The sequence below is a fragment of the Sesamum indicum genome, linkage group LG8, assembly GCF_000512975.1.
Source record: "Sesamum indicum cultivar Zhongzhi No. 13 linkage group LG8, S_indicum_v1.0, whole genome shotgun sequence".
Taxonomy (NCBI): Eukaryota; Viridiplantae; Streptophyta; class Magnoliopsida; order Lamiales; family Pedaliaceae; genus Sesamum; species Sesamum indicum.
This window is the reverse complement of record NC_026152.1, coordinates 11,791,915-11,864,003: the sequence shown is the minus strand read 5'-3', so window position 1 is coordinate 11,864,003 and position 72,089 is coordinate 11,791,915. Positions and strand designations below refer to the sequence as shown.

Genomic DNA, 72,089 nt, shown 5'->3' with positions numbered 1-72,089 from the left:
TTATAAGTTTTATATGCAAAAATTTTAAGTATATATTTGTATGTAATTAGTAAATAACTTATACAAACATAGATGTAATTAAAATGAATCAAGCATATTTAAATGTTATTTGTAAACAATGATATTAAGATCAAAGAGCATAGTCTTAGAAAAGGAAAATTAAATAGGAAATGAAGTAAAATGAAAATTAATAAAGCAATACTATTTCTTTTAACTCATTTTAGAAATTTGTTAAATTTTATAATCTTCAATTTATGAAATATACCAACAAAAAAGAATAATTTGCAGCGTCCAAAATATGTCGACATGCTATCAACCGTGTTCTTGTTGTGTCTATACTGTGTTGGGATTTTTCTTTATTTTATTTTATTTCGATTAAATGATATATCCGATTATGTGTTGCAGCTGTGTAGACGTCGTGTCAATGATCAACACATATTGAAATTGAACATGATAATATTTTGTATTATAGTAGAAAAAAAGAAGTTATAAACATTAATTTTTTTTATTATCTAATTAAAATATAAATAAACAGACAATACGTACAAATTTTATTTTTCAAATTTAAAGCTATCAGCCATGTAATTATTAGCTAGCCTTTGGTCTTGATTGTACTGCAACTCAACGGCTAGTAACAGTAATCCCTTTTTCAAATGCTAAAACATAATCACTTGGAACTTCAAACTCAAACAGCACCAAAATGCACTTTATTTATTGCTTAATAGCACTCCAACCCCAAAAGCTGCTCAAATTTTCATCCTTTTGTTTCAAGAATTCAAGAGCCCTTTTTAGTCAAAAATCACTACAGTTTCCATATATATACTAATCGTCATCGCACGCGGTTCCCACAAACACATAAAAAAAATTTGGTGTGAGATGATAAGAAAAAAAAATTATAAAAAGAACAAATTATAATTATAAATTGCAATAAATATGGAGAAGTAAGGCCGGAGAGAAATATGGAGTAATAGGTAGTTAACGGAAAATATATACGTATGTAAAACTGTGAGATTATTAAAAAATATCAAAATTATTAATCTGATCAATTTTTTTTAAAATGAATAAATGAAATAAAAAGTAAATTTGAGTATTCAAAGATCGGTATGACAAAAAATTTTCTTTTATAATAATATAAATATCTAAGCTCAAAGATGTCATATCAAAGGGTTCTCACTAAATCTACTTTAAATTTGAACTAAACCAGTTTAGAAATATCATTTTCGGCTCCAATTACGCTTGCAAAAGTAGTTTCTGAGACATTTATAAGGTAGACAACGTTGGAGTCAATTAACATCTCGATGCCAGGATAAGGATTGCCGCATCCATTACACAACAATTGTGACTTGACATGAAATTCCATGGCATCTAATGACTCCTATTACCGATCCGACGACAGTTTGCTACGCTACTTCCTCTCTTCTGTCTTATCTTATATAAACTAAAGCGTCAATTATATTACGCTCCTTAAAAATGTAATATAATTATAAATATTTTATTTTATTTAAAAAAATATCGTTATCCTCTTTAATAATAGGGTAAATTATATTGGCACCCCTTAGGGTTAGATCAAAATACACAAACATCCTTTGTTGTTTTGCAAAACTACAGCTATACTCCCTAAAATTATAGTTAGAATTACAACTACATTACTTTTTCAGAGGCATACCTTACACAAACACCTCCTAAAAAATATTACTCTTAACACCCCTTAGAGGGTGTAGCTGTAATTTTATAAAAGTCATAGGAAAAAATGTTACTTTAACAGCCCCTTAGGGATATAGCTGTAATTTTATAAAAGATATGGGGGTATTTATGTAATTTGGCCTAAACTCAGGGGATCAATGCGTCTTACCTCTAATAATAATGTTCATCCAATGATTTACCTATTCGGTTACCTTCCATTAGGTTTTCAACCAATTTTTTATTGAATTTTCGATAATATCCTTTTGGACTTTAAATTATAATTCTTACATAATTTCTTAAATTTGTATATTCATTTTACAATAATGTCCATCCATCGTAAAAAGAAAAACTTATAACTTCATTTTTTTAAAAAAAACAAATAAAATCCCAATAAAAATAAATTGACATCTCCATCTTATCGTCCCAGAGTTATATAATTATGTCGCATATTAGAGGATATCAAACAACAAAAAGAGTATTTGTAATTGTATAAATTTGATGTAATTTACCCTAAAAGAAAAATAGATGAAACTCATATATTGATTAATTACAATTTTCTTTTAGGCCTATTGCATTATTCTTGTTGAACTTCAAGAACCTATACCAATATGAGATGAGATAATACCGAATGTGTTGAAAAGACAGTTTCTTATTCAGATTCGCCTGTGCTGTCAATCCATTTCTATGTAAAGTAGAATAAATCCCAGAAACCGATATAGTATTTAATTGTAAAAATCAGCAACTCTTGGAAAAAAAATATAGGGCTATGATTGTTATGAGCTGCACATAGGTGGCACTCAATGATTAGCTTCTTGAGGAAGTTCAGACATGCCAACCTCGAAGAATAATAAAACCTCATGTAAGTAGCTATAAAGGGTATCTGATTCTTAATTCATTTGACTTAGAAACCAAACATCTGCAAGAAAGTTCAGCAAGAATCTTGGTAATAATGTAAGAATTAAGACAGCTTGCAAGTATGTGAGAGTTCCTGAGGATGCAATGTGGAATAGAGCAAGAGAGGGAACATGAACTACTTACAACCACAGCATATGAAACAGAAAAATCTGAGTTACGCTACTTAGCTTGACCGCTAGCTATGAAGTATCGTTGAGTCGGGATGATAGAGCAGTAGCTTCAGAAGATCGAAAAGGGGAATTTAAAAGCATGATTGACAAGCAGCATATGAATAGATTAGTCCAACGTCAAAAATTTCCTAACGTGAAGAAAGCCCAGGAACGACAATGGAGTTTCAACAGGGGTGTAATGGACATAATATCATGTTGGTAAAAAGAAGCAACGAGCAGCCCCATTCCATCTCGTTCCTGTCAAGGCTAACTCTCCATTTAGTACAGGGATGCTATCCGTTCGCATGGAAATCAACTCTAAGAAAAACTATATACAATAACCCACTACAGAAATCCAAGAACGTGTCCAATTTTCCCAAACACTCGTAAAAAAGAATGATATAAATACGCCGGAGATGTAGCATGGTTATAGAAGCAACACACCATTGTCATCAATTGGTCAATGGAAACCCTTCACTGGGAGCCACAGCTGACTTCAACCCTATACAAAAGTAATATAGACTGCAGCAGTTTGTATCAGCCGCTCTCTCTTAAGCAGTTTCCGGGCAACAGAAATTTAAATTCATCGGCATTCTCTAAAAGATAAGCAGGAAGATGAACAGCTGAGTATGAGTGTGGAATAGGTCCCATTTTCCCGATTATTTCCTTGAAAGTGTACTCTTCCGGAAGCATATCAAACAAATCAGCACCTTTGCAGATTACTCTCTGGACCCTTTTAGGGTTGAGAAAATGAGAAAACCTCACCCGATCAACATGGCTGTAAGCTTTCATCTTAAATATGAATTCACTGATGTGTCGAAAGCAAAAGCTACAGTGCCACCCTGCATCAGCCAAAATTTCATCAGACTGCCGATAGTGAGCATATCTCGTCTTGCCAGCTTGATATATGTGAACTGAAGCTCTCCAGCTATTATTGTCAACAAGAAACTCAAAAGAATAGAGATAGTTCCTTAAACGAAGATGGAGGATCGGAGGTATGCCATCACACCACCTCAAGAGATTAATAGTATGTCTACTTGGAATCTCATCAACATCAGACATTATCAACAAGTCGTCGTCCTGAATACCGGCTTGTTTGAGGAGATAATCCAATGCAAGTCTCTGATATGCCTCCTCGATAAACGGGTTCTCTCCTTTCCTAAATCTCCCTGGAACTTGTCCATAAGTTAATCGTGGCTCAAGAAATTTAAATTGATCCCTTACTGTAGAAAATACCAGAGGCTTCGGCAGCCCAGTGAATGTTGAATTGGACTCGAGGAGGACAAACTCTGACACATACGGGTACAACTCCTTCCATCGTATCTTAAGGATGTCTACCTCATTGCTGAACAACACCGCATCAAAAACACGCCTAGGATATTCGCGTATTCCCCAACCATGAAGTTTACACAGATTCTCCATCGACACATTCTCGTGATAGTAGTGAGGTATTTCATGGAAGGGCTTAGGAGGAGATTCCCATAAAGGCCGCAAAAAGTACGTAATCTTCTGCCCATGTACATATATAACAAAGAGACATGTCGGGATCAACATGAAAAGAAAGAGATAGGCTTTGATATCCAGCCCACGCAGTATACATTTAATTCTCTTCATGCTCAAGGTCCGTCCGGAGTCCTGCAGGTAACAAATACCACAACATTACAAACTAAATGCAGAACGACTTACAATAGCTACACCTAATTCTTGATGCACAACCCTTTATCATGTCTCAAAGGTGGAACTTATAAAAAACTACATAAATACCTCTATGTAAAAAGATGTAAAATTAAATGCAAGCGACTCCTTGAATAACACAGTAACTCATCCAAGTATAAGAACCACTTTACTGAAAAATCTTTGATTTCAAAAGCACAGCCAAATACTTGAATTGATTAACACAAAACAAATGCCTCCACCACTCCCCATCAAATGGAAAGAAGCATTGAGGAACAAAAAAATGAAAAAGGACCTATGATGAAATATTTCCAAAACTCACAAGATCTAGAATCTAGCATCTGATATATTTTTCCCTAAAAACTACAAAGATTGAAGTTTGATCTATCCCTTGTTCTCAGAAATAGTAAAAACCATTCTACAGTACTTTATTCAAATCCTCCCAGCAGACCCAGAAACCCAAATTCAAAATTTGAACTTTCACATTATCATGAATTCTACATACTATTCTATAGAATTGAAAAATGCTACCCCCCAGAAACTTCGAGAAGAACAAACCCGAACCAGCCCAGAGTTCCAAATCACCATCAGGGCATTAAACCATAGACAAACAAGCATCAAATTTACCACAAGTTCTGATTTTGTCCATACATTAGTTACAAGTTCAAATTTAAGAGGAACTAAAAAGTACAAAAAAAGAAGAAACCCTTTACCTCATCACAAGCATCACCACATATATCATCAGTCTTCTTGGAACAATAATGAGATCCCCCTTCAGCCATCATACACACCTTCTCACAGAATCTTGATACACTACACATATCTCTCTCCACCCCTCTTCCCTCTAACTACAATCTCAAGATCAGATAATGTAAACCCACAAAATTTGAACTAAAACCCAAATGAGATCTCTCCACAATTTTGAAATCTTTAAGCAACTGGGGTCAGACAGATGGCCAAGAGAAGAAACACAAAAGGAGAAAAGAAGAGTTGCAAATAGCCCTAATGTAATCCCCAAACCCCCCCTAAATTATTCAGTACTCCCAAAAGAAAAAGAATTTCAAGAAAATAAACAAAGGGAATGAAAAATTCAGAAAAAGAAAAAAAGAAAAAGAAAAAAGAAATATGCAAGAGACAAAAACACCAAAAAGCTCTGTGTGTGTTGGAGCCTCACTGGTGAATGGGTGGCAAGTTGTAAAAGATTTGAGTACAAGGAAGCCGTTTCTCTTGTCTTCTATCCCACTTCCATGGGGCCAATTTATAAATATCCGAAAGTTTGGGGAATTTTTTCAGTGAATTAACTGAAAAGCACATGGAGTTGTATGATTTATTGTAAATTAAGCATGGGTATTTCCGTCATTTCTTTGCGGTGGGGGGGGTTGGCGGGGTGGATAAGACGCGTCGATTGACCGGCTCAAGAAACTTATGCGCGTGTCGTGTGTGTCTTTATAAATTCTCCTAATTGCGGTAGGGTACAAGAGAACAACTTCAAAATGGACAGTTTGCTTAGGATTATGACTGATTGATTATGGCCAAACACAACATTTAAATGAAGATTAAGAAGTTTTTTTTTAGTGGGACGGTAATTATCGTACTTTATACTGTGATGTTTTTTTGGTATTTTAATTAAAGTGTGGTTTTGATGTAACCATTATTATTAATTATATTAAATTTAAGAAAGATATCAAATTTATCTATCGTCATATGGCAAAGTTTAATAGAGACGATCTGAGCAACGATGGTGATCGTGTGATCCTTAATAAAAGAATGCAGTCTATTAAATGTATTTTAAGGAATAATTAGAGTTTATTGGCCAAAAGCTTATAGCTTATACAATACTTATATTATCAATTTATAATTTATGTGGGCTAAATTTATACGGTACTTGTCTTATTAGTTCACCTTAAATTTTAATTTGAAAGTTTATTATCATGTACCCACATCAATTCCTAGAAATCAGTTAGTAAATATGAGGGATATTCCACTTTATAAGTACCTCGCGACCCCTCGCCCAACTGATACAGTATGAGGAACTTGTAACATTCTCTCCCACTCAATCCACACACGCCCTCTTGCAGTGAAGATTCCTCTTTGATAGACCTTACATTGGACAGTCACACATGGATTCAGAGACTCTCCCTTGACTGTCCTTGCATTGGAAACTCATACACGGATCCCCCTCCCCCAAGCATCGGTGTGATCCTAACTCTAATACCACTTTTCAATAGCCAACATCCACCCTTAGAAAATCGATTATTAAGGAGGAGGGATGCCCTACTAACCACTCACCGACCCCTCTCTCAAAACAAATGTGAAATAGAGGAGTTATAACACTTTATAAAGCTAATGTCCACTACTATTCATATCGAAAGAAAATCAGGAATTTGAGTAATATATAAATTTCAAAGTCTATTTTCTTCCCAAACAAACGCTTTTTTACAGATAAATTTGTGATGTTTCAATCAAACCAGACAATACCTTCCAAAAAAAATATACAATAAAAATTATGCTATCATACATTGCATCAAGTATCAGCAGTTATTTGACACAAGGAATCTATAATTTTAATTTCAAACTTTTTGTGGAATCTAGATTTATGGGTGGTTCTAATTTTCTATGATGAATGAACTTTATCCATATAAAATCATGGCCGACTTCTCCAAAGGAAAGGCTTTGGACGGCGCAAATTAAAGATCTTGGACAACATGCTCAAACATGTATGATTTGGACAATAGAGTGATCGATGTTGTGTGGATGAGAACTTTGGTTATTGCTAGGCCAACTACTTACTTCTTGCAATAGTTTTTATTTCTTGATTTTGGGTTTCATGTAGATTGTTACTAACATGTTCTAATTACATTTGTCCAAATTTATGCGACTTAAACTTTCAACATACAAATTCATGAAGTTTTTTTTTATCAAATAATTATATATAATGAAGTATTCTTATTATTCTAGATAAGCATAGTTTACTGCAAACATATCATTGTTGTATAATAAATGTACAGAAATATAAATGAATTTATTATTATAAGCGTAAAAATTATCAATAATCACTTAATAGTTAAATTAGTATTTTTTTTACTTATTATCACGAGTTTAAATATTACTAAAAATGTGTAATTCACCGGTTTTCTAAATTTTTTAATTAGTTAGATATAAACAAATTTAATTTAATATTAAATGAAATTTGACAAAATCTAAGTCCTCCCTAGAGTCCCAGAAAGAATGTAGGGAGTTGGATTTTCTATGATTTGAATCTCCAATACTTGGAAGAATGTCTCTTTTACCTTGTCATACTCACACCTCTTTGAATATGTACGTTAAGTGATCAATTCAACAATCCAGAGCCAAGCCCGGGTGAAATTATTGTTCTGCCTTACTAACTATATGATTACATCAATATTTAATAATTTGAGCAATTAAATTCTACACGATTTGATCAATACATTAATATAATTAAAAATTATAAAATAAATTATAATAAATTTACATAAAGTAATACAAATACCCATGCGTCAGATAGGATTGTAATCATGATTTCGAACCAATTGATAAGACCTCAACCTTACCGATTAAACTGAGTCACCATTGATAGTATTTTTTGTTATCACATGCTAAATTAGCCATATGATCAGCCACTTAATTCCCTTTCTCTGTGGGATATGACACCACCGAATTCACATTTCCCTTTCAACTCCTCTAATTTAAATAATCCTAATCCAAACACTAGGAAAAAAAAATTACTATTGGTATAATATTAGTGATTATGGCTAAAAAATATGGTAAATGACTATTATTAACTATGATTAAATAAAATCGATGCAAAAAATTAACTTTTCCATCATGAAAAAATTATTTGCCACGGTTTTTAGCCATGATAAATGTTTTAATCACCCTCACAAAAATCACGACCAACAACTATTGCATAATTATCATAAAGCAGACATATATCATATTCGTGCATCAAATAATGTGTACCCACATGCATAATTAAAAAGATAATATGTGGGTTACATAAGAATTACCTAAATATTTGTCATTTATCTTAGTCGACCAAGCTTTTAGTAATGGACAATGATGGTATTTCTTTCTTTTTCTTTTTTTTTTTTTCCACGCACGCACCTACTCACGCGTAAATTCAGTAAATTTTTTGAGTCCAGCATCTCAACTATGAAATATTGACAATGATATTATAGTAATGTAGTTGAGATTTTCGATATAATTTAAGAAAAAATTATTATTTCTTTTCAACTGTAAATAATACGGTTGAGAGTTCAATCCACAGTATTAATGTACGGTTAGTTAAATTGAAGACATTTTCACTTTTTATTTTTGTTTTCAGATGCGTTGCAGCTAAATTTATAATTGTTTATACAACTTATTTCGACCATAAAAACATAAGTTATCGCAAAGACTCCCCAATTATATTTGTATTGCACTTGGAGGGAAAATAGAAAAAATAGCCATATATAATAACTGATCAAAAAATTTTACTGCGAAAGTTGTATTGTATTTACGAATAATAATTTTGGAAACACCACCTTAATTAAATTATTTAGTGATTGATGATTATTCGTCAATATTGTTTACTCGCATGAATCTTGATGATCAATATTCCAACGGCAAGATGATGATTATTATTATTGTTGTTGTTGTTTTTATTATAAGAGACCAATTTTTTCATTTTTTTCTTTTTTCTAATGATACTATAAAAAAAAATTATTATTCCGTACACTGTAAATCATCACAGTTGAAATGTAGTAAATTAATACTTAACTAGCATAGTCAGAGAAAATTGATACAGTATCTTAAGTTCTGACCATGATTAATTAATATGCGCTATGGTTTTACCTATTGTCAAAATATTATGATAGTTTTTTTCTATAGCAAATATTTTAGCCTACCTTGCAGAAACAACGTTTAATAATTAACCGTTGCACAGTCGTATTTCATTAGTATACGCAATGATTGTTTACATTTAACCATGATAATTAACCATATTGAAAAACAATACTTCTTCTAGTGTGAATATTATAGGAGGGCAAATGGAAGCATGAATTACCAATGATGTTTTGGTCTGATGGTTAAGATTGAGATCCCATGAATAAGTTTGAGGTCATGGTTTCGAGTTCCACTAAATATGTACGTATTTATCTCACTTAATGTGAGTTTATTGTAAGATATATTTGTCTCACTAAATATGATTTTACTGATCAAATCTATTATTTTTATCAATTTATTGACGTGAATGTAATTATGTCGATATTTATATTAAAAAAATATTTGATACATAATTTAAAAAAAAAAAAATAAAAAATGGAACCAAGAATAGGAATAGAAAAATGGAGCTCAATCAAAGGGCAGCACATGGTCTAATCATTGACATTGTTCTGAAAAAATTATGGCTAAAATTCCTTACCCCCTTCTTATCTCATTAATCAATTAATTAACTCGTCATTAATGCTGATTGCCAGGAAGTTCAGCCCCACATAATCACTACCTTGTGCACCCTTATCTATCAATACTACTTATATATACACTGCATATACAATTATATTTATTTATTTATTAGGTAAACGGTGAATTTTCATTAAAAAAAAAAAAAAAGAAGAGGGAATAATTACACTTATACCTCCTGATCTATGATGTATTTATATAAATTATCCTGTTGTTTGCGCAATTACCAAGGCCTTCCGTGGTAGCAAAAAAACAATAGTAGTTTGTACAATGATATTAATATTTTGGGGTGTATGTGTAATTTTTCAAAAAAAATGAGAGTATTTTGTGTAAATGATGGCGTATCTTGTGGGTGCATGTGTAAATTTGAAAAAATATGACTAGTTTGTACAAATAAATCATAAATTAGAGAATATAAATATCGCAGAATTATACAAATGAGTTATGCAAGAAATAATCATGTTTATGCGTCAAGCCAACTAGTGCAAAATTGATAGTCCGATCACACACGGTGGTGTGAAAGATCGCGTACGCCTCTGTTAAGAGAACACAGCCTAGCCCCCGGCCGTGTTAGCTCCGGTGTCTGCAACTCAATCCTGCCTAGCAATTTTCCCTTAGAGTTGCGTTTATATTTTTCTATTTTTTTCTAGAAACTCTTTTAAGTATTATTAAAATTCAAATTGAGGTGGTTTAAAATAAGAAAAAACATCCAACTAATATGAGTGCATTTCATCATAATTTCAAGTGATATTTTGCTATCTTTTGCGGTCCAAAATGCTCGTGATCAAAATACATATTGCAGTATTAACTCATATTAAATTGTTGGAACGAAAAAATAGAAAGAAACCAGAAATCAACACTTGACAAATTTGAAGGAAGAGTTAGGCGTGCCCACTCTGAAACCTGTAAGAATGTGACTGCAAAAGGAAGGTTCAAAACACAATTTTTGGAAAGATTTGAAGCTGATTGGAATTCTTTTGAATGATTGGAAACTATTTTTGTTGGAGACATATCTTTAGGATAATAGTTTTAATTCCTTAAGTTTTTTTGTTTAATTAGGAATTTATCTTTTTTAATTCTAATAGAATTAGGTAATTAGTTGGTATATATATGTGATGTAATTCGTTATGTAGATATTTTTTTACGATATTTTTCTCTTCTATTCTTATGCATTTCTTCGTGAGTTTGTCTAGTTAAATTCTATAAGTCGGGTTAAAGACTTGGTAAATGCTTAATTCCTATGAGTTGTGAGATCTAATTCGTGTTTTTTGTACTTTCATTCATATTGGTATTAGTGTTATTTTCTGTATTTTTATTACAAATAATCTGATTTATGAATGATAGGGTCAATTCTTCATTATCAAAAATATTTGTCTAGCCAATTGAATTTGCAAATCCATAATTGTTTGTTTAGTTCAATATCTAGTGGTAGCAAAACATAATTGATTATGTCGTAATTTTCGATTACGTTGTCGGGAATGCACAATCTAAAATAAATCCTCGTATGAATTTATTGGGTAGAATTGGCAATTTCTAGTTCTTAATACTATGGGTAAATTAAATCTTTAGAACGCTCCCAAGATTATTTACTAGTTGGGGATTTAGTCAACGGACATTTCTTAACCATCAAAAAGGTAAGGAAGGTGAGTTTGTTAGGTCGTGGTACCAATGACCATAACTAATTTATCTATCATGAATGATTGTCATCTTTGCTTCCATAATCAATCATGTAATTGAACATGATACTGTCTTTAATTGGAATATCTTTCTCATATTTACTCTCTTTAAGTGCTTTCTTCTATTTAATTTTAAATTTAGATTTTAACCAAAACCCCCCTTTCTATTTTCATCTCTACTTTTAAAAGGAATTAATTTGAAACCAAACTCTATGAATTCAACTCTACTCATCCCGTCACAAGTTTTCAGTGGGAAAATAATTTTTGTAAATCCGACACCCATCACCAACTTTCAAGAATATTTAAATCTAGCATGTTAATTTGTTGTTTCAGCAGAATTTGCTGGAACTTTTTCTAAATGGATCGGTTAGAATTAAATAATAAATTTTAATAATTAATAATCATACATTAATTATTAATATCAAATATATATAACTAACCAATAACGACTATTACGATAGATCGATCAGTTTATGTATATGATTTTATTATAATTGATTTCATAATTTTTTGCTATATTGATCAAACTTATATGTTTGAATTGCTCAATTTATTAACAAATTGACTTAAACATATAATTAATACTTCTGAAAATAAAAAAATTATATTTTCCAAAACAGAGGAAATGTCAGGATAGGTTTGCCGGTTGCCCTTTAAATGTTCTTGAGAGGTCCATGCAACTGTCCATCAATCACAATTCAATGCTATTCTAATTTTTGGTCGATAATTTATTATTTTATTATTCAAATCGAATTTGGAGTAGAGTTTTAGGTCGAATTTGTCTGTTCAGATTAGGACGTGTTTGGAGCGATGTATTTTAAGGTAGATATTTTAAATTTTTTATATGAAATTCTTTGTATTTGTTCGGAAATTTTAGATAAAAAAAAAATTAATTCTTCAATTCTTATATTGAATTGTGATTTTTTTGAATACTGATAAATTTTAATTTCTCTTCGTATAGATTTATTTGAAATAATTTTCTTATTTTTTAAAAAAAATTCAAATTATTTCATTCAAGTATAGTGTTAACAAATTTTGGATCGAACTTCGTAGATGACGTTAAGTACGGAGCAACCTAAATGACTGCTCCCTATATATTTCCGAATAAGGCTGTCCTTTTCAATTTTAAAAAAAGTAAAAAGAATAATTATATTGCCCTATTGTGAAGTTTAATGTAGTTATAAGTAAATCCTATATTGTTTAAAAAATTATAATTATTATTATCTGACGTTGGTTTTTATATAACAAAGAGACTCCTCTGTTACTTAAAATCTATCGAATTTATTGATAACGTATGTGAAGAAGTATATTTTTACCCTTATAAAAGGTATTTCAGTTAAAAAAAAAATTATTTAACATACAATAAATGAGTATTAATCAATTGTGAGTAAATATTAATTTTTATTTAATATTCTTTTGTTAATATTAGGAAATCTCGTAAATTTTGACTAACGAAAGGGATCTATTTATTAGACAAAAATAAATGTTAAGAATATTAGATAACTTTTCAATTGCTTTTGTTTTCTCAGTTGTACTGATGATTGAATGAATGAATGAAACGTTACGTTGCACCTTAATTTCTCCGAATGTCTATTTGACACTCTACGTTAGTTTAGAGTATTTTTATAATAGGTTACAATTTTATTATAAAATATCATATATATATATATATAACTAATTAATAATTATTATTTTTTTAGAAAATACTGAATATACTAAAAAAATATGATTTTTTTCTTAGTTAATTAAGATAGTTAAAAATAAAAAAAAATATGGTGAATATTAATTAACTATATTTGTGCAATGACTATTAACAGTTGTTTCTACAAGCGAGACCAAATTATTAAAAACCATGGCCTATTCTTGCCATAACTACAACTGTAACAAATGTTAATCATGGTCGAAATTTAAATTTTAGCGTTGATTTCTTTTACTGTGGTAAAAAGTATTAATTTATCGTAATTTTTCGATCGTAATTATTTATAATACATGAAATAATTCATTTTTTCTAATGATATAAAATAAAACTAAGGTCATATTAATATCCATGAGTGCATTACTCATTTCCTCTTGTTTTCCTTCTTTCTTCCGTGTTTGGTCAATCTCATTTTTCTGATTTATTAGCTAACCTATTATCCAAACATATGCCCATGTGTCAATCGTTCACACCAAGTTGATTGCTAAGTCAAGTAAAAGTTGTTCTTTTGAAAAAATGCCAAACGCATCACTATCATTATTACCTCATTTGACATTGGAAATTTAGATTAGAGATTTTTGAAGTGGTCTTCTCCATATATTGGTGGTAGGATCTTTCCTTCCCTTTTCCTATAAAAGATTAAGAGGTTATTTGGATAAACTTTTAATTATTTTTATATATTTTGTGAAATATTTGAAGATTTATGAAATAATATTAGAAAGTAAGTTCAATTAGATTGAAATGGTAAAAAGGATTTCATATAAGTTTTTCCAAAAATTACTTTAAATATTTCTTTTAGTTTTAATTATATTAAATAATTATTATTATTTGCAATTTACAAGCTTTAATTATTATTTTCTAAGATGATCAAATAGGCTCTTGATTCCTTGTTTGCGCGACCTGCCCGTTGTTACCGCAAACTAAAAACTGCAGATTCGACAGAGTGTATTAGTAGCTTATATGTCATGGAAAGGTTACAATTAGTAGCTTATATGCCATGGGAAGGTTACAATTTTGAAGATGCAGTACTCATTAGTGAGCGTTTGGTATATGAAGATATTTATACTTCTTTTCACATACGGAAATATGAGATTCAGACCCATGTGACAAGCCAAGGCCCTGAAAGGATCACTAAGGAAATACCACATTTAGAAGCCCATTTACTTCGCAATGCTAGACACCACACCCAACATTCGGACAACCACCTTTGCGATTTCATAAATCTATAGTGCACTCAGCCTATATTCTAAAATTGCTGATTTTCTTAAGGGATAGTTTCACCGCCCTCTCCTGAGGTTTTGTGTAATTACAAGTAATTTTTCTATGGTATAAGAAATTACATCTAGTACCCCTCATATTTGTATCAGTCTAACAAATAGATCTCTCCATTAATCAAAATTTACTAAATTTACTGATATTAGCAATAAATTGAATGAAAATCCATATTTACCTCCCAAATATCTTACTGTTGACTTATTGCAAGTCAAATAAATTTTTTTTTTTACTAAACTACCTTTATACATCTTCACACGCTGATGCATTATGGATATATACATCTTCCCCCTATAACGATAGTTTGGTAAAAAGATATTCTTATGGCCTGCAATAAGTCGGTCGGGATAGATATGGATTTTCATTTAATTTCTTTGCAAATATCAACAAATTCGATATATTCTGACTAACAGAGGGATCTTTTGTTAGAAAGATTCAAACATCAAGGGTACAAAATGTAATTTTTCGAACTATAGAAGATTTACACATAATTACACAAAAAAATTTAAAAAAAGTCGATGTAATTATGCTTCTTTTTAATAAAAAAGAAAAAAAGAAGAAAGGGAGTTTTGAACCGGAGACGGCTCAAATTTGTAAAATATGGATATTTCTCACCTTCCCATGTAAGTAGATAAATACTAGAAAATATGTAAATTTTTGCCTTCCTTGGATGAAACAATGCCACCTGCTCCATCATCTTCTACTTTTTTTTCTTTAAAATAGATAGTATATAACTAATTATTTCAATTATTGTAGCTAAGTTTAGTCATAAGCATCTTTCAACCCTAGAAAAGAAAGACCTAAGCAACTCTCTAATGATCAACAAAAAGTCTTGCAGGGGCTGTTTTCAAATTTTCCATTAATAAATGGGCCAATTGCAAATATCTATTGATATGGGAAATTCAGAATGCATTTGCAAGGGCTTAAAATAAGTGTTTATCTAATTACTGCTGAAAATAAATTGAAAATAGTGTTTTTACTTTACGGCTTTTTCTTTTGAACAACTTAAATTAAGTTGAACTAAATAAAAAATTATAAGCAACTCCTTATCAATTTCTACAGCTTATTGAATAAATTATTAATTTTAAGTTGTTTTTTCAAATACGATAATTTTAATTTTTTTTTCCACTTTTTTTCAAACACTCCACTACTTTTATTTTCACCATGAAAGTAGAACGTGTTGCAAACACCCTTTTTTTTAGTTTAGTTCATATAGAATTTGTATTTTTTATACGTAAATAATGATTTTTGATAAGACGATAATGTTATAAAAATTAACATAAAGTTTACGATAAATAAATTGGTATAATTATATGGATCCAAACATGTAATAACAAAATGTTAACAAGTATTTGCGGGCTCATCCAATAAATTATTTTGGAACTATATATAAAGCCAAATTATTCAGTCTTCTGAACTAAGTCATTTTTTATAAATTCTGTACTAATATTACAATTGTCAATCATATAACTTAATTATCCAAATAGATTTAATTAAAATATTGATTAAATTTATTATAATTACACTTATAAAAAAATAATTAAATTAATTGGTCAACTGCAACAAATAATAGCCGGCTAAGCTATGATTTGGGGAAAGACTAGTATACCAGCACGAAAATTCAATTATAAGTAACTTTGTTGCCCAAAAGGTGCAGTTCCACTACCAACAATAGCTAGCCACAACAAGTACGTGATATAACTCCATAACCACCATCATAAATTAACTCCAACAATTAAGTATCATTATACAAAAGAAAATTTTGAAAAAATTGAAAACTGTATAAAAATAAAAGGCATAGATATTTTAATCCATATTCATAAATTTTGTCATATTTTTTAAAAATTCACTTGCCGAAAAGGACCTCCTTGTTGAAATTTGAGCGAGAAATGTCAACTCTAGAGAAAAATTGGTTGTTTTTTATGTTATAAATGATCAAAGATAAAAATTACGGTAAGTCAATCCTATTCAATTATAGTAAAATAAATTAATATGAAAATTTAAGTTTTGACGATGGTTAATGAGGTTAATCGATATTTATCATAATTTTTGTGATGGATATACTATTTCTATGGTACTTACAGCAGAAGAGATTTAATATTTATGTTAAAAATAAATAGTCGTAGTAAATAACTATTGACCATAGTCATGCAACGATTGTTGGTTGTGGTTTTTGCAATTGTGGCTAAAATATTTGTCACGGTATAAACATTTGGGGTTTAATGCAATTTACCTTCCTGAGATATTGCAAATAAGCAAATTACCCCCTACAAAAAAATAATAGCAATTTACCCCTATATTTTTAAAATAAAGTAATTTACCCCATGTCTAGGGAGATAAATTGCTTAATTTTAAAAAAATACGGGGGATTAAACTGCTGTATTTTAAAAAACACAGGGGGTAAATTGCTAATTTTTTTCATAGGGTGGTGCTTTGCACATTTACAATATTACAGGGGGCTAAATTGCATCTTTTTCTAAATATTTGCTATGACTCATAACCATGTGCAAAAATAGTTTCTAGGTGGATAATTTAAGTTTGCATCAGTTTTATTTAACCATGATTAATAAAAATTATTTACTATTACTTTCGTCCATAGGCAATAAAATTGTAGTCAATCGTAAATTTTCTTCTAGTGTTAGTTATGACCAAAATATTCGTCATGATTTTTAATTATGGCTGATGTTTGGACTTTGCTGAAATAGTAGTTCATAGGTCTTTAGCCATAATTAATTATTATTCACCATAATCTTTTAGTCTTATAACTTAAACCTTAATTTTTAATAACATATCGTAACTCAGTTATAAAAATTCTGACCAATACAAATATATAAATACAATTTTTTACGATAGATTTATAAGGTGCTAATTATATCTAGGAGTGGACGTGGGATCAGATTTTGTGGGTTCGGACTGTTCAATTTTTTTTTTTTTTGGATAAATGTAAGTTTCATTAATAAAACAAGATCGTACAGTACAACAGTGCTCAACTGGTGGTTTCTCGCTCGACAGGCCAAGGGATACGCCATAATCTATATAACTCACATGAATAAAATTTCGAATAGTTGTTTTAGCTATCCGATCCCACCCCAAATTTATGATACCCAAAGTTAAATTGAATAAATCGAGTACTTAATTTTTTTTAATAATATATATATTTTATATATATAACATTGTGCCTCTTTTTGATACATAGAAGTTGTTCAGCATCTTAACAGAAGCTGAACAACTTCTTCTTAACACAAAGGTATAGGTTGTTTCCACAACCTCTGTTTTTGTTTCAAGATTTTTTTTTTTCAATATTTAATTTATTAAAAATTTAGTTTTAGGTTTATAAATTATAAATATTTTAATATACTATTTTAATCATTTAATATAGTAAAAGCTAAAAATTTTAACTCCAATCAACTAAACTAAACTAAACTAAACTAAACTAAACAATGAAATGCGAAAATAAATAAAGTAACATTAAAAATATAAGAAAATTAAATATGGAACACTAACATTTAGGTCTGATAAATTTATCTCACCTACACTTTGAGGTTTGTTAAAAATATAAATTGGGAGAGTAAGAGAAAAATAAAAGAAAATTTAAAATTGAATTTTTGTTGGAAATGAAGAATAATAAGATTTGAATAAAAGAGAAGAAGAAGAAGTAGAAAGAAAAAGATTGAGAGGAGGAGAAACGGAACAAAATAAATTGTTTTTTTTTTTTTTCTAAAATATTGTATACCCAATCGAGTAGTTTAGGTAGAGGGGTACTACTTGAAACCCTATTTTAATGTAAAAAATCACCTCTATATTATGAATAATGACTCACGTTGTCCCTTGGCCAACTTGAGCCTATTAAAATATACTTATGATATGTCTATAATTATATAAAATTAAAATTTCATATAAAAAAATTATTTTTTTAATCCGTTAACTATGCTCAATATTAATTTTAATCTGATAACTATGCCATTTTTTGTAAGTCTATTAAGTTTCAAAATTGATGAAATTTAGTCATGTGGAGGCCGAAATTTTGATTTTTAACTGAAAAAATGACATGGCATGCCGAGTGGATATTTTTTTAGGGTTTTTTTTTTCTATATTGCTTTAGAAAATGAGTTGAATGACATGTTGGATTTAATTATATTATATGAATTATTATAATTTATAAATATAAAATTATTTACAATAAAAATAAAATTATTATTTTTAGAAAATGATAATCAACTTCCACCCCACCCGCCCCCTACTCTACGTACCCCCAGGGGGCAACGACGTCGCCGTCACCCATGTTTACGCAAAGTGGTCGCCCAAACCAATTTCAAGTCTAGTAGGGTGATGAGCGTCACCCATTACGCCGTCGTCCTCGCTGCTAGGCGACCACCATTCCCCATGGGTGAGGGGCCAACGGAGGGTGCGGCCACGCCCTCCTTTGCAGCAGCGACGGTGGTGACTTTTTTTTTTTAAAAAAAAAATAGTTTTAATTAATTTAAGTATATTTTTAAAATAATATTATATTAAAAATATTAATACAATTATATTTATATATAAACTAATATTTTATTATTAATAAAATATTTATATATTATTTTAAATTATATATTTATATGTTATATAATTGAGTGCAATATTAAAATGGGAGAAAGAAGGGCAATATCGCAAAAAAAATATAATTTTCAAACCCTACTTGCAGTCAATGTGCGTGTATCACAACTTCTGGTCTGGAGGGGTTTTTTGAATTTTTTTCATATCACAGGTGGTGTATTTAATATTTAATTTTTTATAATTTTTTTTTAAAATATTTCTAATATCACATAGGGTTCTCGAATTTTTTCCAAAAAAACAAAAAACTTAAAAAAAATGAAGTCAATCAAATTTAGTCAGGATCGGAAATACTTGACCCGAACACCCACCCCTTGGCACATTGCTATCTCATTTTTGTTCCTGAAAAAAAAAAAAAAAAGAAAGGGGGGGGTCAAACAATGATGAAGGTTGCCAGGCAATTTTGGGCAGGGGGACATAATGGACCATAAACATTTCACGTGCTATGCTACTCTCTCTATGATTATTATGAATCCTTTCAAATTGCCCCCGTAATTCTTTTGACTTTTCAATTTCAGTACCGTTTAATATGTTTGTCTAATTATTATTGTTTTTTTCTTGATTGTAGTTTTCAAAATAGAGAAAGAGAAAGCACTTCATGCTACCTTTTTGCTAACTTTGAATTTGGATTAAGCTCTTAACTAATTAATTGCTTGCTATTAAAAAAATTAATTTGCTTGAAATTAAGATGAGTTAAGTTAAGTTTAAGCTTTTTCTTTACGAAAGCGAATTTGATTTAGAGTTAACGAGTCGAAAACTAAGTTTAGGGTTCGTTATCGAAGAAATTCAACTTGATTTTTTGGATGAGAGCTAATACAATAAAATAATAAGTATGATAAGATACTATGCAATATACAAATATATAAATGTAAAATAAAAAATAAAAAAATAGTGAAATTTATTGATATATATATATATATTGTGATATGTATATATTACTAACATAATTTAGAAATAATTAAAAAATAGATTTTCAATCGAACATATCCCAGGTTAATTTCTAATAAGTTGGACTCATACTTGAAACAAATCAAATTCGAATCGAGTTTGAGATGAACCAAACTTGTTATTTGTAAGGGTGTTTGCTCAAAAAAAAAACTTGTGATTGTGAGGATGGAAAATATTTAGTGAAAAATTGATCTATTAAAAATGAACTAATTATCATCATATTAGGGTTAGGTGATGACACTGTTTTGGGCTGGTAAGTGGGCTTATTGGGCTTTGCTTGGGCATGTGATCATATATGTTTAACAAATTTGGGCCCAAAAAGTATATTAGAAGGATTATTTGGTTGTTTGAGTGGGTGTTGAATGACCACTAAAGTAGTTGAAGAAATTTACAAGATGAGAGAGTTTAAGGGCTTCAATGCATTATTGTTCAAATTTATTTGAGTTATTATCGAATTTTAAAAGTTGTGTCTGAATTTAGTTTGATTATTTATCTTATTGAGTTCAAAGAGTTTTAATTCAATAAATATAAGTTGAGTCCGAGTAGTTTGATATTTTGAAGTATATTTTAATATTTTTGCACTAATCGAATCAAGCTGAAAGTTTACTGAGCAAAATGTTTTATTCAAGTTTTGTTTGTTAAGTTTAACAAATCAAGTTGAAACGAGCCTTTATCAATCAATTTTAATTGATTATCAAGTGGTTTGATTTATTTTTCAACCTCATGTAATTGGAAAATCAAGCTATTGGTTAAATATTTACTAGTAATTGTCGTAAACTGTATGTGCGTGCATAATTTTTTAGAATTATCTAAAGAAGAATATTTATATAATTTTTATACAATTTGTAAAATTTAAAAAAAATCTTTAAAATGTAACAAATAATGAGTTGATATAAATATGGGGTTTATGAAATATTTTGATAAAATAAAAGAATGATATAATGTTGGCGAAAGATAAAAGATGAGAAAACAAATGCAATTTTAATTCTGTAACTTATGGGGATGGTATTTTTCGTTCTATATAAATTTAGTTTCGTAATTTAGTACTAATTTAGTTTCATATTTTGTGGCTAAAATTTGTTTGCTAAGAACAATATTGCATTTCTTCATATATATCTCCTGTGGCTCTCCTTTAATCTTTCAAAAAGGTAATACCATTATTACCCCCTATCCTATTTTCATTTCCATTATGTTCACAAAAAAAGACATTAATGCATAAAAATTGGGTTTTAAACAGCTCATCCTATTAGTCCTACTACCGACTTTTAACTATGACTAATTATCATAGTTATAAATAAAAAATTATGACGAACCCTAATCAACTACAAATGCGTAACATCTATTAACCGTTATTTCTGCAATTAAAGTCAAAACATATGTTGCAGCTAAAAGATGTGGTAAATATTTTGACCATAAGTAAAATCATAACGAACGTTAATTAACCGTAGTCAAAACTTAAATTTTTCACACCAATTTTATCTGATCGTAATAAATAATATTAATTTAATACGATTTTTAAGCCGTAGTTAGTTATAGCATACCATACAACAACAACAACAACAATACTAATTTTGAAAGAAAAATATAAATCCAAAAAACTAATGTATCCAATAATAATATTTGGACGTGAGAGAGACCTAACCTAGAAACAACGGGGTAGATTTTAAACATAGGGTAGGTATGCGGACCCAACCCAACCCAACCCATATCCACATCTTGACTTTGACACCACGAAATACGGATCCAATTACTCAGAACCACACAAACTTACTTCATCAGTTTTATACGTCGTAGGGTTTGCACGTGTGGGTGGCTCGGACAACGGGTTCGTTCTTGTCAGTGTTCCCTTACCAACAGGCCGTTTAACTCATTCAAAACACTGTTGGGACAACCCCATGCCCATGCGCAGATGCTCTCTCTGTGTGTGTGTGTCTTCTGCTATTCCCAGTCATTTATGATTTCCTCAGCTATTTGTTCACTTCTTGTCCTCAACCAACCATGCATGCTATTTATGTGTTGTTGTGCACTTGTTTGGTACCTGTTCATGAGAAACGTAATTGTTGTAGTAAAGATCGGCACCAGGGGAATTACGGTCATTGATCTTGGATAGGAAACGATCTGAAGACACTTTTGAATGATCTTGAAATTATAATCGTGTCGTTTTAGGGTTCTCACAAGAATCAATCACATGAGTTTAAATATTTTCCAACAGAATAATGGAGAGTAGGAAGATTTTTCGAGCAAGAACTTGGTTTTTTTTGCAAATTGAAGTTCCAAAAAGAAATAGGGCAGACAGTCGCCCGTGATGTGGAATGAATGTGTGCGATTACTCACCTAGCTATCAACGCTTTTAAAGATGTCGTTTTCCGAGTTATAAATATTTATAATAAAATAAATAAAAAAATAATCAATTACATAATAAATATATTATATTTATTATATAATTAATTAAATTCGATCAGATTTCGATTTTCCCCAACGTGAGACTCATATAAGATGTGGTGAAATCGTATTGGGTCCAAAGGCATATCGACCGAGTAAGAGACGGCGGGCCCTGATGATCACCCCATAGTTGATAATAACATAGTGCCCATACCTTACGGTACCACCTTTTTCCTAACTCTCAAACCCCACTCTATTTATTATTATTGTTCATCAGTTTTTGACATTTTTCACAATTATTAATAATTCAGTACCCATAAAAACAAAAAAGATTTATGGTAATTTCAGCACAAAATTCTCTCTGCTCCATCACTACAACTTTATAATATTAATAATATAATAATAACTTGAAATTTAATATTAAAAATATATATTAAGTGACAATAATTTTAATTTTTTCGTAATATAATTATTAGCAACAAAAATTGATAGTAGAGTTGTTATTATAGTAATTAGTGATATAGCTATAATAAGTTATTATTATTACTAGTTCTCACATATATGTGTCATTGTGACCAACATTTTTTTTAAAAAAAAATACTAATGATAATATTCACAAAATAATTATGATTAATAAAACGATAAAGTTTGTAACGAAATAAATTTATTAGTTACGAAATATATATATTAATTAATTATAATATTAAAATTGTCACTTGAATTTTCTGTCGCTAATTAAGCTTCTCTTTTCTTTTACTCCGTGCAATATTATTTGGGCTTCTCCTCGATTATTATAATTGTAAAACATTTAAAAAATGAAATTAATATAGACTATACATAGAAAACTTTATTTCAAATAAAACATATATACAACATGTCGATTAACAAAGAATGAATTTTTATAACCATCTGATTGGTATCTCTCCATATATATACAGTGAATAATATATAATAAAATATATTTATCATCTTTTTTTTATTTTATTAAATTTAGACAAAATGGCCCAAAAAGACATTTACATGAAAACAAAAGACATTAAATAGTAAGAGACATGCATTTTGAGACAAATGGGAATAGAAGCAGCAGTATTGTATATATATGCTGGGCATGCATATCGTTGTTCTATTTATTTTATTTCCAAGTCCTCCAACTTCTTCAAATTTAAAAATCAGGCCAGGAATTAATACAATGCTTGACATTGTTTTTAATTTTATTAAACTCAAATTAGAGAATTATAAAGCTGGTTAGACGAAAGATTATGTCACTCTAAATAAGATTAAGATTGTTAATCCTAGCTTTACCTATCAAGTGCACAATTTTTTTATTTATTTTTTTTCTGGGAGTGGTTTAGAATCAGACATTTTCTAGTAATTTAGTGAAGTTGTAATGATCATGCACCCATTATTGGGAGAAGGATCAAGAATCATCAGGACCAACTCATTTATTGTACTGCACTTGTATGTTTGTGACTTTTTTTTATTATAATCATATTTCTTATTTATTGGTGTACTCAATCGTATCTCTTAAAAGAGTCCGATCCCAATATATATTTGAAGGACTACAAATTCTATCTCAATTTTAGAGGAGTCATTATCCCAACAATATATTGGGAACTTCAAACTCTTTATCGAATATGGATACATATTGAGTCACAAGTCTGCAAACCCGACTTTATATAATACTTGTATACCTTATTAATTCTTGGCATATATAAAGTAATAATTTTTTAAAATTGTCATTCTTTATATACTTAATGAGCAAGTAATTTATGTTATCATAACAATAACTATTCATATTTAATCGTGATAGGAATTATATTTTACATAAGTTATCACTGATTACATTTAGCAATACGAAAATTATATATAATATAGCCACTAATTGAAATAAAATTTTCAACACTACGTATAAACAAAAGCTTCTGCAAGTCGAGTTACATTAAAATAAATATGATTTTTTATCATGATTAATTATTATAATTAAAAATAAAAATTAATAAAAAATATTAATTAATCATTGCTGCACAACAACTATTTAACCATTATTTTTGCAATCAAAGCAACACATATTTGCTTAGCTAAAAACTATAGCAATTCTTTTACGGTAAAAATACAAGCAACCCTCTTGTGATATCGCAAATGAGCAAATTTCCCACTCATGAAAAAATAAATAGCGATTTACCTCTCTATATTTTTTAAAGTACAACAATTTACCTCCCTATATTTTTTAAAATGAAGCAATTACCTCCCTATATAAGAAGGTAAATTGCTTCATTTAAAAGTATAGGGGAGTAAATTGCTATATTTTTTTCATAGAAGGGTAATGTGCTCATTTTCAATATCACAAGAGAGTAAATTTCTATTCACCAATTTTTTTTACCATAGCTTGATAAATATTAATTAATCATGACTATTTTTTTTTGTATAAAATTTAGTTTAATTGTAAAGAAAATGTTAATTTACTATAATTTTTAAGTGACGCAACTTTAAAAATTATTTCTGGCTCATATATGTATATCCCACATTCACTAATTAAATGATGAGAGAATTGAATATGCAGGGTACAGAAATGTGAACGGATTAGGGGACATAAAATAAAATGAACAACCCACCTCTAACTTTTTGACCTCTTTCTTGTACGAACAAACACCTTTCTCCCAACAACAGCAGTGAAAAGCTACGTTTCAATTACGAAAAGTTAAAGGTTGTAGTTAATATGTTTTGCCTAATTCTTCTTACTTTGTCGGTAGCTATTAATCAGAGATGGTCATGATGAACTGATCTATCTTGCTGGTCTTCAAATTGCGACACTCAGATTAGGGTTCAGTTATTAAATACATGGTTGTTATCGACTTATAGATCGATAATATTTTAGTTTAACGATTAAAGTTGATGTCTTGTGAACAAATTTGATATTATGGGCTCGACTTGAGTTCCACTAGACGTGTGGTATCTATTTTGTTTCATTTAATGTGAATTTATTATAACTTTTTTTAGTTTATTTATATATTGATTGAATCGACATTTTGATCAATTTATTAACATATTGATGTAGTCATGTACTTAATTACCACTTAAAAGAAAAAGAAATTCCGACTGGAAGTTTTAAATTTTGTGCAAGATCTGACCATATTAGCTCGTCCTGAACAATTCCGTGTGATACTAAACATACGCTTCTCATAATTTTATGTTTATAAGTTTGATAATTGATGGTTTTAATATATGATATATGTATTTGCTTTACTTTAAAAAAAAAAAACAAAGAAAGAAAGATAAGAGTACGTAATAGTAGATATCGAAGGACTAACGAATGCACCAAATTACTGCACAATAAATCAATGCCTAGGATTTACCGATGACTCAATCATCTATACTATCATAAGAAAGAAACTTTTTATTCACATCTGACAGTTTATTATAACATCGTAGCACCAAATTTTAAAATATAAATTATACTCTAAAAAAATTATATATTATCGTTCAGCTGTCGATATACTATCATACTTATTATTCAATTTCACTTATGTTAATTATTTAATTCACTTTTAATCATATAATAATTTTTATTTTGAAAATTATTGTATCTATCTGACTATATACACGCAAATACTGATAACTGGATTCATACTAAACAATAGGATTAGGAAAGAAGACAAAAAAAGGGGGGGGGGATAAAATAAGGGTTGGATGAATTTGAATAATTGGCATATGCAGTGAGTGGATCATACAGTAGGATTAGGTAGAAATGAAGGTTTAATTACAATGGAACGGATATATGTCTTATTGCTAATCATTTGTACAAACATGTTATGGGCAGCTTTTATGTGATGGCAGTGAGTAAGAAAGGGTGAGGGAGAAGGCAAATTTGGTCATGTCACACTCATCATCCTGCCTTTGCACGCCAATCTTTGACAAGCATATTGCATTACTGCCACATAAATTCACACCCTAATACTTGTAGTTGAATTCTTGGTGTTGGGGGCAGTTGATAAGTCAATTATTGGCAAATATTTGAGGTAATGATTAATATGATAAAGTCTTGGTTTTCTTTATTTTTGGAAAATCGAGATAAGCTTATATGGTTTTTTCTTTTTTTTTTTTTTTTAAATTTTAGAGTTTTTAATGTGTATTTGATTTTGCATTTTGTATTTGCGTGAAATAAGTTAATTTTACGGACTGAACTATGTGTTTTGTGAAGACATCGAGATATATTCATTATGTTTTTAAATATATAGGACAACAAAAAACTACAAATTAAGATAACATATTTATGTGATTTTTTCAATATAGGTATATGTCATATTTTGTATCAGCATAAGATGAATAAATATAAGTAAAACCATATTGAATTATGCATTTTGTAAATAAAACATTTATTTATACGTGTGTTTCAGATGTCTTTATTTTTCACTTCAGATGTTTTATTTGAAATCAATATGTTATCTTTTTTTTCGCTTCATATGTATACAATGTCACGTATCTAAGAAACATTTCTATTAAATATATAAGGAATGTAAAACATCAATAGGTATAATTATATTTAATATTCCTTAATATATGATTTATTTATACAAATCACCTACTGATTTTTGGATAATTACGCATACATCCACAAGAAACATAATCATTTCCATAAACCATCCTTACTTTTTAAAAAAATTACATGTACACCCCCTGAAATTGTTAATATCCTCACATAAATTATCTAATTTTTTTATTGTTATGAGTGATTTATGTAATTATGTAAAATATATAGATAATTTATGTAAATAGATGATAAATGTAATCATCCCATATAATTATACTTACTATATATATTGAAAATAGATGAGAATGAGAAGTGGTTTATTTGAGGTACAAACTTATCCCTTTTCCTCATTTAATCAACTGCAAAATGGAGGCCCTTTTTCCCCAAAATTGAAATTAAGTGTTAATTTAGGGAAAAAGAGAGGTCCACAAGCAGCCCTAGGAGAGGTAATCATGTAACCAAAGTGGGGATTTGGGGATGGCCCATTTCACCAAAAAGATGAGAGTGACTATTCTAGGATCATATTGCCAGTCCATTCATCCATCAGTAATTCAACCCCTAACCACCCACCCCACCCCACCCCCCACCTGTCACACAAATATGGATGTTTACAACTCAAACCTCTCAAGCAGAAAACAAGAAAACACATATGTCTAACACTGCCAGTAACACATCCATTTCAGCTGTGCATGTGTGCATATATCCACACATCCATACAAAACTCAACCCCAAAAGTGATATAACAAGCACAGAAATTGATATATATATACATACACATATATATATGTATGCAAAGTATAATACGATCAGTACCCTGTTTCATAGTGTATCGTCCATTTTGAATAAAGTCTTTTCCTTATAAAAAAATGGTATTAGTGTTGATAAGCCGTACAAGCTCCTCATCGACAACTAATATATATAGAATGCATTGTTGCATCTATCTATATATACACACAAATATATAGAGAGAGAGAGAGAGGGAGAGAGGGAGAGAGGGAGAGGGAGAAAGAGTCGTCGCATGTATATATGTATGTCTCATCTCATTTTTGAAGTGTTTTTTTATTTTGAAAAACAAACAAAGACAGATAAAAATAAATATGTGTATTTTTCTTTTTAATATATTTTAATTTTATATTTTATATTATTGTAGGATGAATAATCTTAAGTTAACTATACATCCCCCCCAAAAAAACAAAAAAAAAAAAAAAGAAAACACCTAATATCCACCTAAAATTGAATTTCTTTGTTGTTGAAATTGGGGCATGGGAATTAATGATGTGTTGGATAGAAGTATATATATAGGGCTGGCCCCTGCCCCTGCCCCTGCAGCTCAGCACTTGTTTTGCATATGATCAGTAGCCATTTCCTGTCCTGTCAACTCAAAAATAATTCACTAGGTATGGACTTTGGGATTTCTTCACTATCTCAACTTTTTAGTATTTTACTTCAATTTTTTGGGACATATGGGGTATACTTTGTTCGCCATAATTTTTTTGTTTATTTCAATTTTGGAGCACTATAGGGAACTTCTTCCCTTTTTTTTTTTATTTCAAATCCTTATAGTAAATAATTATAGTTAATTAATTGATATTAATAATAATATACTAAAGTTGTGTTTTGGCCCTAATTAGTTTGATTTTTCTTGATTGCTGTAAAAGTGGTGATCTTGAAAAAATAAAAAAAATATTTTTTAAATAAAGCAATCAAAGTAATATATCGTTTTATTTTATATATTAATCAAAAGTAAATAAAGATCCGTACATCTATTAATATTGGAACACGATACATTGTATTGTACGTATATCAACTCTTAATAAATAAAAATGGAGAAAAACCTATATATTTGAACTCAGTCGCAAAACATAAAAAATTTTCACTAGATAACTTCATTTATTGGGAATACATTCATATGTACAAAAGTGAACTGTATGGAAAATGACTCGACAGCTAATGAAGTCTTGCTTGATTAGTTAGATTGAGTTTTATTACCAATCAAAAGGTTGTCGGTACATATTTGTTTCTATAGTAATTTTTTTTATTTAATATTTATTTCGTTTGAATGTATTTTTTAATTTAAATTCTTGATGCATTGAGTCAGTATTTAAATTTGAATATATTGAATAACGTAATAAATTGTATATATCATAAAAAGAAACTATCAATGATCCCACTCTAAATATCATGCTTTTATTATAAATATATCTCCAAATTCATTTTAATTTTTCTTCTTAAACTATAAAGAGAAAACAAAAGTAGTTGCTAGCTCCATCGTATTTTCACGAATATTCATAATTACGTCACTTAGATCATATATGATTCAAGAACTTCAAATATAGTCATACAAACTTATCAAATTCTCCAATTTTAAGCCCCAATTTCCTTCTAATTTCAATAACACCCCTCGTACTCCACCAAAGCTTAGAACACTGTTTATATAAACTAGCAACTTCAAAGTTAAAATGTTTTCACTACTTAGACCACAAACTATTTTTCATTGAGGGTCCGCCCGTGAGAAAATACAAAAAATTTGGGGTCCGTTATGTCTATTGGTAACCCGTCGGGTGGCACCGATTACGACCCAATACACCACCGTGAATGATGCCTCCTCTCCCACCACCACCAATCCTTCCCCAATTTGTCCTTGGTCCGGGAGCAAAATGTCGAAAATGCCACTTGTTGTGAAACATAATAGGTTATGAATCCATGGATTGAGCCTAGACATGGTGAGTCATGACCCTTAACGACATCGATTGAGCCAAGACATATGCAGTCGACTTCTTGCAACTTGGTACATATCGATTCAGCCAATAAATTTCTATAAGTATTTTTTTTACCATAAATTAACTTGTATAAATTAAAAAAAATAGTTGGGACAAAATTCAAGTCACAATCTCATGATTATTATTGTTGTTGTTGTCATTTCTTGATTTTGCAACTGTAGTTCTTTGCCTAAGAATACCCAACTTAATGTTAGAAGTGTGTATATAGCTTTACGCAACTTAAAAGCTATAATTGGAGAAAGAATTTAATTTCCCAGCATAGTCTAATTTTTGAAAAAGGTACTCTTAATTATTTCAATCATCATTCTTTCCATTCAAAAGCTATATTGTTGTAAGTTGACTGTCTAAAGGGAATATATTGATTGATGACAATTTTAATCTCTCTCTCTATTTATACATATATATATATATATATATATATATGCAAATAATTAGAGAGCTGCATGTTGACATGGGATGATACAAATCTTGCTTATACTTTCTAATATGTCGGATTATTTGGTTAAATGATAGGATTATGCACATCACACTTGATTAGAAGATGGGACAGCAATTAATATTCCATGTCCTTGTTTTCTTCTTTTTAGAAAAGTAAATTACAATTATATCCCTTCACGATATGTTCAAATACACAAACACCCTATGTTTTTTCTAAAATTACAAGTATATTCCCTGATGAGGTGTTGATGTTATTGACCTCTTGTCAAAATTTCCCCTTGAATAAAAAGTATACTTATAACAACAACTACAACCTTATTGGTGCACGTGTTACTTTGTAAAGTATAAAAAGAATACATTTGCGGAATTGGACATAATTTTAGTAGATGAAGATATAATTTACCCTTTTTTTTTTTTTTTAATAAACAACTGAATAAATATCAATTTTCATATCTAAAACTAAGTGCACTGCATAGGAAAAATTACATTTATTAAATTTAATAAAAAAATTGTTGTTTAAATACATTAATACTCACATTTATGAGACTTGGACTTGATATTTCTTGATTTCGACCCCTATGTTTATTGTTGCACACAAAAACTTGGCCAAAATTCCACTTTTCCCAAGTTAATTATAATTCATCAGCTACTCAAATTTGAACAACAGAAAGTCAATAATAGAAATGGAGTAATGCAAGCGTAAATTCCTTTGATACCCCTTGACATTACATTTACTTACCCAATATCCTTTCTTGTTCTTCGCAAAACTATGAATACATTTTTTGAAGTTGAAGCTGTAAAAGATACAAGTTATCGCGTATTCAGTGATGAAATTTTATACAAATACCTATAAAGTACATTACATTAATAGAAAAAGTTAAACCTCCGGTGAATTTTTACACAAACATTCTTGAGGTACACTGCACTAATTGAAAAATAGAAGGTATACATATAATCTTACAAAGAGTAAAGAATATTTGCATAATTAAGCTTAATATCAAGAAGTGTCCGTATAATTTACCATGAATGATAATGCAAAAGGCAAAATAAAGTAAAAGAATTGAACAGTACTTATCTTGGAATGAAAAGCAACAAGATTTTGTGATAATTAAGTAATATGGGCTTGACTTCTTTTCAACATGTTAAATTATTAAGTGAATAATTGTGTAGGTGTAATTAATATTCTCATATAGGGTCAGAATGAGCAACTTTTTTTGGGTTTCAGTGGCTACATATTTGCAAAAGCAAGAAACTTGAGATTAGAACTGACTTAATTCTTCACAAGTTGAAAAGTTCAATAAAGAAAAGACTTAAAATAGAGAAATATACATATATATATATATATAAGGATAGCAAAAATTTATGAACATTAGAGAAAGAACAATGACTAAAATGCATCATATATAATTTTATATAGCTTTGGAAAAAATGCTTGTTACTAAATGTTATTATAATTATTGCATGAAAGTGAAATTGGATTGTCAATTCTGAAAATAAGATATAGATAGATTTAAGTAAGAAAATATATGCAGCATAAATTAATGTCGAAAAGATTGGACCCTTGATCTATATATGTAGAAAAAAAAATCTAGACGTCTTCAAGTACAAGCATAATCGATTGTTATTTTATAACTAAAAAATAAAATAAAAATTTAAAACTATCACATGAAACAGACGGCTTGCGTTACTAACGTTTTTCCTCTCTTTTGAAAACGACAGGATTGAAATATATTAATGCTCAACAAAGCATAATTCAAATATAGAGTTGAAGAATTTAAAATCTTTTAAATTTAGAATTATTCAAAGAAATCCAAGAATCTTGTTACTAGAGATTAGAAATTTTTAAATTCATCAATTCAGATACACCTTTAAAGTAATTTCCTTTTTGTATACAACGGTAAATCCGAACTTATTAACTCTAGTTAGAAATAATGTACTTGATGGTGATAGAATTTTTACTCTCTCATTTTACAAGAAAAAAACCAAAGAAAATTGGATTAAATTATCCAAAAATTTAATATTCTTGCCTTTTTCCTTCTCTCCATAGGAGCATTAAATTTTGCATGGCCCCTCATGCATTAAAGCATGAAAAAGCAATATATATATATATATATATATATCTGTTATTTTGAGGAAAAACAAGGGCAATTGTCTCTGTGAAAAGATTTATATATCCTCAACAAGAACTTGAGGTCAGTATGCAACTACAGTTCAAGATTCAAAGCCATCAATATTGAAACTTTTTTCCCTTTTCTTTTTTTTTTAATAAATTTATGATCCCTTTATATATTAATTGCTTTTTAGATTGATAAATTTCTTTTAATAATTTTGCTCTGTAGTTAAAGAAAAACTACGTACAACCAGCTTCATTTGTATACATAGCGGCGTACGATGCTGGTTATAAAGCAGTGTGTTGACTAAAATAATCCCGGGGGTGGTGAAGAAACAAGAATGGTGGAAGAGGAAATTGCTGTGGCAATGATGAGGGTGAGGGACACAAGTGGGCGCAGGATAAGCACGTGGGCGTCGCCTTTCTCTCATTGCCTGCACGCTGGCATGGTGGTTTTGGTTTAGCAAGCCAAACTCAAATATTACACTTCCTCAAGTTAAAGAAAAAAGAAAAAAAAAAGGGAAAACAGAACAGCCACCAAGAAATGATTGGCAGTCACCTTGTGAGTACAAGAACAACCTTAAAAATTTTCAGGTTGTGGTCTGTATTTTATTCTGACTTTCTTAGATTCAGTAAAACATATTTGTTGCTGTGAATGTTTTTGTGTGTTCTGTGTGTGTGTGCTTTTCTTTTTTAATGGTGTAGAGATTTCTTTCTTGTTTTTCTTTTTCTTGCCCCCTTTTTGCTTCTCATTCTTGTTTGAGTTAATGTCTGACCAAAAAAATTTAAGTTTATATCAATTTTCTTTTGATGATCTTTGGTGGGATTAGCAGTTCTTGAGTGATTGATTGTGTTTGATTCAGTTTCAGTATTCTTGCTGGTGTTGGTATGGTAATTACAAAGTGATGACTTTGGTAATATCTGTTTAAGTTCTTGAATTCCTCAAACCCCTGGATGAAAATTCTGTACCTTTTTTTCTCTTCTTTAGCTTGAAGGTTCCTCAAGGTCTGGTGGGATTGAGATTTTGTTCTGTTTTTCTTTATTTATTATTATTTTGAATCAAGATTGGAGAATAAAAATAGTGGAAAATTTGATTTTGGTTGTCTGGGCTTCCGACAAATCTATTGCTTGCAGCTGGAGTTGGAACTTTCTGTGGTAGTGGTGTTCTAAAAAAGCGAAGCTTACAACAGTGAAGAAGCTGGTTTTTGTCTGACTCTGAGAAATGTTGCTGCTTTTGTGGTGATCAGTTGCATAGTTTAGTAGCAAAAACTTAGGAGGTTTTGGAAAAAATGAAGTTTATGAAGCTTGGATCTCGGCCGGATACTTTCTACACCACAGAGGCTGTGAGGTAAATTGTTTGCCTGTGTTATTCTCTTTTACGGGGATTGATTTTTGGACCCTTTGAGTTTAGCTGCAAGAATTGTGGAATAAGGTTGTCCTTTTGGATTGTTTGTATGTGGAATTGAGGTTAAGTATTGGTGTGTTTCTTAATTTTAGGTCTGTTTCATCAGAAGTGTCTAGTGATCTTATCATTCAAGTGAAAGGAAGCAGGTATTTACTCCATAAGGTGAGTTTGTCATGATCATTTTCTGTATATTTACTTGATCTGTCCTAAGTGAAAATTTTACGGAAATAGAAAGTGATTCATGTAAGAACATGATTCTTGGATGTTTTATTAGTTTTGAGTTGTTTACAATCGCAGTTTCCGTTGCTGTCCAAGTGCTTGCGTTTGCAGAGGTTATGTTCAGAGAGCCCTGAAGCCTCACAACTCCAAATAGTCCAACTCCCGGAATTTCCTGGTGGGATTGAGGCGTTTGAACTCTGCGCGAAATTCTGCTATGGCATCACAATCACTCTCAGCGCCTACAACATTGTCTCAATCCGATGTGCAGCAGAATACCTGCAAATGACGGAAGAGGTCGAGAAGGGTAACCTAATATACAAGATTGAAGTCTTCTTCAATTCTTGCATCCTTCATGGATGGCGGGACTCGATCGTGACTGTCCAAAGCACCAAAGCCTTCCCTTTGTGGTCTGAGGATCTTGGGATAACAAGCAGATGCATTGAAGCTATTGCTTCAAAAGTTCTGGCCCATCCCAAGAAGGTGAGCTTATCACACAGCTATTCAAGACGAGGTAGGGATGATGTGTCGTGCAACGGGTCAGAGAGCCACAGGCATAAGCCGACAAGCAAAGGCTGGTGGGCTGAAGATTTAGCAGAACTGACCATCGATCTTTATTGGAGAACAATGATAGCCATCAAATCTGGTGGGAAAGTTCCCTCCAATATCGTAGGCGATGCATTGAGGATTTATGCATCCCGGTGGCTGCCAAACATTACTAAGTACATAAACATTGAGAAGCAAGCTGAATCTGATCCTGAACTCGGTTCACTTGGGGAGGTGACTAAGAAACATAGGCTGCTTTTGGAATCAATTGTCAGCTTACTGCCGTCTGAGAAAGGCGAAGTTTCTTGCAGCTTTCTGTTGAAACTATTGAAGGCTGCTAACATATTAAAAGCTTCTTCCTCCTCAAAGATGGAATTGGCAAGAAGAATCGGGCTTCAGTTGGAGGAAGCCACAGTCAGTGATTTGTTGATACCCTCTATGTCATCCACTGATAACACGATATATGATGTAGATGTTGTTATTACCATATTAGAGCAGTTCATGTCACAGGGGCAGAGCCCACCGACGAGCCCTCCAAGAGTCAAAGGAGATCTTGAAAGGCGAAGGTCCCGCTCAGCAGAAAATGTGGATTTGATGTTTCAAGAGAGTAGGAGATCATCTTCTGCTTCGCACAGCTCTAAACTCAAGGTGGCGAAGCTTGTAGACGGATATTTACAGAAGATAGCCAAGGACGAAAATTTGCCATTGTCAAAGTTCATTGCTATTGCAGAAGCTATTCCAGAATTTTCCAGGCTCGACCATGATGATCTCTACAAAGCTATCGACATTTACTTAAAGGTAGATCATAAAAGACGTATTTTATGAACATTTTTCCTTTTTCCCTCTCTCAATCGCTATACAAGAATTCTTATAGAGGTTTCTCACAACTGATGATGCAGGGACATCCAGAGCTCAACAAGAGTGAACGAAAGCGCCTATGCCGAATATTAGACTGCAAAAAGTTATCCATGGAAGCTTGCATGCACGCTGCACAAAATGAAATGCTCCCACTAAGAGTGGTAGTTCAAGTTCTCTTCTTTGAGCAGGCACGAGCTACAATGGCCGGTGGCCAAGTGACTGAGTTGCCGAGCAACATCAAGGCACTTTTAGCAGTGCATAAAAATCCATCAAAGGCCAACGCCTCTTTTAGCACCAATGCCACGATGCCACCAGAAGACCAGTGGAGCGTTTCAGGCCTAAAATCACCAAAGTCGAATCTTTCTACCCTGAAAATGAAGCTGGATGAAGACGATGATTTGGACGACAATTTCCCAGACGGAATTGAAAAATCTTCAAAACTCAGGTCCTTCAGTACAACTCCCAACAGACCTAAAAGAATGTTCAGCAAATTGTGGCCCGTCAACAGAAGTGCAAGTGAAAAGAACTGAGAAATTTTGTTTAAGGTTCTTCTTTTCAGATGGTTCACTTTACCAGGGTAAATAATAATATACTCTGCCTTCTATGTATTTTTTTTCCCTTCTGGTCCTAATTCTTGCAGAACTATTTGTAATCACTAGGAACGAAAAAGCAAACTCCCTTGTGAGGTCAATGGTGTAAGCTATGCTAATAAGTCCGTGGAAACGGATCACTCTTACACAAGGGAAGAAATTATGTTAGGGAAGCTCTCTTTGAGCAATCTAGAATGATGCACTTGTAAAACCTGAATTATCTGCAAATATGCTGTTTTATGTCTCTATTTCTGAGGATCCAGGATTTGGACATACATTGCAAAATCACACAATGCATTAGTGGAACCAATATGTTTGTTCTTGAAAACGTCTGAAAACGATGTATTTTGTTTTTCAGATAGTTCCATCTCTTTGCTCCTCATTGTACCACTCGAATCAGCATTCAGTGAGATTTTTTCTGCTTTCTTGATTAATCTGGAGTTATATCCATATGTTTACATGTAAACGAACCATGAAGTCAGTGTGGTATCTATATATGGGTCGATATCTTTCGTCGTGGTAATTGGAAAAACAATAAAAGATTTGGGCAGTTGTGTCCAGATTTCATGTTGCTCAAAGTTCAACTTTTATGGATATTCAAGAGGTCCTAATTCCAGCATTCTTGCCTGCCCCTTTGTTGCAAGTTGTAAATAATGTAAATGGCAGAGTTCATTTCCCGCGCTGTTAATCAATTATGGTTGCTGATACAGATATGCCCAAGACAAGATTTTCCTTTCTAATCAGACATGATGCCTAGATTTCTTTGTCTGATCCATCATGTGATATCAATCTGTCATAATTGAAAACAATGATAAAAGTTAAAACACTGTTAACCCCATTAGCAAAGACATGATGTAGAATGCTTGTCTTTTTTGTTTAATAGCATCTCCAGAACATGCTTAATTATCTCCTATTATGACTAATCACAATATTTTTTACATGATTATGATCAAACAGAATTCATGCCACAAAAGAGGAAAAACATATGAAAGCTGGAACTTCAGACAGGACCTCTCTTTAAATGACTCCAAGATTGTATACTTACATGTAGAAGACTAAATATACGGTTAAAAGGACAGAAATATGCCATAAATCGATCACAGAAGATGAATACTACAATCAAGAACGAAAATATATAATATTTATGTTGTTATTACTGAGCATCGGCTGCACTATTCTGCGTAAGCATATTGGAAATCTGAGTAACTTTAGATTGTGAGTGGTGGCAGGCAGTGGAGCCAATGCTTTTAGCGCGGTGGAGGGAGGTGGCTTGATGCAAGCGGCAGCGAAACGAGCCGGCATGGGTGGTGGGAGAGCATAGGCAGCTGTGCTTAGGTGAGATGAGTGGTGCCTCATGGGATGGACGCTCCACCTTCAAGTCTTTGCTGATGATCATTGCCTCAGTTTCCATTGTCTTTTTCTTTCTGTCCTGAAATTATCAAACATCAATCTTATGATTCATGACAACAGAATTATAACTTGCAAGAAAGGGAAAAAAATAAAAGCAAAAAGACTAATCAAAATTTAATAGTTCCAAGAACTTGAAATAAGCTGAATGACTGATTCTGGCTTATACCTCTTGGAGGGTGGTGTTGGAGGTAGAAAAATGAAGCAACTACTATTTGGAGAGGTTTGGCTCTGCTTAAATAATGATTGGGGTGGGGTGGGGTGGGGTGGGGGTGGGGGTTAGGGGGTGTTTGGGTGAAGATAAGGATTGAAAAATCCTCGATAATATTTTGATATCATATATTGGCATCACATGAATATATAATCGACGCCTGTCTTTTTCTAAAATCAAAATTTATAATTAAATCAATTATGTGGCTTGCGATGTAATTATTATCCCATTGTATGAGTTATTGTTCACTTTGAATTTGTGAGTCTCAACTCTCAAGGATTTTGTACTAAAGAGGCATTTCGTTGGCAAGAGTAGTACTTGGGACTTATATACCATCAGATTTCTCGTTTGTAACCTATAATTGACACTTGTCTTTTTGAAATCAAAGTATATAATTAAATCAAACTATGTGGCTTGAAATTTAATTATTGCCCTGTTACATGAATTATTATTCGTTTTGGTTCTGTGTGAATCTTAACTCTCAAAGTTTTTATACTTCAAAAGGCGTTTCTCTGGGATGAGTAGTAATTTGGACTTATAAAATATTCAAACTCCTTTTTTGTAACTAATGTGGGATAATACTTCACTATGGGACTGATTGGGTTAAGACCTCCTTCCCTATGAGGCGCATTTTTAAGACGAAATCGTGAAACTAACATAAATCAAAACGAATAATATCTCGTACTAGAAAGCACCAATCTAATTACAAGTGCATCAAAATTGTAATTTAGATCTAAAAAAGTATAGTAATTCAACCCTTCATCCAAAATAAAGATGGATGATGGGAAATGGATTATTAGGTAGGTTGATTATGTTCAAGTTGGGCTAAATGTATATTATTATTTTTTTAGGGATATATCATATTCTAATCTTCTATATATCTTTTCTTATCACGGGATTGATAATTTAGTCTGCGTTAATGTCCCACCACAAAGAAATTATCACTTTATGTAATTCTAAATCTTGATTGAGATCTCAATACAAATCCCATTTGGATCTTTCGCTTTTTCTTTTGAATTTTGATATTATCAGTACCCCAAAAAAAAAAAAAAAATGTTGAAACATTTGTGACAATCAATAGACACACTAGGAAAAATTAAATTAAATTTTTATAGGACAAGGTGAATTTATTAAATTAGGTTAAAAATATCAAAATAATATTATAATTTTTACTTGTATACTTCATTTTATAAAATTACTATTCAACTAAAATATTCTATTGGACTGCCATGTATTATATTCTTAAATTTCCATGAAAAAATCAGTCTAAAGAATTAAAGTGGCAAAAAGAATAAATATTAAGGATTAGAAGATCAAAGATAAAATATTGGGGTTAAAATAATACAAAACTAAAATTATAAGGATGATGTCTACAATATTAAGAAATTCACGGATACGTTTCAAGTGGAACTAAAATCTCTTTCGAAATTTTCCCTAATAATAACATGCAAATAGTACCACGAGTAGGAATGACAATGGGGTGAATGTTGTCCAACTCGAGATCCATTTCTTTTATTTTGTTTTGTAAGACATAAAATCCATTCCAACCCGACTTCGGACCTGAATAGTTTAGGCCAAAAAATTCGATTTAATTTTTTTATTTTCTTTAGTTAACAAGTATCATATTCTAAAATAATAAATTATTATTTATAAATACTTAATAAGTAATTAATATTATGTTAAGAATATAATTTAATGTGCAAAGTATAAATTAAATAAAAGATAAAAAAAATTAATGGAGAAGACCCGAAACCTGACCATAAACCCAACCCATTCTACAAAATAAAAGCCCAAAGCATTTATGATGGCTCCCTATAATGGGTCCAAGGAATCACAGCATAGCGTTTCTGGCCCATATATTGCATTGTGGCCCACTCAATTCAGCAATTAATATTCAATAATGCGGGAAAAAGAATAAAAAACATAAAAAGAAGAGTAAAATATGAAAATTGATACCAGTTGTGACTCCTTGGTGCTCCATTACGTAAGATATTATTCGTTCTAATTTCGTATGAATCTAATGATTTTGTCTTAAAAAATCATTTCGCTAGAGAGATGAGGTTTTAGAGTTCATTAACCACTCAAACTCCTCATCATCGACCGATGTGGGCGCTTTGCCTTGGAGTTTATAGGCCTTGGAGAAATACATAATGATCCCACAAATGATGCTTAATGATGCAGCTTGCAAATCGATCGATGCCCTATTGCGCAACATATTGTTCGTTTTAGTTTTATATCAACCTAACAAATTTGTCATCAAAAGACGTTTTATTAGGAAGAGAAAACCTTCAAACTTATAAGTCACTCAAGCTGCTCGTTTGTAATTAATATGATATGCTTAAAGTAAATTTTAAAAAAGGAAGCCAGGGGGGGGAGGGGATGAGAAGGTAAAAACATGGAATTGAGTATTTATTTCTCTAATTATTTATGTTTTTTCTTCGTACTTATATGTTAATGGGTCTGGGGCAGGCAATGGGCTGGACCCATTTCATAATGTTGTTTCTTAATTTCTGAAGTAATTACACGGACGTGTCACTTTGTAATTTATTTTTGCTTTTAATGGAATAATAAATACTACACAATAATACACATATATTCATCCAACTTTTGCATTTAAAGCGCACTGCTCAAATTTCAAAAATAATCATACGCTTCTACTTCCCCCGCCTGCCTCAAACTTCTTTTATTCCATCTTCATACTTTATGTTGATATTTTATATACGCGCAGTCTATACAATGTTAGTTATAAATAATGAGTTTGAATGATTTATAAGTTCTAAATCCTTCTTGTTTTCATGATATGTTTTTTTATGATAAAATTAAAGCGGCTAATATCTCATCAAATAATGAAATATCGATCGAATCGTAAATCACATTTATGAATCGCACGTTGATATGTGTGATTGAAGATTCTCAGTGCTTGCGGATTACTTCTTCCCTGTTTTGTATAAAGGAGAGGAAAATGTTTTGCTATGACAGGACAATAACTTGAAAAGTTATGACCAAATTGGTAACTAAAAAGCTTATACATATGTGATGAGATTGATGAAGTAAATACTACTAAAGAATTAAATCAAAGCTAAAATTTTTGAATTTTTGAATAATTTGAATTATATTTTGGACTTTATTTATCTATTTAATAGAGTATTTGAAAGATTTTTATTATTTTGGCAATTATTTCATATTGGTTGTAGATGAGAAGTTTTCAGTGGTTTATATGTCCCAAGGACGTCTCCTTTCTAAAACGGCGTTTTTCAAGATAAAATGTGAGACTCGTATGAAGTCAGAAAAGACAATACCTAGCAAAATAGAGCATCAATCGAATTGCAAGCTATATCATTTTATGATATAAGTCGTCATTTATAAACATCATTAAAACAAATGCTCAATTCGGAATTATATAGAGGAAGGTCCGATATTTGAACGTTTAACTAAGTGGTGGTTGAGCTGGCAAGGGCGTGTGTCAGGCGACTAGTTGTCGGATTGATTTGTGTACTAACACACACGGTACCCTCATTGTATACATAATTCTCCCGTCCATAAATATATTGCAAAGTCTCTCCCTTTCCTCACATTCTATGATTTGTATCGGTGTATAAACCTGTTAATGAGCAGACAAATATAATACTTGAGACTCAAATCCATTACTTATTACGTTATATTCAAATTTGAACCAATTATTTTTACGTCAAACTCAAATTTAGACATATATCTAATGATATATCTCAAATTTGGGATAATCAATTTATTTGTTCAACTACCAATAGAACGACTACGTACGACCACGATCACGACCACAACCATAACCATACTCGAGGGGCAAAGCCCAGTTGATCTCCTCCACCCCACCACCCTCAAGATCCAATATGATAGACAAGTACTTGGATTAAATGAAATAGGCAAAGAGTACCACCCCCGAATTTAAAAGGACCTACAACTGCATGCCTATTTTCATAATTAGTGTGCTTATTTATTCAACCAAACAAGCCCTTCCATCCCATGTGCTCCTATATACATATATATATATATATATATTCACTTACACAAAAATATTATTTATTATAAATATATGTATGTAACTGTTGCAACCTCATTGTATGGATGTAATGATAATGGTCGGGGGCGGGACCATTGTGACGTTGTTGGAGACTTCCGTCAGTGCGTACAACATATGATCCCATGCTTACGTTTCTGATATATTGCATTTATTTATGTAACTACTCCAACCTTGTTACTATTTTTTGCTACCCGAATTTAATTTCCACCACTTCTAACATGCACCATACACATATTTAGATATATATAATTACATTAATTAATTTTAACCAAGAAAGTTATAGTTCTAATACAATATGGATGTTAATTTGTTTGTACTTATAATGTTACATTAATATTTGGGCTTTTATTTATTTTAATATATCAAATTCCACTGACGTATGGATATTTGTCTCACTCTATACGAGTAATTATCTCACTCTACACGAATCATTGATTGTAATTTTATTTACAATCATAGTAATTTATTGATCGAGTCGATGTAATGCTGAAAATATGTACCTTTTGTTTTGTAACTATACACTTTTGGTGTTTTAATTTTTATTTTATTAAGGTTGCAAAATAGTCTTACACCTTTATGAATTTTCCACTTTATGGACAGATTTGACGGAAAAATTTAAAATCAGCCAAAAAGTAAATGCAAGTGCTGGTTAAAATTTGGGTCTTCTCCTTATTACTTGTTTTTGGTTGACATGTCATCTAGAGGTTTATGTTCTAAAAAAAAGTGATGTGGCATAAGTTGTCATATCAAACCTGCCGATATGGAATTGGAGGAAAATATTCTACAACGATTTTAAATTTTTCGATCGAATAATTTTTTTTAAATTAAAAAAATTAAAAAAAATACGTGACTATTTTACAACTTTAAAAAAAATAATAAAAAGGTTAAAACGCCAAAAGATACTAATCACGTGACTAAAACTGCATTGCCTATATTATATAGTTTTTTTTAATAAGATCATGGGTTAAAGACAATAGAGAGCTAATATTAAAAGAGGGATACGTTAGAAATTTCACATTTGACGCACCAAGTTGGTTTCATAATTTTCTGGGATTGTAAGGATATTTTAAGAATTTTACATTTGGCACAACAAATTAATTGTTCTAGGGAGCTTAGACGACTTATCATAATAGTACAGATAAATAATTGATTGTAATTATATATTGCATGATTACATGAAATTCAAATACATTAGTTAAATAAATCATAAATTTTTTGATATAAATATATATATATATAATAAAATGCTGATATCATTGTCTGAAATATCTATAATTATTATATTACAATTCATTTGGGTTAATTACAAAAAAAAATATTTTTTTTTCTATATTATAAATGACCACAATTTAAGAATCATTATTGATAATACCAAAAATGGTTGCTCAAGGGAAAACTTTAAAGAGACTACGTACTCTATCTTTCTTTTCTCTTTTAGGAGTTTTCAGCTCTTTGTTTCTCCAGTTTGCTCTAGACAAATTTTTATGAGCTATTTATAGGAGGACTTCGGGGAACAACTTGTACATAAATCTTTAGGAGATATGCCTGCAATGATTACATGCACAGATTTTCTCAACTTGCTTACAAAGGTCGTAGTCAATTTTGCGCCTACAGATAGTAGGCACCTTCTATGGGATCGCCTGTGTTAGGAATTCTTATGTATATTCTCTTTGGCCATCGTAGATTCCTTCACGATTCTACCTCGTATGACTTTTCTTTGTGGCCTTCTAGTGGTTTCACCTCATAGGTTACTTCCTTGTAACATCCAGATAGTTTAACATCATAGGTGGCTTCCTCCTAGCTTCCTAACCGCTTTTTCCTCATAGAAGACTTCCTCATAGCCCCTTGGTTATCTTACCTCGTAGGAGACTTCCTCGTAGCCTCTTGGTAGTTTTACCTCATAGGAGTCTTCCTCATAGGCTATTTCTCAAAGAATCTTCTATATTCGTGGTCGGCAATAATATTTTATCATAATAGAAGTACCACAGTTTTTGTCTCAACTAAGTATTTTGGTCAATATAAAAACTAAGTGTTTTAAATTTTTTGCGGCCTCTTAAATAAGATTTCAAATTTTTTTTTCTCTCTCTCTCTTCATAATTACTTGTTCATCTTACCTTGGTACCTTTTGCATGATACGTGCCTTTCAACTTTTACTCAAGAGGTCCTTTCACTTTTCCAAGGCTGACATTTCACACTTTTTGGGATGATTCCCCTTCTTCATGAATAGGGGTGTTCATCTTTACTTGTTTATTCATCATTTTCAGCCATGACTTTTTCTTCATTAATCGAAAACACCATTTTCATCATTTTTTGCAAGCCACTTACGCTTATTCTCTTCTTTTCCTTAAAGGTACTCTTCATTTTAGCGTTTTTGAAAATGCAGTATGTCTGTTTTTTCTTTTATTTCTTTATAAAGATGTAGTTTGATGGATGTAGGATCCTCTCCCACCGATTAGGAGTGGACTTCTTCTGATTCCTCAATGCCTCCATCTCCCCTTCGCTGCACTAAAAAAAACTTCCCCAGAAAATTAGAGGAAAGATGCCTAGGCGAACCAGGGCGTCTGGGTTTGGGGAACTAGCTCCTCCTACTAAGATATCTTTTGAGTCTATTTTCATCATTTCGAATCTCGTATTCACCATCTCCCAGAAATCTATCGCAAAGCTAATATTTGAGATTTCCTTACCTGAAGGTTATGTATCTATGGTCTCGTTACCTTCTCAGCAAGCTAACCATCCTCTTCCTGATTGTCTTATAGTGTATGCTTCTCAATGTTTGGTAGGTCTTAGATTTCTCTTACCTGATTTTGTGGTCAAGCTCTTTAATTTTTTGGGAATTCCACCTAGCCAATTTCTTCTTAACTCTTATAGGTTGATTATCGGTTTTCTGTTATACCACTTTGAAGTTTCCATAGAAAATCTTTTGGGCATGTTTACTCCTAAACTGGCTTAGGGGGATTGTTTTTTCTATTTTTCTCCTCATTTTGGTCTGACTTTTATATAAGATAAACCATTTTCATATGGGCTTGGAAGTCTCATTTCATTTTTATTAAGAAAGTTGAGTGCGGGTCCCTGTCGCTTGGGTTTCTTCTTTAAACGAGCTTTCTCCTATCAATTTAGACCTTGTTAAGGGGAGAGTTAAGACAGTCGGGCTCTTAGATAATGGTTTCAAGGCTAAGGATTTTTTGGATACCGAACTTTTTTCCTTAGCCGATTTACATCCAGTGTCACATCCCTTACTTGATCCTAACGACTATTTTACTAGGTTCCATAAACATCTTACTTTAGTATTTCGTATTTCCCCTTTTTATTTAATTGTATGATTTTCCAAATCTTTGCAGAAATCATGATGAACCGAGCTGATGTTCGAAAATTTCTACCAGAGGGGGTCCCATCAATTCCTTCCAGTTCTACCAGTACAAGATCCCCGTTTGCCACTCCGTCTGACATCCCTACGTCAGCTTATCCCAGATCGTCATCCCCCTTCCTTTAGTACCATATTTGTCCCCCTCACCTTAGGAGACACATGTCATTAAAGTCGAGACTTCCCCTGAACCTGAAGAAGTGCTTGAGCATTTGATGCAGGACTCTCAGTTACCATCTTCTCCCTCCACTTCCCCAGTCGCACCCCCTGTTGAGCACCTCCATCCTATCAAAAAAACGAGCCCGTATTAACAAATTTCCCTAGGAGGGCTCATCTACGATGTCCTTTCCCGCTCCTATTATAACTCCTCATTTCGACCCTCCATCTGGCTTTTTCAATATGACAAGGGCGGTCAATCGAGATGATGTGGATACTTTATCCTCTCGCTCTACACCCCGGATGGGTCATCTGCTACTTTCTCATCCATCACCTGTGAGTATGCTAGATAGTTTCTTATCTTCTTGTTTTTGTGATTTGATTTTGTGTTCGTTTTACTTGTGTGATTGTTTAGGTTCCTGCGATTGTCAAAGCCATGGTAGAAAAGAGATAACTATGAAACTTATGGAGTCACTGAGGAGTGAGCTTCTAGAGGTACGATCTCAGGCCCGAGTTTTTAAGAAGCGCTCAAAGGAGGGAGAGATTGGTCCGGAAGAGATCGAGGGAAAGTTTCAGCAAGAGATAGCTATCCTTTAATAGCAATTTGCTAAGAAAGAAAGTTGTGTGCCTTTGATGTCTGTGGAGAATGATGTCTTAAAGACGACAGCTACAAAAGCTTATTCCAGGGGAATGGAAGAGAGGTTCACGAGCGGCCAATTTTCCGCTATATCTCTATACAAAACTTCCTAAGAATATACTGATGTCGTTCTACAGCAAGGCTCTACTTTTTATCTAGATGGTTTCATGACCTGCTTTGATCAATTTAAAAATTTGGACAACCTCCCAATCGACTTTAATTTCAACTTCCTAAATGTGAGGGCAGATGACTTTGGACGCATTGATGGGGAGGGCATTTCAGGGGGTTAGTTTGTTTGGCTTGAGTATTTTGTTAGCACATATACATGCTTCTTTTGACTCAGTACATCAGCTAGTACCTTTATTTACTTAGCGCATTAGGTGGCGCTTTTATTTACTTAGCGCATTATATAGCACTTCTTTTGACTTAGCGCATTATGTAGGATTTTTATTTTTTTCCTTTAGCACTTGATGGTGCATCTTTTGATCTAGTGCTTCAACCAGACAGTGTATATTTATTTTAGCACTTTGTAGCCTATATCCTATCTTTTGTCTGTGTAATATTTCCTCCACTTTTACTTGATGTATTCTAGCGCGGCGTCATAGGACTTTATTTCTCTGGGAAATGTTTGAGGTACAAGGCAAAAGTCTGTAACAATAAAACTTCTTTAAGTTCCCTGCATTCCCACGTGCGTGGGATTTCTTCTCTTGTAAGTGTCATTAGTTTGTAGGTTTCTTTTCTATGTATGACTTTGATTTAATAGGGCCCTTCCCATCTTAGATCTAGTTTTGCAGTCATCTTCTAAACGTCAACTTTTCTGAACTAAGTCCCCTATTTGAAAAGTTCTTTCTTGTACCAATGAGTTGTATTGCTGAACGACTTTTTATTTATAATTCTCCATCTTTAGTTTTGCATTGATCTGTGAAGTTTCAATCAAATCAAACCCGTAACTTCGTGCTTGCTCATTCAGTTTCTCATCATATCGAATTATCCTACCAGTTGGCTCGACGATTTCTGAGGACATGAGTGTTTTAGATCCGTATGTTAACAAAAAGGGGGTTTCACTTGTACTACTTCGAGGCATAGTTCTGTAAGCCCATAGGATTTCTAGGATTTCATGCACCCAATTAGTTTTGTCTTTACCCAGCTTGGTCTTCAAATTCTGAAGGAGAATTCTATTGGTGACTTTAGTCCGCCCTTTAGCTTTTGGATTGCCTACGGAGGTGAAAACCTGTTTAATATTCCAATGGTTACACCATTTCTAGAACTTCTCACCTTGAAATTATGTCCCATTATTCGTAGTGATCTTTCTGGGCACTCCAAATCTGCACACAACATTTTTTCAGACAAACTAGATGATCTTAGATTCGTCAATCATGGTCAGCGACTCGACTTCGACCCATTTGGTGAAATGATCTACTGCTACAACTAAAAAAATTTTTTGCCCTCTAGCAAGAGGAAAAGTCTTACGAGATCCATTCCCCAATGGTCAAAAGGCTAGGAGGGGAAAGTCCCTTCGAGTTCAACCCTAGAGACATGGTAGAGCCTTCCATGTAGCTGACATGATTCGTAATATTGGATGTACTTGTTCGCATCCATTTGTATAGTAGGGCAGAAATATCCGTTTCTCATTATTTTGACGGCCGAACTTTTTCCTCTCGAATGATTGTCATAGCTACCTTCATGTATTTCAACCATAATTTTGTCTGCTTCGTCGGGGCGTAGACACCTCTGTGCTGGATAAGTAAAGGATTTTTTAAAGAGATATCTTTTGTCAATAAAGAATCGTGCAGCTATCTTATTTACTCTGCATGCCTCGCTAGGATTCCTAAGGAGTTCGTTTGTCTCTAAGTACGTTCATATGCTTTCTATCGAGGATGTCACATGCGAATGGACAACATGAGTCATCTTGTATATTGACCCTTCAGGTCGAACCCGAAGTAGGGTAACCTGTGGGGTGTTAGTCCCTTCCATTCCACTTCTAATCCGAGCTAAAGAATCAGCTCGCATGTTTTCTTCTCGGGTAATTTGGACCAGCTCGAAAAAATAATCTTTTTGCGACTTTCCACCTTTCGTAGTAACTTAATCATTTTCTCATCCTTGGCCTCAAAACTTTTGTTTACTTGCCCCACTAGAATTTGAGAGTCACTGCAGACTTTTATCTTATGTGTTTGATTACTTAGTTCGATATTCATCCCAGCTAGCAAAGCTTCATACTTGTGCTCGTTATTGGATAACTATTATCCATGTTTTAAAGCAAAGAATATCTCATATCCTTGAGGGTTAATGAGCACCACCCACCTCATGCTCGTTTTTCTGTAATTGATCCATCTAAGTACCTATTCCATACAAGCTTTATCTCTTCAGGGTCCAAGAATGTTTATATAATAAAATCTGCCAAAGCTTGTGCCTTAATAGTTTTTCAAGACGAGAACTGGATATCATACTCATTCAGTGCGTATGACCACTTTGTCATTCTTCCTCCAGCACTATGTGTTAAACCTGTTTCAGTAGTTGGTTTGTGAATACTTTAATGGAAGGTGCCATGAAGGTCTCAACTTTCTAGCTGCGTATACGAGGGCTAAGACAATTTTTTATGTAGAATTATATTGGACCGCGGCTCCCTGAAGCATGTGGCTTGTGTAGTAGACGGGATAGTGGCTTCCATCTTTGTTCTATGTTAGTACTGCACTTGTTGAATTCTGGGACAAAGCTAGATACCAACGTTTCTCTTTTGGTAGGTTTGGTTAGGAGAGGAGGTTAGGTTGGGTAGGCTTTCAGTTCTTTGAAGGCGACTTTGCATTCCTCTATCCATTCGAAGTTCTTGGCATTTCTAAATATTTTAAAGAATGGCAATCCTTTATCTACAGCTCGTGAGATGAATCTGTTCAGCGCTGCTAGTCTACCTGTCTGCTTTTGCACTTCTTTTATGCTTGTCGGTTCCTTTCTTTGCTGTATTGCTAAAATTTTATCGAGGTTAGCCTCAATACCTCTCTACATGACCAAGAACCCAAAAAAATTTCCTCCTACTCCGAATACGCTTTTCTTTAGGTTCAATTTGAGCCCGTATTGTTCTATGAGGGACAGATTCCAAATTCGATATGTGTTGTTCCTTGTTGACGCTTTTGACAAACATATCATCTACATATACCTCCATACTTTTTCCAATTTAGAGGAAAAAACTCTATTCATCATTCTTTGATACGTAGTCTTTGCATTTTTTAATTCAAAGGGCATTATTTTGTAACAGTATAATCCTCTATCCATTAAGGAGAATGATGTCCATTAGTTTTCCAAAGCTAGGGACTGGTCTTCAGGTTGGAAAAACATTGTCTCGCTTTCTCGTATTAGCAGAATGGGTCAGCATAATAGCATCGTCAATTATGCGATCCATGAACCTTATCAAGCCAAAGAATAGGTCTCATATCACACATAGCTTTTTTGGTATCAATCGGACTTCTATCTCATCATATTGGATATTGGAAAGCTGCACTCATCTCTCTTGGTTGATACGGTGATCTTTATCTGGTTGTATCCTTGATACGCATCCAGCATAGTCAACCCCTGGCATCCAGAAGTAGATTCCACGAGTAACTTAATTCAAGGGAGCGACATAAAAATCTTTTGGGCATGCCTTATTTAAATCTTTGAAATCAACACACATCCTCCATCGCCCGTCAAGTTTGGGACTAAGACAATATTAAACACCCATTTGGGGTACATAACTTCCCGTATATGCCCTTTAGCCAGTAATGTTTGGACTTCTTCGAATATGATTTTGTTTTTGTCACTCCCAAAGTTAATATTTTTTTGTTGGACTAACCTTGCCTCGGGACTTATATTCAGGTTATGTACGACTATTTCAAAGTTTATTCTTTCTGTCCTTCTTTGCTCCCACATGAACAAACTTCTTTTTTAGGAAGTGTATCAAGTCCTCGATCTCTTTATCTGAAAGGGCAGTACCTACCTGAACTAGCTTATCATTTTCTGCTAGATTCAACGAGATGCTTCGTACGTCACACTTGGGGCTCATGCGGTCCATAGTCTTGTTAAGCCCCGCTTGTTGATTAGTTGGAGATGTACTATTTATCCTTTTAAGGCTGCTACACCGACATTCCCTGGTTTTGTTCTGACTTCCACGTACTGCTCCTGTCCCGTGATCTGTTGGAAACTTAACTTTTAGGTGATTTGTGACACCACGTCTGTGATGGCATTTAAAGTAGCTCTTCCTAATATAATGTTATAATTGGTTGGTTCGAAATCCTCTATTAGGAATCTAGCGAAGTGGGTAGTCTTTCGAGGATCTTTTCCCAACGAGATCGGTAGGGAGATTTCCCCTTTAGTTTGGATAGTGCTTCATTCAAAACCCATAAGGGTGGTGGTGTGTGGCCTTACACGTTCTAATATTATTCCCAGTTTCGACATCGTTTGGAGGAATAGTATGTTCACACAGCTCCCACTATCCACTAGGATTCATCTTACCTCTATATTGGCTACCACAATGGATATCACGACATCTTCATGAGGGAGTGTTACGCCTACCTTGTCCTCTTGATTGGTGGTATGTCTGGTGTCATCTCGTTTCAATGTACTCTTATATTTAGGTATATTTGACCTTATGTCTCTCTTCGCCTTTTGCCGGCGGACCAAGCGGGGTACCCCCGTAGTCTCCTCTTTCTATTATCCTAATTATTTTTTTGCTCGTGGTAGGTTGTCCGAGTGAGGCAATTTTTTGGGGGGGTACATCCATTCTTTTTTTCTCATGTCTCAAAATATATTTTTTTCTTATTTTTCATTTTCTCCAAGTGTCCCATCTGCTTGAGTATTTCCAACTCTTTTCTCAAGCGTCAGTATTCTTCAGTGGTGTGTCCCCAATCTTGGTGGAAGTTGCAATATCAGAACGATCTCAATGTTTCCTCATTATCCCTCATCTTCACAGGCCACCTTATCAGCTCGCTTCCATTTTTGGCGACTAGGATCTGAGTCCTAGTAAGGTTTTGAAGAGAGTAAAACTGTTCCCTTTTGAATCTCCTAACGTTTTTTAAATTTTCAAGATTCTTCTATCAGGATGTATTTCTCATCTTCAGATAACATATCATCTCTACTGGCTGCAGGTTCTCCAATTAAGGAGTCGGTTAATCCTCCATTTCTCAATCTCTGTGCCATTATTCCCTATAAGAGATCAGGATTCACATTGGGAACATCTAATATTTCATTAGGGAACCTCTATACATACGAACGTATCGTTTCCCCCTCTTTTTGTACAATGGTGAACAAATGGCTGGGCATTTTTGGATACCGCTTATTTCCCACGGAGTGATAGATAAATCCTCGAGCTAATTGTTCAAACCCTTTGATCGATCCGGGGGTTAATTGGGAGAACCAAGTTTGGGCTCTCCCAATTAAGGTAGTTCGAAAGATGCGGCAGACCATTGCCTCATTGGGGTTTTTCAGGTCCATGGCTGCCATAAATTGATCTACATGATCTTGGGGGTCTCCTCTGTGTCCATCGTAATTGGGGAGTTGAGGAATTCTAGTACTTGGGGGTAGGGTTTCTGTCCAGATTTCATCGGAGAAGAGGTTTTCCTTTCTTAAGTTGATAGCTTTCGAGCAAATTTGTCTCTTTAGGTTTTCTATCTCCTTTTGCAATTTCCTACCACAGATCTTCTCCTAAGGGGTTCTCTTGCCACGTGGGGGTTTTACTATTGGCAATAGGACCATCTTTATCGGAGGTTCTCCATGTGCTGGCGAAGGTAAGCGGGGCATTTTTTCTTGTTTTCTTTCTTCCATCAACCTGATGGTTGCTTTAGCTCCTTTTTCCGAAGCATCTTCTAATAGTTTGGTGATGTCTTCCACCTTAACATACGAGGTGTTGGTGAGTGTTCGAGAAGGGCTTGTTCCCCTCTCTTTAGGATCTTGACGGGGCAATTTTTTGAGATTCATCAGTTTCTTTTTCTCGAGATTTCATCAGTACTTGTCTTTTTACCATTTTTCGATTGATTTCTCGCACACGGCGCCAATTTGATAATACAAAAAATGGTTACTCAAGGAAAAAACTTTAAAGAGGCTAAGTACTATCTCTTTCTTTTCTCTTTTAGAAGGAGTTTTCAGCTCTTTTTTTTCCATCCTGCTCTAGACAAATTGTGATGAGCTATTTATAGGAGGACTTGGGGGAACAGCTCGTACGTAGATTTTTAGGAGATCTACCCATAATGATTACATGCATAATTTTTCTCAATTTGCTTACAAAGGTCGTATTAGATATTATGCCTAAGGGTAGTAGGCCCTTGGGACCACCTGTGCTAGGAATTTTTTATGTATATTCTACTCGTGCCTCGTAGATTCCTTCATGATTCTACCTCGTATGAGTTTTCTTTGTGGCCTTCTAGTGGCTTCACCTCGTAAGTGACTTCCTTGTAACAACCAGGTAGTTTTACATCGTAAGCAGTTTCCTCATAACCTCCTAACCGCTTTTTCCTCGTAGGAGACTTCCTCGTAGCCCCTTGGTTATCTTATCTCGTAGGACACTTCCTCGTAGCCTCCTGGTAGTTTTACCTCATAGAAGTCTTTTTTGTAGCCTATTCTATCAAAGAATCTTTTATACTCGTGCTCAGCAATAATATTTTATCATAATAATTATAAATGAATACTATTAATCACGACACAATCAATGGGAAGAAAACATAATCTTTTACTATTATTAATTAATGTGTTGTGATTTTTAGCTATAGTAAAAATATTTAATTATAGAAAAAAATATATTTCTTCTAGTGGCCATATTCACGCGTAAGATATTGTCATAATATGTATATTTATTGCGTCAAAAATTATTTAGGTAAGAGTTCACTTAGATCGCATGATAGGAGCCACATTAATTTGAAGATTATTTCTCATATGAGAGTGATATAATTGAAATATTTAACACAATATGTTAATATAATTAAGAGGAACATATAATTTATTAGTTTATGCATAAATATTGAGGCTATGAGTATTCGCATACAAGCAAGAACATGCTAATAAGCATTAACTAGTTAACGGGTCACTGTAAAAAAAATTCTACGATTTAAAAATTATGGTAAATCAATTTTATGAATTGTGATTATATAAAATAAAAAAAAAATAAATTTTATCATGATTAATCAATTTTCGTTGAGGTTGATGTTTTCGACACATCTGTAAAAACAACGGCTAATGGCCATTGCCAAGCCATAATTGATTTATATTTGCCACGATTTTTTTCCTTTAACTATAATAATTAACCGTAAAGAAAAATCATACTTTTTACTAGTAGGTAATGGAAAAAAAATCACTTTTTCATGCATCAATAAGGGAGAAAAACCATTACATTCACTCGAGACTCATTATATCATATTGAAATGTAAAGTTTGATCCAACGTTATATTAAAATTCAATGATTGAAGATTCAATTATAATTTTTTTTCAGGAATAAAATTATAATTTTATGATATTTTACAGATATTTTAGTATAATTAATAATTGATAAGTGATATTTTATTGTGATTGATTCAATAAAAACAATTCTATTGGAAACATATTATGAAAATTCGTGGACGTGGGAGAATTGTCTGAACAACATAAACTTTATGTCTTGCAATTTTTTATTTTTTTTTTCATGTTTTCTGTACACATTCACAATTTGACTAAATATATTTGCAATTGATGATAATTGCTTTCTGATCGTCGACTAATTGTAAATATTTAAATTAACATTATAAGAATAATGTATAATTGTTTCGTTCTAGACAAAAATAAAATAAACTTCCAAAATCTCTATATGTATGATTTTAACAATGTCCTTTTTCATCCATATTCATCTCTCTTTTTATTGAAAACTTGAATAGTACAGTTATATATTATGATGTTATTCAATAATTAATTAACTATTAATTAAAATATTCCCGTTTGGCAGAACCTAAATCCAAAATATCAAATATTTATTTCTATTTTGTAGAGACATTTGCCAACATAACCTAACTTAATTTTTTTAAATAAGAGCAATGATTTATTATTAATTAAAATAAATTGATTATAATCATTCCCGTCAAATTACAACAATCATACTGTGATAAAAAAATATCAAATACATTAAATCTAACCAACACCTACTATTCAATAAACACAACATCCCTGCATAAAACGGGGTTTGAATCCATGAGATCTCAAAAGGTCATAAGACTTCAACTTCGCCAACTGAACTAGGTCTTATTGACAACAAAACATAACTTAATTCCGTAGATATATTTGTCCATCAATATGGAGGTAATTGGTCTATTTTAATAATAAATTATAACGATTTACTAAAAAAAAAAATAGAGAGATATGTACGCGAATCCATTTTTAGTACATATATACTAATAGAAATTACCAAAAATTGTGAAGTGGTCACGCCATGTGCTATACTTCAAAAATGGAAAAAAAATAAAAAAAAAATGAGAAGATTTGAACACATTTGCATTAATTGTATGAAATATGGATGGATGATGTGATGGACATGCATGGTTTCATCTCTACCTACTATTTTGGCTGTTTGTGTTGAAGGAACAGTGCAACCTTCTTAAATACGAACCACCATAGGAATTGCATGCAACCGTATGAACAAAATAAAAGAGACATCAGAAACAAATACATCAGATATCATGTCCAGGGAAAATGAGTAATTTTGGTCCAGTAATTGTAAATATGATATTTTTGGTCCTCTTTTATTTTGAATTTGTAATCAAAGACTATAATTAAAAGAAAAGTAGCGTATCAGTTCTGATATCGCCCAAACTCGCTACAATTAGCTGGAAATTTGCACATACATGGTGCGTGACTCTTTTAATTTGAGAAATTTTTTATTTTTCCATCTAAGTTTACTGATATTATATTTTTGTCCTAGTGAAATTTGGATTGAATGGCCGATTGTATTTTTTTATTGTTCTTTTACGTTCCTCATGCCATATTATCAAAACTTGATGGAAAAAATTAAAAAGTTCCAAATTGACAGGTTACGAGCAGGACATGTGATGATATCAGGCTCATCATTTAGCTTTCTCCAACAAAAATTAGATTAAAAGTTCAATTTTGTTATAATTATGTTCCTCAAATGTAATTCTTGAACCGAACAAGACCGAAAGTACCACAACCCTATAGTTAGGGAACCAAAATTACACTGTTCCCATGTACCTATTAAGTTATTAGATAATATCAAATATATACTTCATTATATTAACAAAAAGTAGGTATTCCATTGGTGTCCTATGGTCCTAATTCCTGATTAATTAATTGTTAATCACCCTTTGTTTTGATAATCTAACTTATTCAATTCACATAATTAATCTAATTTCCTTTATCCCACATTACCAAATGGTCTTCTCTTCAAATTTACATCATTTTTCTTGTCATTATCCGCATTTAATTCGCAATTACAAAAAAAATGATCATCCAATTATGTAATAAGTTGATTATCGCACAAAAATAGTACAATATATGTGGTCATAATTTTGTATCATACTGACGAGGCATGAAATAACAAATGTAGATTAAGATCTCAAGTTAAATAATGTGATTATACCTTACTTTGGAGTGATATTATTTAGATGATTGAAGCTCAAAGTTTTCATAAATAAGGGCATGGCTAATGAATAGGGACAACTCCATTTTGCGGACTTATCCTTGCGTCCACGCCGCCGACGGGCATGCCTACGATAACGTACGTATTCATTAACACTCTTAATTAATTTAAAAATGGTCCATCCCCTCTTAATTATTGTTAATTATTGATGTGGTGAGTTGTAATATTGAAACATGTGGGGAAAAATGAAATCATATTCCCAAAATGCCCTTTGAATACTAACAACATTCTCGAATATTGTTCTTTCTTTTTTTTGCTATTTTACGAATGGACGATCAGCGTAACGATTCTTTTGAATATGTGATTAGCAAAGAGGGTATTTCATGTGAGGTTTTTTAGTTTTTTTTTCTTTTTTATTTTTGTAATTTCTCAATTTTAGCTATTTTGTGGAATGGGATAATTATATTGACATTCACTGACTTATGATTTGTTTGTGCAATTTATTCCTATTTTTTAGATAATTGCACATATACGTACCATAAACATCAAATATCATTTATATAGATTACATATATTTTTTAGAACATTACACATACAACTACAAAAAAAATATCGACATCATTATACAGACTATCACTGCTTTTAGCTGTCAGGTGTGGTTTCCATAACTATAGAAAAAGTAGGAAGAATTTATATAAACATACCATAAATTAGAGAGTATAAATGTAATTATTCTTATGGAACATTTAACTTGATCAGCTGAAAAAATAAAAAAAGAAAAGAAAAGGACATAAATTTTATGAATAAATATTTGTAACTCTTTTCATGTTTCCTAAATATTAATCCTGATCTACTTAATTAATAGGAATAAGCGTATAATTAAAATGGACTTTTGAAGTTTTGACATCAAATCCTGTAAAAAATTTAGATGTTTATTTGGGTAGTTAATTACACCTCATGAAAAATTGACATAACTACAATACCATTTCATTGTTTGAAAAGGGTATTTTTTAGTCTAATAAAATATGCACAGAATTTTTTTTGCTACCACAACTATGACAGATGATGCTTTTAGTCCCGTAAAACTCAAAATCATGTCTTTTTAGTCCCAAAAAATGTGATTTTGGACTTTTTTAGTCCCAAAATTACAACGCCATTTTAGTATCAAACAACATCTTTTTAGTCCCAAAATCACAACACACGTGACATTAAAGAACTAAAAATACGTGATTATGAGTTTTATGAGACTAAAAGCAATACTTGTCATAGTTGTGGTACCAAAACAAATTATACCCTTATTTTATGGGATTGAAAAAGTATTTTGCCCATTTAAAAATTATAAGTATCCCGTTAAACAGAAAATAATCATATAGTAACTAAAAAGTAAGGTGGATATTAATATTTTACTCTAGTTAAATTTTTTCTTACAAAAATAAAAATTTGAGAAAATACATTAAGAAAAATCAATGATGAACAAAGTAAAATTGAACGAAAACCTAATGGTAGCTAATAGATTGGGTTTGTTGCTAGATAAACATTAAAATCAAGAGGTCGGATATTTGTAATTTTTTAAATAATAAAAAATATTTATGTTATATCAAATTTCAAGAGACGTAGTTGTAATTTACCCTATTTATTTATTCTGTAGTAAATATTGTTTCTTAAAGGTAAATGATTATTGTTAATTATCATTTAATATTAATGGATGTCCAAATTTATTAATACATATTCACATATACAAAAAAAAAGTAATATATTTGATCGATTTACTGCAATTAAAAGAAAAGAAAAGGAAGAAATAGAAAATTAAATGGCATATTGATTCATTGAAGTTGATAACCGGCTCTTCTTTAATGTGTTTCCTACCAAATATATTTTTCTTGAATATTGCTATTACTCCGCATCTCCATTCTTGAAAGTAACACATAACATACAAAACACTTAAATATATCTATACACCACATATCGCTTTTGTATTTAAAGTGATATTGATGAATCATCATCATCATCAATGTTGCTACACAAACCTGCCCTCCATCCGCTTTTTATATACTACCTTATGTTATTTTATATTGTATATTTAGGGACTGAAATTAATTAATTAAGTTTTTCAAAAAACTTAATTTACGATTTACCCCAAAAATATTTTTACATTTTGGGAGCTTGTTGTAATGGGACGGGTTCAGTTCAGGTCTCAGAAAATATGTATATATATAATGAAGTTAAATGAAAATAATTGTTGTGATGCTCAATAATTATACCAAACTCAATATCGCTCCTGAAAGTATTCAAATAAATGGCCGATATGGGAAAGAGAGAGAGAATTGCATTTTAGTTCTGGAAGTATGACGGTAACTTAGTAACATGCAATAAAAAACTTTGAGTAAAAGTATGATAAATAGAAAAAGAAAAAAAGAAAGAACATTACATTAAATTGCCAAAAAAAAATAAATCAAGAACTTGAACGGTGTACGTACTTGAATTTATAATAGATGTCTAGGAAGCGGTGGAGTACAAAAATTACAACAAAAATTAAATAAACAAGGACAGAAACTTATCAAAACAATATGGCACAAAAAAGCCGGACGAAAACAGCTTTTTCTTCTTACAAATCGAAGGTCAACTCAAGAAAACACCCCCAAAAGGCAACAGCATGAGAAGTAGCAACTTCCCTCTACCATCAAAGGATCTAAAGGAAAATGAAATCTCTTGAATCAAATCCCAAGAACATAAAGCAACAACACGGCCCTCGATCCATTCGATGCACAAAAACAACCAACACTTCCCCATGCAAAGGAATAACAGGACCTGATTAAACTTGGACAAGAACAATGTACATGTGCTTATTCCGAAATTTAACGACAATTGTATCCGAAGGTTGCCCTCATTTCTCAGTTACATGAAGATCAATTCTGGGTTCATATATAAACTTGAAAGATTACAGGAATTGAGGGTTTTTCTTTTATTTCTTTTTTTTTTTTTTTGTGAGGGGGGGGGTGTCTAACTGGGCTAGCAGCATGTTCTTGTTATGGAAAGATGAAGGTGACATTTGTTAGAGATTCTTGGAAATCAAGAAGATGAATACAACAAAGTTCAGGCGTTCTGCACTTTAGCTGCAAAGAGGGTTAGAGCTTCCTGGTAGTGGAATATATCCCCCAATATCCCGTTTGATGCATTAGCCGGAATGTTAACCGCCATGGCCGGAAAATCACTGCAGTAAGGGGTGGTGGAGATTGTTTCCATGCCGGAGAAATTGACGGTGGAATTCACACTCTCGTACAGTGGAGAAACCCTTTGATAATCTAAAGAGAAACCTAACAATTCATTCTCAAAAGCTTTGTGATTCTTGGCTTCATGATTCTCCTGTCTAGCAGAAACTTCAGCAGCCGACAGAGGACTAAATGACTCCACCGTACCCTGTGGTGACTTCTCCGCCTCCGCCTCCGCCGCCTTAGGTTTCGGGAAGAAACCATGTAAAACTTCTTGCAGCAAACCTGAACCAGACCTCTCAGTCGGGAAAAAGTCCATGGAATCAGCTTGATCAGTAGAAACAACATGATTTGTTAAAACCCCAGAATTAGTTGTATTCTCAAAACCATCGAATTTGTCTGTACTTAGACAAGAACCCTTGAAGCTTGTGTCTGAAACTACGGTGGCGTTCACGCTGGTGGCTTGAGAAGTTGTGTTGCACGACAGATTTAACAAAGAGGAGGAGGCCATGAATTCATTCGGAGGTGGTGGAGATGATGAACTGTTGAGAAAATTCAAAGGGTTTTGCTCATGTAAAGGCAAGTTGAAAGAAGAGGTTTCCGAGTATTTTGAATTGGGTGGGTTGAAGTAGTCACGAAGACGAAGCATGTTGAGAGAATTACTGCCTCTGAACGAAGACCCATTGAAATCAAGATTAGGGTTTCCAAAGGAAGACGACGAGACAAACTGGCGAGAACCCAAGATGGAGGGCTGGGATGATTTTGCATAGTTGAAGGAAGGAATAAGATTTTCCACCGCGGGGTGGGTGGGTGAAGTAGGGTACACAAAATTGGTCCTCGCTTTCACACCACGCATGGCTCGAGCTGCGCAGTCGTAAGCGCAGGCAGCCTCCTCCGCCGTGTCGAAGGTGCCCAGCCACCTCCTTTCTTTCGACTGTGGGTCTCTTATTTCAGCAGCGTACCGGCCCCAGGGACGGCGACGCACCCCGCGGTACCTCATGGTTCCGCCACCAGAGGACGCAGCAGCGTCCTTGAGGGACCTCTTGTTAGTGGTGCACCGCTTGGGGACGGCGACGGGCTGAAGAAGAGTGTCGGAGTCGGTGGTGAGAGCACCGTTAAGCCTCCTCAGGGCTTCTTCCATTTCTTGATAAGTATGCTGAATTAGCGTGTGAAATTGAGGGTGATTGATAGGGATAACTACAATTTCAGTGGAGATAGAGAAGAGGAGTTTGCACCTGAAACCGTGTGACTAAGCGTGGGGTGGATCTGTATTTATAATCAGATTTCACACTCATGAGGAGAGAGAGAGAGAGAGAGAGAGGGAGAGTTCTATCTTGATTACTGGACACTTAAATTTAAATATTAATTTCTTTAAGGGTTTACAATAATTTCTACTAATATAATAAAAAAACACTCCGCAATTGTTGTATCAATCTTTTAATATAAAAAATTATACTCTTAATTAAATAATTTTAAAAATTAATTATAATTACTAATTTTCTTTATAAAAGTAACCATACGTTATTTAAGACCATTGCACCAATTTTTTTAATGTATCAATAATACCTTAAGTTGATTTTCAAAAAAAATGTGATTAAATTATTTATATTTTATTCTTTCTTATAATATATTTTAAAATATAAAAAATTATTTATTGTTTCATTCAGAATACCATGATAATTAATACTTCTATGAAGGGAGAGCCTACTTTTGATAGCAGAACTAGCTTTTATTCTTCCGATATTTTTTTTATGCACTTTTTCTTCTTCCTAATATTATATATATCATAATCTTATTTCATCAAGTTTTCTTATTTTATATATACTTTATTGAATTATAAAAATCATATACATTTTATTTTAAAAGATTTAAAAGAATTACATACATAGGTGGAGTGTGTCATAAATTACTAGTATTAAGAATAATTCACTCTTCTTTTTTGAGATTTAGTATAATTATACATAAATTCTCTATAGTTTGAAAAATTACATCTAGCACCTTTAAAGTTTGCTTCCATCTAACAAATTTTAAGTTCTCCATTAATCAAAATTCACTGAATTTGCTGATATTAAAGAAAAAATGAATAAAAATTGATATTTATTCTCGATTGACTTATAACTGACTTATTGCAGGTCAAATAATTTTTTTCAAACTAAATCACCCTTATAATATTGAGGATATACCTCCTTACATGCATAAAAAAATATTTTATTTAACCTATAATAAGTCAATTGAAGATAAATATATTTTTTTATTTTTTTTAAAATCAGCAAATCAGTTAATTTAACTAACGAATGAACTTATTTATTAGATAAAAATAAACTTCAAAGATCTTAAGTATAATTTTTTAAACCACATAAAATTTAGTATAATTACATTAAACCCTGTGAAAAAAGTAATGTAATTATCCCTAGTATTAATTATTCATGACAGGTTGAATCGTAAAAGACTATGTTAGTCGATCAATTTCTATAAATTGTATAATAATTATATAACAAATGTATTATAATATTTCTCATATAATTAATTTAAATGCAATCAGATTTAATTTGATCTAAAATGTATCTAGTCATAATACAACATAGACATGGCATAAACAACATACTGAATTTTCTACTACAATCGTGTTGCATCTTGTGATATACACACATTATATATATATATATATATATAAAATACAACACAATTTAGGATAGAAAATCCAATACGTAAAAAAAATTCCATATGGTGAAATAATTAGATGGTAAATTAAATCGTGATAATAAATTAAAACATGTGATTATGGGGTTGAGGTAGATGTTAGTGATTGGAGGATTGTAGCTAAGCTAGGTGCCCATCCTACATACTTTCCGTACTCCAATTTATCTTTTAATTTTACACGACTATATATATATATATATACACACCAAGTAATTCCTATTTCATGTAATTAATTATTCATATGCATCATTCATAATTATAAGACATCCCAACCAATTTGGAAACAAAATTCTGAGGTGAGCCCAAGTTGATGAGGATTGAGGACCTCTGTGGTCTATTGCTACTTTGTTTTGTGTGTGATGTGTGTTTTTTTTTGTGTTATATTATATACAACTTGTTAATATCTTATAAACTCTAAAAAAATATTTTTTATTTTTTTTTAATTACGAGATTCTCATCAATGGTGTCATAATTCATAAATAATTTTTTCTTCTAATTCTTTCGTTAGATTCGATTACTATTTTTACGGAAAGGACTATGAAACTATCATCCAGAGACTTATTTAAAATAAGATCTAATATTTTAAAAGTTTTAAATATTTTAATTATAAAATGATGGAACATATAAAATTTTTAAAATTTTCTAGAGTTTACTAATCGTGGATTCAAGTTCTACGATCGCAGGTATATAATTTACATTTATAATAGTTTTTTCGATCATATCAATTGATTTGAATATATTAGTGTGTTGACTCGGTGTTTTAGTATGAATGTATTGAATTATGTATGAAAGCTCCATATGTATTTTTTTGGGATATTTACACTCTTGACGTAATTACACGTAGATCTCTGTGGTTTGAAAAATTACTTTTAGCATTCATGAGGTTTGATTCCGTCTAACAAATAAGTACCCTCATTAGTTAAAATTCACTGAATATGCTGATAATAATAATAAAAAAAAATTGAATGAAAATTGATATTTACTCTTAATTGATTGAAAACTAACATATTGCAAATCAAACATTTTTTTTGAACTAAACTATCCTTATAACGGTCAAGATATACATTCTCATATGTATTAATGCATTAAGACATATGAGAATAATTTGGTTATAAAAATATTTTTTTGACTTGCTATAAGTCAGTAATAAGTCAATTGGGGGTAAATATTAATTTTTCTTTTGTTGTTAATATTATCAAATTCAATAAATTTTGACTGACGAGGGGACTTATTTGTTAGCTAAAAATAAATTTCAGGGGTGTTAGATGTAATTTTTTAAACCACAAAGATTTTACGTATAATTATACCAAATCTCATGGGAGGAAAGTATAATTATTATTATTATTATTATTTATTTTTTTTGTTTTTTGGGGGCAATTAATTTTTCCATCCACCTTCAGGGGAATACTGTAACTTTTTCAATTGTCCTCTTACTGCCCCATCACATCCTAAATTCCTTTCTTTTAACTGCCAAATTGAATGGTAGATATTTAATATCATTTTAAAGAACTATAATATTTTACTGGGATTAATTATTATAATTAAAAAACAAAAAATATTACGAAATTACTAATTAAATTATGATTGTGCAATGATTATTGGTCGTTGTTTCTGCAAGGTCAAAATATTTGATACAATTAAAAACTGTAGCAAATATATATTTTGACGAGTAAAATCATAGCGATAACACTTGTCGAGTTGTGTTTTCATTTTTAATTTAATTTTATCTTATTATGGTAGATAATATCAATTAACTACTACTATTAGTATTGAGAATATACAATATTTTTGTGTAGTGCAAATATATCAAATTATTTAATTACCTTAATAATAAGGAATTTTCAATTAAAAATTGATTTATATTGGTAAAAATTATTAATCTGTAAGAGTAAAAAAATAATTTAACGTATATGAGGCACATATTAAATAAATGCAATCTACTACACCATATAACTTGCAACACTACTGTAAATACCAAATATATTAATTTTTTAAGAAAATTACTATTCATTGATAGTGACCACTCTTATTAAAAAACTTCCTCGAAAATCGTGTTTTCACCTAGTGAGTTATCGTGTCGCGGATAAAATTCTCAGTTTTATCCATTCGTAAAAATCTCGACCACATCAAAAATCTTGCAGAATGTTTACTCCAAAGTTGAAGAAAAATTCTGAGCCGTCATTATGTTGAGCCAAAAATAATAATTGTAATAAGCAACGGAAAGGTACTCGATTCATGTGTATAATTTAAATTATATTTTATATATTTAATTAAATAAAATATGTTAAAGTTAGATATACATAAAAAGTAATTAAAGTTATATAATTAACGTAAAAGGGCATTAACTACTTATATTGTAGCTACCAAAAGTAGTTACTTTGACGTATTGAGCTTTAGTGTCCGTTTGAACTTATGATTGAGCATATCAAATTTACGTTTGAAGTGTAAATGCAATTTGTTAACTTGTTTCATTTCTTTTTCAAGAATCGCCTTTAAAATTAAATTCTACCAAAATTAATAAAATTCTCGTTGCCAATTTATATTATTTTAAAATAAAAATTTTACTTGTTAATCAATTTAACAACAAATTATTTAAAATACACATTAAACAAAGTAAATTAACAATAAAAATTTTACTTGCTAATTAGCTCGTCGCTAAATTTTTTCATAACGCGTTTTCTTGTAGTACCATTAAATTCTATGAAAACCACTTTACACAAATTAGTCTTGTAATTTAACTACAACCTACAATTGTATAATCCATTATTAAAAGTATTAATCCAATCGTAATAATCATTTTTTTAAAATCAATTCATCCATAGTAAATTATGCAACCACTAAATCTATAAACATTATATATTGGAAATAGTTTTTAAAAAATAAAAATAACTGTAGATAGTAATCATAAAGTACAAATGTTCAACTACCATAATAATATTCATGTCTTGTGTTCTGAGCCATGAGCAGCAGCAGCAGCATACAGAGAATAATTAAGCTCCAAATCATACGCACTGTTTGATAAATCGAAAACTAATTAATTCCCTGAGTGTTAATTAACTCGAAATAATTCAGCTTTTTAATGACCATTTATTTGTTATATTAAAATATATATAATTCCAAGAAAAGCAATTATTGGTGTCGTATTAATTACTTACGTCATATTTTTTTTCGTTTTTCAAGCCAACATTAAAAGAATTAAATAAAAAAGAGGTTGAGAAGTGGGACAACAAAAGAGCTTTTATAACCGGACAGTAATCGCAATCGGCTGTTTCCAAGAAAAAGAGACCTACATAATTTATAAGAATAATTACACTCCCATACCAGGTCGTTTAAGTTTTGATGTAATTATATATAAATTTTTTGTAATTTGAGAAATTATATTTAGTATCTTTGAAGTTTGTTTCTGTCTAACAAATAAGTCTCTCATAGTTAAAATTTACTGAATTTGCTAATATCAATAAAAAGAATTAAAAAAAAATTATATCTACCCCTGATTGATTTATTACAAATTAAATAAATCTTTTTATAATTAAATTACCCTCATACGACGTCACGCGTTAATCTATATGAGGAGGTATATCTTCACTAAGGGTGGTTTAGTTCGAAAAAAATTATTTGACCTGCAAGAAGTCGGTAGTCAGTCAATCGAGGGTAAATATCAATTCAAATTTTTTTGTTAATATTATCAACAAGTTCAATTACTATTGACTAATTTCGGAACTTATTTGTTAGACGAAAATAATCTCAGGGGTGCTACATGTAATTTTCTAAACCATAAAGGTCAACATATAATTAAACTAAACCTCAAAAGAGGGGAGTGTAATTATCCCTAATTTATATAAAAAAGAATAGAATATAAAATGAATTTATTGATAAAAAATTAGGGATAATTACATTCCCCTCCCTAAAGTTTGGTAAAATTACACATAAATCCTCTGTAGTTCAAAAAATTATATTTAATATCCTTGAAATTTTCTTCCATCTAATAAATAGGTCATTCTATTTGTCAAAATTCACTAAATTTCTTGATATTACGGAAATAAATAAATAAAAACTGATATTTACATTTGATTGACTTATTGCAAGTCAAACAAATTTTTTCAACTACCCTTATAATAGTGAAGATATACATCATCACATGCATTAATTTGTGAAGATATATAAGTATAATTTGATCATAAAAAAGGTTATTTGATTTATAATAAATTAATAATAAGCATCGGGAGTAAATATAAATTAAATCAAATTGAAAAAATCAGTTAACCCAAAATATATTATATACATTTCAATACATTATATATCAATTTATTAAACCATATGTAGGAAGGCGCCTTTATCCATCTATCCGTTCTGTGGGAATGACTACATTTAGGGTGGTGAGGCTTGAGACGTGTTGATACTTTTAGTTTAACGTGAGTTTATCATTATTGTAATAAATATTTATCTCACTTGACAATTTATTATAATCTCAATTATTTTTTATAATCTTAATTTATTATTCTGATCGATGTATTTCTAAAAAAAAAAAAACATAGAAAAGGGGTCAACATGAAAACATCAAAATTAAGAAAAAATAAAAGAATAGCGATATTGGGGCAAAGATTAGATTGGATGGAGGAAGTGCAATTTCGTAGGGTGGTTTCGAGGTGGGAAGTGCGCCTTTATCATATATACATATGTCTATTATGTGTGAATGATTATTTTTAGGGTTGGCGGAGCGTTAGACGTGTTGATATTTTTTATAAATTTATTATTATTTTAATGAGTATTTGTCTCACTTGATAATTTATTATAATATCAATTATTTATTGCCCTTCTTGGAGTGACTAAAAGCAGATCCTGACGCTCACCCTCGTGTTGTGATGGCCTAAGAAGCTAAATTCTGATGTTGGTTCCAGAGCTCTTGGAGTTTCAATAGTTTCTTATAACTCTTAAAAGCTCTATAATGCTCTTGAAAGGGCTCAACCATTTCCAGAGCTAGAGCTCGAATTTGGACTTATGACTTATTTAGCTAGTTGTTTGAGCTTTCAGTTATAAACTATAGAGCTATTGAGTCGGGTCTTTTCTATTTTTCCTCTCTATAATAGGTCTTTTACAAGTTTCATAGAATTTTAAAGAGGTCTAAGAAACTACCACGCCTCAATGCAACCTCAAACCAGGATTTGAATCCAACCTCCTCATCTGTCAAAGAACAGGAGCGAGGTTAGAATTTGCTTCGATTACTTCTGGCAATAGAAATATTTCTAAAAAAAAAAAAAAGAACAAATGTGATTTTGTTAGGTGGTTTCGAGGAGGAAAGTGCGCTTTTATCCATATATCCATCTATCTATTTTCTGTGAATGATTATAATTAAGAGTGATGGTGCGTCAAATGTATGAATATTTATTTCATCTAATGTAAAATTATTATTATTTTAATAAGAATTTATCTAATTTTTTTTTTTTAAACTAAGAGCGACATAGTGAGATTCGAACCTATAACCTCTAAGGTTATGAAACCGCAATTTCGCCAACTAAGTTAGGCTTTATGGACAAGTATTTATCTTACTTGATAATTTATTATAATTTCAATTATTTATTATAATGTAAATTTATTAATTGAATGAATTCATTTCAAAAGAAAAAGAAAAAGGGAAAAAAAACATTGAAAAGGGTGGGGGTAATGTAAGAAAACGTGGGAATGAAGAAGAAAATAGATTTGATGGAGGAGGGAAGTGCGATTGTGAATGATTACATGTTTTTGTGGCGGCGGCTCAGATTTTGTCTCTCTCAAATTGGAGTACTGTGGAAACTATTTGTTTTTTGCCACTTTACGTTCATTTGGAAACTGTGAATACAACACAATTGTATACATGTTCTGCTCTGTGAATGTGACTGTGTGTGTGTAATCTTTAGGGCAGTAATTGTTGTTAGGGTTTGAAAACCAAGGGTTGCAGATGGAGACTAAAAGTTGTACCCATAAGTCAGAAAAAGAGGAGGGAACTTGTCTATTTTGTTCATTTTTAATTATTTTGTTTTGTATATCATTATAATTAAAATCATTACATAAATTATAATAATTTATATAAAATAAGATAAATATCCATATATTTGATTGGACCTAAATTTATGATTCTAAACTTATTCAGTCTTAGTTTTAACCAATAAACTAAAATATCATCAATGTCAATGCAATCTTTGCATTGACAAAGAAATTTGGTAAAATACGAAACATTGATGTACCAAAAAAATTGGATGTCCTTAATTTTGAATTTTTTTTAAAAGAAACTACTTTTAAAATGAGACAAATTTGATGATCTCGACTGTGAATATCACTGTTTACATAGGTCGGAAGGAAGTTTTGAAATCATAAGTTACTTATAAAATATTTATAGATTATTAGTCAGTACAGTTTTCATGTTGGAAATTAAAGAGACTGAATAAAATTTAGGGTTTATTTTGTTGGTTGTTGTAGGTTTTGGAGGGGTGAATTATTTCATTTTAGCATGCATTTCCAATTTCTAAAGTTATTTGCTCATAAATATAAAAACAAAAAAAACATGTGGAATAATTAAGTGAAACTTTTCAAGAACTACTAAGCATGGTCTTTTCTATTTTGATTTGTACTTGGTTTTTATGACAGTCTCATTAAATTAATTAACAATATTAACTAAGTATAATAGAACTCTTTAAAATGATTATTTGACAGTAAAATAGTCGAATATATCACTACATTATATATCAATTAAATAACTCTATTTTTTCTTCTTATATGAAAACGCAAACTACATAGATCATATATTAATCGTACAGGTTTTCTTTTTAAATATTTTAATGAAGGATCCAAATTTAAATTTCGTTTTTGGGTTTTTGAGATCATATGTTAAAATCAAGAATACAGAAAGAAATAATTTCTAGTGAAAGATTTACAATTAAATTCACGGTACAATTTAAATGTTTCTCTGATTTTAAACTATTGATGCATTCGATCACTTTTTGAATTTGAATATATTGAATAACGTAACTAATCCTATCTTATCAAAATAAGAATTCAAGAACTCGAACATTCACGTATTTTTTTTCTTATTTATTTATTAGTTACGTCATTGATAGCCAAAAAAAAAAAAAAAATTCCGTATCCATTTCTTCTCATCCCAATTTTAAAATCCTAGAACATCTAAAAATCTGATTCTTGCCAAACAAGATGATCCCCTGGATACGCCCTACGCACCTTACTCGTATCCAGTACTCTTAATTTTGATAGGTCCTCCTTTTTACCAATACCATGATGCAAGAACTATAAATTTTCCTCTTATCTGTACTAATATAAAAAGAGACACGTGTCGTTCACAAATGATAATTTGTAATATCATTATACTGATTTTTTCTTTTGTTGTGCTGATAATACTCTTAGTTAATTGGCATCCCATAGACCCGAAAGAGAGAATTACGTCTGTGCTATATGTAACTTAATTAGAAGTCCTAATGTTGATGGTCCTAAGTCATTGAATTTTATTGAATTAGTATTAAATTCCTGATGATATTTCAATTTAATATTTGATTTTTTTTTAAGCGGTAGGTATCAAATTATTTAATATCTCAATATTCGATCAATACATTAATGCATCTAAAAATAATAAAAAAATAGGTGTATATAATCCAACGAGATAAAATGCTTACAATAGGCGGGCTTGAATTTATTCACGAAATCACAACGTTAATCATTAAATTAAAATATCATAATTGCGTACTGGCCACGATGGTCTAAACCTTCTCACCAAACTATATCTTCAAGAATCTAGCAAATAAATGCTTTTAAAATAAACTAAATAAATAGAATCTAGAAAATAAATGGCATATAACAATCTAATTAATTAGACCCATAATTAAAAAATTTAAAGAATAATAAAAGCTTCTGTTTTTCTTTTATTTTTCTTAATTCCCTCCTTTTTACAGTTTCAAATAATGAAAGAAAATGTACTGACGGAAAATTATTCAAAGATTTAATTATAAATAGTAATGTTTCTGACAAAAATGTATGGGAATTGAATCATGAAGTGAATAATTTATGGTCCCCGTGCTATTATATATTTGTGACACATTAATAATCAAGAAAATTATAATGAAATTAATAACATCAACTACAAATATTACAGCTCTCTAAGGAATGATATGTCAGACAACCTTTTCAACACATCCAAAAACTTAATTTATGGTAGGAATTTTGCACTTGCTTTTATTTTTCTTTTGGTGGAAACGAGCATAGAAAAAATTACAAGTTCAGCAGTAGTTAAAATTTGAAGTGTTTCAAAAAGTTCAAGTCAGAGAGTTTGAAAAACAACTTAATACCTACAAATTTATCAGCAACATGCAAGAGTTAGTAGGGAACTCCTTTTAACTTTCAACTTAAATCAGTTCAATTCAAATAGGAACAGAATGTTTTTTTAGATCCATAAAATAAGGGCAGAGTTTATTTTGACACCACAACTGTGATAGGTGTTGCTTTTAGTCCCATAAAACTTCTAATCACATATGCTTGGCCGCAAAGAGTCATGCGCGCTGTGATTTTGGGATTAAAAAAACATTGTTAGGGACTAAAAAGACGTTATTTTGGAACTAAAAAATTTCAAAATTATATTTTTTGGGACTAAAAAAAATGAGATTTTAAATTTTATGGGACTGAAAGTATTACGTGCAATAATTGTGATATCAAAAAGAAATATTTTGCCCATTCAAACAGTTCAAAAATAAAAATTGTAAGTAAAAAACGCCATTTCTAACAATAAGTGTACCGAGATTTATTTTAAGCGGTTGCAAACTCGTCTTGATTAGTGATACGAAAGCATAAATAATTATTAATTAAAAATACTCTTTTCAACAAAGAAAAAATGGATAAACACTTGGGAAGAGTCATAAATTAAAGAGTGCATGAGATGGTTGGGAGTCTGTCCACCAAAAGTTTAAATTCAATTTTGTAAACTAAATTACAGGAAAATGAATTAATGGTGAAGTAAGTGAACTACAAGTTGTTATGATGAGAGACAAAAAAGTAGGCCAAATAATATGGTTTTTGCAGCATTTTTTCTCATCGTACAAACATGGGAATGTAAGCAAATGTTTTCATGCATGCTTCTGCACACACACACACACACAACACATCTATATATAATATATATATATGTATATTTTTCTTGAATAAATAATTTATAGTTAATTATATCATAAATTTTAATTATGAACAAATAATATATGCAATCAAATCTGTATAATTAATCAATAAGTAGACTTAATATACATATATTATTGGCACTTGAACTCGTAATTTTTTTATCATAGCGCATCAAATTCGTCAATTAAATTAGATTTTATTAGCTGCATATATGTATATTATAATATATATAATTCTGCTAATTATTTATCTGTATTTTTTTTCTTGGAAAAAAAAGATTTTTTTATTCTGGGATTAATAAATGCGCGAGAAGACTTTTTAGGTCTTGTCTACTAGTATTATATAGATATTGTGGGTTTTTTGTCCGGTAATAATAATAATGGGTAGAATTTTGCGTGTGCAATCAGTTTAGATCAGAGACATGAGGAATTATTGCTGTTTTTATGAAAATGAAAACTCCTACATCACACTGTCATGATCAATTGTGATTGCTCTTCTTTTTGTAAATATTATAATTACATCTATCATAATTTGAATATTTGTTTTCTTATGTATATGTGCAGTTTTCATTTTAATAAATTTTTTGGGAGTTATATATATAAAAACTAAATTTCCTACGAATTATAAAATTTGGATGATTGGAGTCCTCTAATTATTAAGAACTATTGAATTATGGGTTATAATTTATCACCTTTATAGTTTTTGTTAAGTAAAATTGATAAACTATTATTTTTTGAATTGACTATTAAAGTAGAGTAACACCCTACAGGTTGATGGGGTTAAAATCCGTAATCTTGAAGTCATGGAGTCTCAATTTCGCCAATTGAATTAGACCTCATCGGCAACATCCCTATAGTTAGCCATCTCTGACATACAAAGCAGTAAATGCAATGTAGCCTATATATATGTATTTAATTTGAAGGGGTAATCATACCAATTGTAGTTATGCCTTCTTTGGTTGAAAAATTATATTTAATAGTTTTGACGTTTGTTTTCGTTCAAAAAATTGATCATCCATCAGTCAAAATTAATAAAATTTGATGATATCCGTAAAAAAATTGAATGACAATCCATATTTACCCTAATTAATATATTACTGACTTGTTACATGTCAGAAAACATATATTTAATCTACAAATGGTTTGTAAGTCAATCTAGTAAATATAGATTTTCATTCAACTTTTTTGCTGATCTCAACGAATTCGGTGAACTTTTACTAACAGACGGATCTGTTTGTTGAACATAAACAAATATAAACCGAGTCCTAATCCACAGAAAATTTATATATAATTACACCAAATTATAAGAAAAAATGATGTTATATATATTTACTGCCAAGAATTTTTATTTTGCTATAATAATACGTTTCATGGTTTTAATAGTACAATACCAGTATTTTGTTAAAGTTGTTATCAGTGAGAATTAGTGACAAAAAATTATGCATAAAGTTGTCACAAAATACAATTAGGAACATATATACAATGACGACATAATTGTAGTCACTATAAATGTAACAGTAATTATCTACAACAATAATGTTAATCATAATTATTAATAGTAAAATCATACAGTAACAAGATAAAAATTATTATAACTTAATATATATTTTTAATTAAAAAAATTAAAATTATCATTCGATATATCTTATCACTAAATCATATTTCTAGGAATTAAAACGTAACTTTTACTGAATCAAATATTATCAATA

The 72,089-nt window shown here is 31.2% G+C and overlaps 4 protein-coding genes across 6 annotated transcripts; 1 reads left to right on the top strand and 3 right to left on the bottom strand.

Moving 5' to 3' along the window:
• LOC105168318 lies at window positions 2,631-5,649 on the bottom strand. Its single transcript, XM_011088349.2, has 2 exons — window positions 5,135-5,649; window positions 2,631-4,382 (listed from the first exon to the last, which is right to left on the bottom strand). Exons 1-2 carry the CDS (start codon window positions 5,240-5,242, stop codon window positions 3,285-3,287), a joined length of 1,206 nt encoding a protein of 401 aa, XP_011086651.1. The 5' UTR covers window positions 5,243-5,649; the 3' UTR covers window positions 2,631-3,284.
• LOC105168315 (BTB/POZ domain-containing protein At1g67900) lies at window positions 32,370-36,167 on the top strand. 3 transcript variants are annotated; one of them, XM_011088347.2, is made up of 6 exons: window positions 32,370-32,386; window positions 32,534-32,898; window positions 33,439-33,652; window positions 33,802-33,871; window positions 34,007-35,269; window positions 35,371-36,167. In XM_011088347.2, the coding sequence occupies exons 3-6, from the start codon at window positions 33,594-33,596 to the stop codon at window positions 35,857-35,859; spliced, it is 1,881 nt and encodes a 626-aa protein (XP_011086649.1). In that variant the 5' UTR covers window positions 32,370-32,386; window positions 32,534-32,898; window positions 33,439-33,593; the 3' UTR covers window positions 35,860-36,167. The 3 variants fall into 3 exon arrangements, with proteins under 3 accessions (XP_011086649.1, XP_011086650.1, XP_020551374.1); XM_011088348.2 differs by lacking the exon at window positions 32,370-32,386 and having other exon boundaries at window positions 32,486-32,866; XM_020695715.1 differs by lacking the exon at window positions 32,370-32,386 and having other exon boundaries at window positions 32,486-32,904.
• LOC105168314 lies at window positions 37,073-49,790 on the bottom strand. Its single transcript, XM_020696034.1, has 3 exons — window positions 49,716-49,790; window positions 45,148-45,240; window positions 37,073-37,348 (listed from the first exon to the last, which is right to left on the bottom strand). The coding sequence occupies exons 1-3, from the start codon at window positions 49,788-49,790 to the stop codon at window positions 37,073-37,075; spliced, it is 444 nt and encodes a 147-aa protein (XP_020551693.1).
• On the bottom strand, window positions 57,870-59,763 carry LOC105168313 (ethylene-responsive transcription factor ESR2-like). The gene has a single exon (XM_011088344.2). The coding sequence runs from the start codon at window positions 59,673-59,675 to the stop codon at window positions 58,419-58,421; it is 1,257 nt and encodes a 418-aa protein (XP_011086646.1). The 5' UTR covers window positions 59,676-59,763; the 3' UTR covers window positions 57,870-58,418.

What these genes read in the sequence shown, in the direction of transcription:
- LOC105168318 (XM_011088349.2), bottom strand. Translation starts at nt 5,242, where the DNA reads ATGTGTAGTGTATCAAGATTCTGTGAGAAGGTGTGTATGATGGCTGAA. An exon ending in GTGGTGATGCTTGTGATGAG is followed by an intron (nt 4,383 to 5,134) that starts GTAAAGGGTTTC and finishes TGTTACCTGCAG; the next exon opens with GACTCCGGACGGACCTTGAG.
- LOC105168315 (XM_011088347.2), top strand. Translation starts at nt 33,594, where the DNA reads ATGAAGTTTATGAAGCTTGGATCTCGGCCGGATACTTTCTACACCACA. An exon ending in TACACCACAGAGGCTGTGAG is followed by an intron (nt 33,653 to 33,801) that starts GTAAATTGTTTG and finishes TCTTAATTTTAG; the next exon opens with GTCTGTTTCATCAGAAGTGT. An exon ending in GCAGGTATTTACTCCATAAG is followed by an intron (nt 33,872 to 34,006) that starts GTGAGTTTGTCA and finishes TTACAATCGCAG; the next exon opens with TTTCCGTTGCTGTCCAAGTG.
- LOC105168314 (XM_020696034.1), bottom strand. Translation starts at nt 49,790, where the DNA reads ATGGACCGCATGAGCCCCAAGTGTGACGTACGAAGCATCTCGTTGAAT. An exon ending in AAAATGATAAGCTAGTTCAG is followed by an intron (nt 45,241 to 49,715) that starts GTAGGTACTGCC and finishes TTTTTTTGATAG; the next exon opens with GATGGAGGTGCTCAACAGGG. An exon ending in ATGCTCAAGCACTTCTTCAG is followed by an intron (nt 37,349 to 45,147) that starts GTTCAGGGGAAG and finishes TGATAATTTCAG; the next exon opens with GACAGAAAGAAAAAGACAAT.
- LOC105168313 (XM_011088344.2), bottom strand. Translation starts at nt 59,675, where the DNA reads ATGGAAGAAGCCCTGAGGAGGCTTAACGGTGCTCTCACCACCGACTCC.